The 72,089-nt window shown below is 39.5% G+C and overlaps 1 protein-coding gene across 4 annotated transcripts; it reads left to right on the plus strand.

Moving 5' to 3' along the window:
* Window positions 1–16,781: 16,781 nt before the first annotated feature.
* LOC122232668 (cell wall protein DAN4-like) lies at window positions 16,782–45,439 on the plus strand. 4 transcript variants are annotated; one of them, XM_042962620.1, is made up of 8 exons: window positions 16,782–16,974; window positions 23,050–23,133; window positions 29,418–29,496; window positions 30,302–30,499; window positions 34,483–34,783; window positions 34,943–35,070; window positions 38,504–38,677; window positions 41,434–45,439. In XM_042962620.1, exons 6-8 carry the CDS (start codon window positions 34,978–34,980, stop codon window positions 42,310–42,312), a joined length of 1,146 nt encoding a protein of 381 aa, XP_042818554.1. In that variant the 5' UTR covers window positions 16,782–16,974; window positions 23,050–23,133; window positions 29,418–29,496; window positions 30,302–30,499; window positions 34,483–34,783; window positions 34,943–34,977; the 3' UTR covers window positions 42,313–45,439. The 4 variants fall into 4 exon arrangements, with proteins under 4 accessions (XP_042818554.1, XP_042818553.1, XP_042818555.1 ...); XM_042962619.1 differs by lacking the exon at window positions 16,782–16,974 and having other exon boundaries at window positions 23,046–23,133; window positions 30,323–30,499; XM_042962621.1 differs by lacking the exons at window positions 16,782–16,974; window positions 23,050–23,133 and adding an exon at window positions 25,808–25,981.
* Window positions 45,440–72,089: the final 26,650 nt, after the last annotated feature.

Consider the following 72,089-nt stretch of genomic DNA (forward strand, 5'->3'; position numbering starts at 1 on the left):
ACCTCCACACTGCTTTCCAGAGCGGCTGCACCAATTTGCATTCCCACCAACAGTGCAAGAGGGTTCCCGTTTCTCCACATCCTCTCCAGCATCTATAGTCTCCTGATTTGTTCGTTTTGGCCACTCTGACTGGCGTGAGGTGATATGTGAGTGTGGTTTTGATTTGTATTTCAACAGGCACTTAAAGACATATGCTGTTGCCCTGGCAAAACTCAGACAATAGCATTGTTGTTTTGGGCAGAGGGTATCTTTATGTGGGGCCCAGGGAACTAGCAGCAGGTGCCCCTCTCCACAGAAACAACGTTCATATTTTTATGTGCAGACCTATTTGGTATAAAGATGACTGTATGAGAGGTTTTGTTCTCTCTTTTTCTATTCCTACCCTACCAAATGTTAAGGCGATATTTTATGGTGGTTCAAACATTTTTTTTCCTTCAGATTTTAAAGTTTGAATGTGTACAGTCTCTTGTCAAGAGAAGCCAGGCAAGTCAGGCTGCTACTCCTGGCAGTGTCACGTAGATGGGTGTAGGTTAGAGAACAGGGACTTGGGAGCATTTTGAATGTTAGTCATCCACAAGATGATGGAACCAAAAGGCAAGGACAAAACCATACCTGAAGAAGTCATCAGGATCAAAACTAGTTATGGTAAATTGGTCATCAGTAAGGGTAGGGACGGTGGTAGGGGCAAGTATGGGGGATTTCCCAGAATTCTGTAGCTACAAGAAAAATCATAAAACAGAAATGAAATGAGAGCAGTCAAGACATTGGTCATAAATAGGGATGGGTTGCCGGGAACTTTCTTTCACTAGGTGTTGATCGCATGATGTATATGTGCGTCACTTGGGTCAGAGGCACAGGGTTTAAGGACCTCAACAGTAGATTTAAAGCATGTATTCAATTTTATACCCTTTGAGTAATTAAAGTTATTCAACCTAATCTAGAGATGAAGTCACTGCCTTCTCTCTTTCCTGCTTTTGAAAGTTTGCCAGACAGGATGTGATTTCTTCTTTTCTTTAAAAAGGAAATCCTCTCTTAAATATTCAATTCCATTTATCAGAATAGAAGGAACAGACTGGAAATAGGAAAGAACAAGAAGAAAAGGAGGCATATAAATTAATATTATTTTAAATATGTGCATTATGAAATATGTCATAGAAATGTAAAATCTGTATTGCAAGAATATCACCCAGCTAGCTAAGTCATTAGAATATCTTACATTTATCTGGGGCTAACAGGATAAGACTTATACACCTACTTCTTTAGTCAGGAGAAAGAGCTTAAAAGAATTCAGGACCTTTCAGCATCTGTAGAATTTTGAAATTTAAAAGTGATAAAGATTAAAAAGAGTTTCTTCCCCAATTAGTTTTGACTTTAGTTCAGTAGTCATGAATGGAACACTTATAGTTTCACATGCTGTAGCATCCTGGGCTTTGTTTTCTGCTCTGGTGCAAAAGAACAAAGATGATGTCATACAAAAATCTCAGCTCTTGTACCATATGCAGTCAAACTGTTGCTAAAGAAACTTGTCAACATGAAGCATGTCTATGTTATGGCTAAGGGTTATTCTTGAGCAGTGTGTTAATACATATTAATTACTGGGTCAAAGATTATGCACATTTAAAAAAGACTTCCAGAAAATTTGTACCAGTTTATATTCACACCAATACCTTCTATGTGTCAGTCCTTACACTCAAGGAAACCCCATTTTAACTCTTTATGCCTTAGGATATAAATCCTTTGTCTGCCTTATGCCTTTGGAACTATTTTTCTAGTGTTTTAACTTCTGTAGCTCTATGACTGGACTGGGTAAATCCTTGCTGTTTACTTAAATTTTATAGTGTACCTCATGGTTTTAAAAGAGATTAAAATTGTCTTCTCACTTTGATCAAAAATAAGGGGGCTATGCTGTTGTTAGTACTTACAAATAGGGCTACTTATTTCTAGATATTCAAGTTCCATCTGGTTGGTTGGGGTGGACATTCATTCATTCATTCATTCATTTTATCCAGCATTTATTGAGTATCCTAGAGGCTTTCTACTTGTTAGATATGTACCCTTAGGTCAAACATGATTCTAATTCAGGAAGCTGATAGTCTAGTAGAGAAGATAGACAAATGTATAATTATAGTTGAGTATACAGTGTGGTAAGTGTTATGATATCAGAATGCACAGAATAGTTTGATAACATAGGGTAGGTAGTCTCTACTGAGATACAATACTCAGGGAAAGCACTTGAGTGATTTTGAAAATTGGGTAGGAATTTGGTGGAATGGGCATGGAAGGGCATTCTCTGTAGAAGGAACAGTATGAGTAAAGGTACAGAGACATTGAAATATTTGGGAACTATGCAGTGTTTTTGTTTGTCTGGATCAAAGTTGGAGAGTGGTAGAAGGGAAGCTAGAGATGAAGTTGGGGCCAGGATAAAGTCGGCCTTTTGTGGACTAAATTAAGAATGTTGAATTTTGCCTTGTAAATTTTGGAGGGAAAGAGGGAGAGGAATAGAATTTTAGATTTATTTAGATTTATCTAAAATAGATAAAATTAGATTTATCTAATTTTAGATTTAGAGTAGAATTGCAAAAAGAAGAGTTCTCACAGGCCTTTTAACTAGCTTTTCTTGTGTTAACACCTAACCATAGAACATTTATCTAAACTAAGAAATTAAGCTTGGTACAATCCTGTTGGTTAAAGAACAGAACCTTGTATGATTTCACCAGTGTTTCTACTAATGTTCCTTGTGTGTTCCAGAATCCAATCTGGGATTTTCCACTGTCTTCGGTTATTATGTTGCCTTAGTCTGTGATAGTTCCTTAGCCTTTCCTTGTCTCTCATGACCTTGATATTGTGGAGGAATACTGGCCAATTATTTTGTAGAATGTTCCTCAGTTTGAATTTGTCTGTTGTTTTCTCATGATCAGATTGAGTTTACGCATTATGAGGAAGGTCAACTCAGAAAAGATGTTTTCAGTGTATCATATCCGGTTGTACATTTTTTAACTGGTATCTGGTGATGTTAACCTTGATCAGTTGGCTAAAGCAGTGCCTGCCAGGATTCTCTACCATAAACTTAATATTTTTGCCTTTGTAATTACGATGTATTTTGGCAGCATCAACTAAAAATCTGGAAGAAAAGCTTCTTGGAGATGTGGACACATCTCAGAAATGATATTATTATTATTAATATTATTATTATGAGACTGTGCTTTCTGGGCTGGTAGTCTCTATCTCATTAAAACTCTAAGCTTTCTTGACAAACAGATCAGTAGCAATTCAGACATTATTGCTCGTTGAAGACTAACCCAGCCTCATCTTGTGACAGATATTATGAATAGCCCATGCACTTACTGTACCCAAAGTTGCCTAGATCTTTAATCCCCAGCCCAGTGTCCCCCTCTTTTTTCTCTCTTTCTTCCATGTCTCTTCCCTTCTCTTTGACCCTCACTCAAAACATTTTTTCAAATCGTTTCCACATTAGAGTTATAAACAAAAACCTCTCAAAAACCTCCTTTGACCCTCTGTCTTCCTGGCAAGCGCCTTTTTACACCTACTTCCTTCACAGTAAAGCTTTCAAAATCTGTCATATATATTCTGTGTCCACTTTCTGTAATTAGCCCAGCCAATGCAATTCTGGCTTTGCTCCACCAAATAATTAACATTCCTTTTTTTAGAGTCATCACAACCTTTCATTTGATACTTTTCAGTAATCATCTTACTTTACTTCCTGTGACATTTGACATCGTTGACTATGTCCTCATTCCTGAAATGCTTTTGTCTTTCTTGGCTACATGGACAATACTCTTCTTTGGGTTTTCTCGTGGACATCTGTCTGTGGACAACTGTCTTTGGACAATTACTGTTTAGAATGTAGCTACTATTGCAATTATCTTGGAATTCAGAGTTTTTTGTGAGGGTAATAGCATCTTGGTGTTTGATTTGATTTGATTTTGAAGAATTCAAAGGTTTTTGTTTTTCACAGATTTATTTTTTTATTCATATACCTTAGAATATTCATATTTTATTTGATAATGTACATTAGAATTTCATAAAATATGCAGTTAAAATTCTTTAAGCTACTTAAGTAATGGTACTGAAAAGTAAACTTGACTTTGTATTATTGAGGTCAGCAGATATGCTTTTCTACCTTTACTTCAGATTAATTGAATCAGCCTAGACTTTATGTTACGCCATTTAGGTATGAGAATTACAAGGATATTAGCAACAAAAAGATAACAAAAGCATACATATCATTAATAATTAAGAAATTTTTTGAAGTAATTTTTCAGGTACCTTGTTTAACTTGTTATGAAGGTAAATTAAGTCGGATGCAATGAGTTATGGGGGCTTCATATCTCAGAACACTTCATATTATTATTTTACCAAATATTCTAGTTAATTATCTGAGTTTATCTTAGGTAAAGAAAATCCATGTAAATTGAAGTGCATTAAGTAAAAGAGCCACAGAAAAACACAGCACTCAAGTGAGTGTAAAATTAACATGTGAATCAATATAATTTTCCAAGATTTAAAAATGACTTTAGTGAAATATTAATTAGTGCCCAAGTGGACAGGGGCAAACACTTCCATGTTTTGAACTACCTGAAATTCAGAAGGAATGAAAATTATTTCAGGTTTAATACAGTTAAATCTTGGCACAGTTCTTTGCCTGGATAAAATGAGAGCTATTAATAAACATACAATCAGAGAACAATTATTTCAACCACCGTTGAGTGAGCCGTAGTTATTTTATTTAATAGGAAACTTTTTGTCTCCTTCTTTTTATCTCTTGCTGAAGGAGTGCCAGAAACCATTCAGGAGTGGTCAGTGAAGTAAAATGAAAAATAAACAAAAAGGCATAAACAGAGAAATAAGGAAACATGTCTGCTCTTCAAAGCACAAATCTATTGGGAAAAACCGTATTTTTCCTTTTGCAAAGCATTTTTTCAGGTTCAAATAAGTAGCAGAGTAAAAGTCATGCCTTGGGAAGAAGTGGCACTTGCCTTGGGAAAATTAAAAAATGTTGAGGTCCCATTATGCACTTTCACCCACAGTGCATTGTTTTAATTTTAAAACTTCAAAATTTTATAAAATAGAAATTATACATATTTAAGTATACAGTCTAATTTTTTCATATACATACACCGATTACTGTAGTCAAACTAATTAACATATCCATTTCCTCAACTTAGTTACCATTTTTTTTTCTGTGTGATGAGAGTGCCTAAGATACATTCTCTTAGCAAGTTTCCAGTGTACAATATATTATTATTAATTATAGTCACCATGCTGTACGTTAGATCTCTAGAACTTATTCATCCTACATTACTGCACCTTTGTACCCTTTGACAAACATATCTCCATTTCCCCTATCTCCCTCCTCCTGGTAACCACCATTCTACTCTCTGCTTCGGTGAATTTGACTTTTTTAGTTTCTATGTATAAGTGAGATCGTACAGTATTTTTTTTTTTTCTGTGTCTGGCTTATTTCACTTAGCATAATATCCTCAAAGTTCATCCATGTTGTCACGAATGTCATGATTTTCTTTTTTATTATGGCTGAATAGTATTCCATTACATTTTCTTTATTCATTCATCCATTGATGGACACCTAGGTTGTTTCTATATCTTGGCTGTGGTGAATTATGCTGCAATGAACATGAGAGTACAGATATCTCTTTGAGGTGGTGACTTCCTTTCTAGTGTTTACTACAACTGTTATTAAACATTTGTGTGTGTGTTTTTTTGCTAAGCTCTATGCTCCTTGAGAAAAAAGACCAAATCTCTCTGGTCCTTTACCTAGTGTCTAAGGCTCAGCATTGTGGCTGACACCTACTAGGGAACAGCAGATAGTCATTGCATGAATGAATGATGCAAATGCAATGAAAAACTGAACCCACAGGGAAAATTAGAAGAGGGTGTTTGATTATTTTAGTCATTAAGGAAAGACTAACCAAAGATTTTGTGGAGATAAATGAAGACCACCCACATGAAAACAAAGAGGGGCTCTTCATTCACAACTCACTATGGCAAGGATGTCAGTCACCATTACTAGCTTGGCAGAGACTCAGAGGATGCAGATTAGTGGGAAAGCTTCAGAGTAGAAAACAGGAAATGCTTCAGAGGCTGTTGTCGTGGGGCAGCAGGAGGCGGGCCAGCAAGACACAGGTCATCTTATGTAGTTGGTTTGGGGAGCATATCTGGCTTTCTTTTATTGTTCCTAAGTTGGAAGAGGGGCCAAAAAATTAGGAAAGCTTTAGTCACTGACCAACACCTGACCGTTCTAGGCCAATTGTGGTTTGGCTCCCCTGGCTGGTTGCTGTTGGAGTTAGTGGGTCAGAGTTCTGTTGTCACGTATGGTCTGGCCATGGTCCATTTGCATATTCAGTCTTTCAATGTAGTGTACCTCAGGTATGTAACAGCTTGAGAGCCTCATTTTATTCTTTCCCTAAATTTTATCTCCAGTACCAGATATATGGTGGATGCTTAAATAGTTGTGGCCTGGTGAGGAATAGGAGTAGAGGACTGAAGTCCTACCTTTGCTACACCCCAAGACTGCTATCCAGTGCAATAGCCACCAGCCACACAGAGCTGTTGAGCACCTGAAATGTAGCGAGACTGACGCATGGTAAAATATATACCAAACATCCAGGACTTCCTATGAATGAAAAAATATAAACTATCTCATCAACAATTTTAAAAATACTTACTAAATGTTCAAATGATAATATTTTGAATACATTAGGTTAAACGAATAAATAAATTTCACTGTGTCTTTTTACCTTTTTTAATGGGGCGCCTGGGTGACTCAGTTGGTTAAGCGTCCGACTTCGGCTCAGGTCATGATCTCACGGTCTGTGAGATCGGGCTCACGGGCTCTGTGCTGACGGCTCAGAGCCTGGAGCCTGTTTCAGATTCTGTGTCTCCCTCTTTCTCTGACCCTCCCCTGTTCATGCTCTCTCTGTCTCAAAAATAAATGTTTAAAAAAAATATGTGGTTACTAGAAAACCTAAGATTACTGTGGCTTGGATTATATTTCTACTGGCCACTGCTGACCTAAAGTAACCTTTTTTATGTATAAGTTTCCTCTTCAGTAAAATAAGGAAACTAATTTCTATAGCATGTTCCTTTTCCATTGCCTCAGTGTAAAGGTATTTGAAAAGGCTGGAGAAAAATTGTGTATTAATGTATTCATTCATCAAAATGTTTACATAGTTGTGTTTACTATGTCCCAGACAATGAGCTAGGGGTCGTTCACTCTTGATCTTTGACAGTTTGGGGAGAGAGAAGCTTAAATGGCGATTTGTTTGGTAAGTATATAAAACTACTTAAACTCAAGAAAATTTCATGGGAAAATGCTCCTGCAGCCTAATTCTCACAATTATGTATTGATAATGTTATAAACCACTTCTCTAAAAAATGTAAAACCAACACCAAGAATATCTTAAAGTTCACTTCAGGAAGATCTTTGTTTACACATTTCCATGAACCAATTCTCTGTTTTTTTCCCCCCACTTGCAAGCTATATGACCTTGATAAACCCCTGAATCCTGTGGGAATCATAATCTCCTCCCCCATAAATTGGGTTTGCTTCATGAGATAGCTCTGAGGCTCAAACTAGATAATATGTGTGAAAAAACAATATAAATATGAAGGCTAATTATGTTTATTATTAGAAACAATTATGGCCATTAGGTTAAAATGAGGGTATTGGGAAAAGAGTACTTTGGGGACCCATGAAATAATTTTTAGCTTGTATAGATTCTAATGCAACTGGAAGAAGCCAAATAAAGAAGTATAATATGCAAAGCATAATATAGGATATTAAGATCTAACCTTTCACATGCTTCTAAATCACTTTTTAAAAATGCCCTTAGGATTGAAGTATATCAGTGGATGATAGACAGCTCTTGGGAAGAAGCTCATTTTTTATTAAAGGTATGGTCCAAGGTCTTATTCTTTGTAGGAGTCAAAATGAAAAAAAGGAAAATCAATGCTGCTTGTTAATTCTGATGGCGTTTTGATACATTTTGGTTTTCTCTCTTCACCTAGCCATATAAATACAATAAAATCCTTGGCTATAACACCGGATTACAAAAGGGTAGATATAAATGACTAGTCCAGAGCTATGTAAAGGGAGTACCCTCTGTCTAGATCTCTATGGTCCAATATGGTAGTCCCAAACTATGTAAGGCTACTGAATACTTGATATGTGCCTTGTCTGAATTGTGATGTGTAGTAAGTGTGAAATACCATATTTTGAAGATATAGTATGAAAAAGAACGCAAAATATTTCAATAGTAACTTTTTTATACTGACTACATGTTGAATGAAATAGTATTGTTGGATATGTTGAATTAAGTAAAATCTATTAAAATGAATTTTTCTTTTCTTTCTTTTTTTTGAATGTGGCTTCTGGAAAATGTAAAGTTAGATATATGCCTCACTTTTATGGTTCACGTTATATATCTATTGGAGAGCACACCCCAAGACCCTCCCTGGTGTGATTTAAAAGCTCAAGTCCTCATCTAGATGGATTTTGGAATCTGTTTCCTCTCTGCATAATCATTCCTCCTATCCCTTTCTTCCAGAAGGCATTAACTAAGCTGCCATAGCAGAGATCTAGGTAAATTACCTGGAAAACAAGGCCCCAGACATTCTTTCTTCCTGTTTCTGTAGGTGTTCTAACTCTTTCTTTTTTTCTTCCCTGGTTGGAGAAGAGATCAACTTTGGTCACAAATGACTTGGATAGAGTTTCTGTAAAAATTCCTTCAGTTAAAAAATAGTTGAAAACCATAAGATGATTACTCTTTGCCAGTCAATAGCTTTCAGTTTAGCTGAGGTGATCGTCAGCTCATAAGTGCAATAAACACAATTTATAAGGGACTAATTTTCTCTTCCACCAGATATTCCGCTTAAATACCTTTGTGGTCACAAATCTACCACTAAGAAGGAAGTTTCATGACATAAAGAGATTAAAGGCCTTTTTATTTCCCTGTGTGCTCTCTCCACCCCTTTGCTGGGAAAAAGCAATAAAAGTCAGAGAAAAACAGTGATTTAGGAGATCATGTTCAAGAAGTAAGAAAGATATTCAAGATTCTTTAGAATTCCTGAAAGTAAAATTTTCAGTTTACAGGATTTTGTGCACATAATGTGCCAGGAATGGTTGTAGGCACTGATAACACAGACAAAAATTCTTTTCTTCATTCAACTTATATTCTAATGTGAAGAGAGATAGGCAATAAATAAAGTGTTAAAGTATAATTTTCAAGAGGGCCATATATAAAATGGACATCTGTCAAAGATTGTATTCAACTCATTAATAAGGGAACAACTAAGATATTAAAAAAAACTTTAAAAATCATTTGAGAAGTTAGGTATTTATAGCCAATGTTAGGACAGTGTTGTATCTGGGTTAGATACAAACCTGGTTAATGACCAATGGGATGTAAACTGTAAACTTTGGTTTTATGTGTTCCACTAGACATCTACTGGATGTTATTTGCATCTTTACCAGGCAAAAAAAATCTTCAACTTGACCTCTGCTTCTACAAAATTTTAAAATAACCTATACAGTAGACAAGTATGTATCAGTGCCACATTAAAAGACTATCCCAAAATCTTTTGGCTATTTCCAAGTTTTGGATAATTTTCTGAGACAAGTAGCTAAGGAAAATATATAGTGTTTTGGATAGTGGTAATTGCTTCAGGGAAAAATAAAGCAGATAAGCAGATCAGGGGGCAAGTATATGTATGTATTTGTGTGTTGTGCTTTAAATCAGGAGGTCAGAGAAGAAAGACCTCTTTGAGAAATTGACCTATGAATAAAGATCTGAAGGAAGAGAGAAAGTAATAAGTATATATGCTGGAAAAAGATGCCAAGTAGATGGAATTCAGTGAAGGCAACATCCCTGAGACGGGAATGTGATTGGCATGATCTCGGAGCATCAAGGAGGCCAATGTGGATGGAGTTGAGTGAGTGTGTGTGAAAAGGTGGGGGAGCTGATATCAGAGAATTTATAGTAGGGGGTGGACCAGATCCCACAGAGCCTTGTTAAGTACATTGTTTAAAATGGTCCCTGAGTGCGTGCTGAAGTGCTACCTAATGTTCCTAAGCTCAAGAGAGCTGTGATGTGCCTTATAGGGAAAACATGTGTGTTAGATAAGCTTTGTTTAGGCATGAATTACAGTGCGGTTGGCCATCGGTTCAATGATAATAAATCAACAATATATATGACATAAGATGTCTTTAAACAGAAACACACATAAAACAAGGTTATGTATTGGTCATTTGATGAAAATGTTGCGACCAGAGACTGATAGAAACCTAATCCTTGATTTCTTCGAGGAGCAATGTTTCAGTATCGGCTAATTGAATGTTTGCAGTTACTTTATAGAACATAACTACTGCAAATGACAACAATTGACTGTGCGCTTTTTTTATACCTCCAGGGCCTAAAGCCTGTAAATCTCAGTGTATGTTTATTTAGTGGAATAGTCAGTAGCTACTAGATATTTGCCAAGTCCTAGGGACGTGGGAGGAGGGAATAACAGGGAAGAACGCTGTTAGGCGGCAGCCTGGGGGGTCTGTCTGTTGGCGAGGGCAGTCACGGCGTGTGGGGAAGGCCCTGTGCAACCAGCCAGGTGAGTCCTTCCCACTGTGACAAAGAGACAATGCTGAACGCAACCATGAACCTGTGGTGGTAAGGCGGAAACGATGCTAGCTGGGCTCTGCCATTTTTAAACGGGTTACTTAGAGAAAATCATTTTCCCTGTTTTCTGTCTCAACTGTCTTAGGTGCAAAATGAGGAAACGTGGCTGGGCCATTGTTCAAGACCCAGTGAACTTGAAATGAGAAGAGAGGGAGCTGCCACTTCCTGAAATGCAACAGACACCGAAACCGCACATCATATTCTTTCCGTGGTGCCCAGCTGCAGAAGTCCAAGTACCCACAGGTGATTCAGCGTACGAATTCTGCCTCCCACCGAATGCCACCTTGTTCGGACGGCCTCACTGACAGTCCTGCAGAACGTGTGTTCTGATCGTAGCCTTTGGCACAGGAAGGCCTGCTTCTGCAGCCCTCTCGGCAGGATCTGCATGGTGCTTTCAGTCACACGCAGCTTGAAGTTTGTAGTTTAGGTCAAATGAAATATTTTCAAAGCTCGGTATGTATTCCCCAAACAGCAATAAATCACTCAGAAAGTTATGTGCTCATTTGCACATGGCTTCAAATTACTGATTTAGCCAGCTGAGGGCACGCATTATGGTTTTTCAGCATATGATTTTTTTATTTCTGGTGTTCTGATCATCCAGTAATTAGTGGATACAGATGAAATTACAAGCTGCTGCCATTGCCTCAAATGGTCAGGTTTTCAGGATGCCAAGTCCCAGCTCCTCTGGAGTTGACATAAATATTATGGAAGCAAAAAATTATAGTCATTTGCAGGGAAATCATGTGTTTAATTGCCAAGCGAAGCAGAGGAAAAATAGCAGAAGCACGCATCATGTATCAGTTAATGTGAACGCATTATTGCATGTTGCAAAGGGGTCTAAAAGGACTTTTCAATAGCAAAATGAAAACAAAACTATTCTAAAAAATGCCATCTGTGAAGCCTCCAGATATATCTGACTGGCTCATTTCCTTTCAAAAATAGTCCCTGCATTCCAAAAGCTGTTAATAATGAATGGAAATAACCACGGAATAAAAATGGACCATGGCTGATGGAGCGGGACTTCACGTAAGGAGTTGCTGTGGAAATAAACATGGGGAGGAATATTCTGCAGACACCTTTTGTGCAGATATTTCAATGTTTGCTGTAGGTGGCACTTTAACACAGCATAAGACTCCTCAGATCTTACACACAGGTAGATTATTTAACAATTAATATCAAACTCAGAATTTTATTTTCAAAAATTTACTTCTAAATAAATATTATTTACTAAAACATTTATTGATTCCCCCCCTCCTATTTCCCCCTTTTATATTTGGTGGACTTATCATTATGGGAAAGATAATTGATAATCATGTAAAGTTTTATAGGAGGCCAAAAATTAACTTGGAAATACTGTTATTATATTTCTGTATTGGATAGACAACCAATGAGCACAGAAAACTTAATCTAATAATATGTAATGTGTTGTATTCCCCTTTTTAAAAAATTACTAAATCCAGGAGCACCTGGGTGGCTCAGTCGGTTAAGCATCCGTCTCACAGTTGTGAGAGATTGAGCCCCACGTTAGGCTCTGAGCTAGGCATGGAGCCTGCTTAGGATTCTCTCTCTCTCTCTCTCTCTCTCTCTCTCTCTCTCTCTCTCTCCCTCCCTCCCTCCCTCCCCCTCTCCCCCTCCCCCCCCCACCTCCTTCTCTGTCTTCCCTCCCTCTACCCCTTCTCTGCTTGCTTGTGTGTTCGCTCTCTCTAAAAAAAAATTACTAAATTGAATACTTCATCTATTATGCTAAAAGGAAAGATAAAGCTCTTACAGGTTCTATCTCTGCTGAGTGATCAGCATAGTATAGAGGGCAAGGTCACAGACTCTGGAGTCAGATTTTCTGGTTTCAATTTCTGTTCTGCCATTTACACTTGTCCAAGTTCACATGTTGATAATACTTATATATACACCCTAGTGTCTTCGTCTATAAAATAGAGGTAACACCAGTACCCACCTTGTAGGTGTTGGGAATTACATGCATGGAGCCCTTAGTCTGTTCCCTGACATATATGAAGTGCTCAAGAAATATAAGTTCTCACTATTATTTAAATAGCAGCTGCAAATACTAGCACATAGCCAGAGGCTAAGAGATGCTATTTTTTGTTGTATAATGATTTTTAGGTAAGGTGATAAAAAGAGCTGCTGTATTCTGAGATTCTACTACTGTTTCTGAGTCCCTTATTTTATCTTATATAAGCACCACAAGAAATGTAGGATAGGATGTAGGTATTTTCATCCCATTTTATAGATGAGGAAATTAATGTTATTAAGGCTATCAATCATTCATGCCTTTTGAAGTTAGAGAGGGAGGGAGCCAAACTATAAGAGACTCTTAATAACTGAGAATAAACTGAAGGGTTGATGGGGGGTGGCAGGGAGGGGAAAGTGGGTGATGGGCATTGAGGATGGCACCTGTTGGGATGAGCACTGGGCGTTGTATGAAAACCAATTTGACAATAAATTTCATATAAAAAATCATGCCTTTTGAAACAAAGTAAGAACTAGTGTTTATTGAGTGATGGCTATGTGCCAGGCACTGTTCAAGCAGTTTAAATTATACTCTTTCTCTGTCAGTCCTCACAGTAATTTAGGAGGTAAGTATCAATATCTTAATATCAGTATTTGCATGTGAAGGAACATAGGCTCAGGGAGAATGAGGGACTTGTACAAAAACACATAACTAAAAGGTGGCAGAAGTAGGATTTTATTCCATCAGTTTGACTTCAGAATCCTTGTTCTCAATTAATATGTTGAGAGAAAAAACAAAGGATTCACAGCCATGTAAAAAAGAGTTGGTTACAATAAAAAAATAAGATGAATAAATGACAGAAAAGTGGGCAAAGTATGTAAACAGACGGTTTACACTGGAAGAAATAACAAATGGCCAATATCCATATGATACTGCTATTACCAGTTTCTCTAAAAAAGACACACACATTTAAATTACAGTGAGATATGTTTTTTCACCTACCAGATTTGCAAAATGTGAAAAGATTAATATCATTGTTGACACAAACTCAATAGAGGTCAGTTTGGTAGAACCCATTAAAAATGGGACTGCACATACCCTTCAATCTAGCAATTCAACTTAATAGAAATCTACTCTAAAGAAATAGTCACACAAATATATATGGATATTTGTACAAAGATGTTCATTGTATCATTATTCGTAACAGTGAAGAATCCAAAACAACCGAAGTGAATGCCTTCATAAATTATCATTTTTCCATACTGTTGAATACTATATATCCACTCAAATACAGGAGTGAAATAGATCTAGATGAAATGTTATACTATAAAGAAGTCTGCAACATTCCATGCATAGTAAAAACCACGTTGCATTGTGTTATATATTTAGTATAATTAAAATTTGGGAGGGAAAATCAATTCATTTACTTTCTATATATTTATGTTCCTAGAAAAAAATCCTGGAATAAAATACATAAAATATTAACATAGTTATGTATGAGGAGTATTCATGAAAATTTGTGATGAGAGAAAGATTTTAATTTTACTTTAATGCTTTGGTATTATTTAAATACATGATAATGTGCATGCCCCATTATAACATAGATAGTGAAGTAAAAGTATGATGTAAAAATAAAGTAAAAACTAAAAAGGGAAGTAAGAACTATACCAAATGTAGATAGCTTGAAATGGCAGAACTGTAATTCAAACCAAGTCCTGTGTGACTCAGGAGTTGGTGTTCTCCACTTATGTCATTATTCAGGAAAACGCGGAGCATTACTGAACACCACTACTGCTTTTCTGTATATTATATGTCGTTATACATAATTTGTTTTCCTAGAGACTCACATATTACAGCTTGTCAAGAAGGAGATAAAACTTTGTTTTCCACCATATTTTCAATTCTAGGTTCATATGAGATTTTGACCATGCAATGGAGTCGGACAGGGTAACTCTTTTAAGTGAGGGCTGAAACAATTCTCCTTTCTGATGTGCACTCAGGTAATGACAAGTTTATTGATCTTTACTGAGTACTTACCTATACTTTGCCTCAATTTATGAATTAGATAATTGAGGTAATAATTCTCACTGTGACTTCCTCACAAAGATAGAACTAAAAATGGAAGCGGCAGCCAAGACTTAAAGGTGAAGCGAAATGGATGTTATGGGGTGAATTCTGTCCTCCCTCAATATGTATGTTGAAGTCAGTACCTCAGAATATGATCTTATTTGGAACTAGGGTTGTTGCAGGTGCAATTCGTTAAGATAAAGTCATACTGGTATAGGGTGAGCCTCTCTAATCCATTATGACTGATGCCCTTATACAAAGGGGATATTTGCATGCGCGCGTGCACGCCCACACGCACACACACCAGCATGTGAAGATGGAAGCCGAGACTAGGTGATGCCAACCTAAGGAAAACCAAGGATTGCCAGCACACAACTGGAAGCTAGGAGAGGGGCATGGAACAGTTTTTTCCTCACATCACTAAGAAGGAACAAGCCCTGCCAACACGTTGATCTCAAAGAAACTCCCAGCCTCAAGAACTGTAAGACAATACATTTCTCTTGTTTCAGCCACTCAGTTTGTAGTACTTTGTCATGGCAGTCCTGCAAAAAGGTACATTGGATTTCAAAGTAAGTTGTGGGAAAGGCGCCCGGGTGGCTCAGTGGGTTGAGCGTCAACTCTTGATTTCAGCTCCGGACATGATCCCAGGATTGTGGGATGGAGCCCTGTGTCTGGCTCCGCACTAAGCGTGGAGCCTGCTTAAGAGTATCTCCCTCTCTCTCTCTGCCCCTCTCTTCTGTCACACGCTCTCTCCCTCTCTCTCTCTCTCTCTCTCTCTCTAAATATGAAACACAAACAAACAAAAAAACAAAGTAAGTTGTGAGAGAAATCAAGCAGAGTGGAGATTCGTTTACTGGATCCAGTGGGTGGTATAGGTTGAGATGTCCCAGGAATGTGGGTGGCGGAATGTGGGCAGAGCCCATGCTGATTGTCACAGAGGGAAGGTGTCAGGTTCCATTACGTGCCAGCTTAAGAAGCGTGAAGCCATTCTGTAGCAGTGTCGGTCAAGAATTCTTTGCCCTCCTTGCGTTGCCTTCTCCCAGACGGGTGGAAAAAGAGAGAAACAGCTGACCCCATTCTACCTCCACGCTGCCGCCCTCCTCTTCAGCCAACCTTGTCTGGGGGTGAGAAAAGGATTTAACTTTGCATCACATTTAGAGTTTGTATCACAAGTATCCTGATTTCTGAATTGCAACAGTATTTGGCAAGTGAACTTAATTCTGGGACAACTTATTAATTACTTAAAAGTAATAAAAAGTCTTTAAGACTGCTTGAACTGTCACATAGGGGCAGAGAAAGGACTATGTTCCTCCCAAGAAATGTCAAAAGGCAGAGGGAAACAAAATGAGGTTATGATACGATTATATCCCACAAGTTGTGCTTATTCAAATACTAATTATCTCAATATACAGATACTTTGAAATGAATATCCTTTGGGGGCGCCTGGGTGGCTCAGTGGGTTGAGCGGCCGACTTTGGCTCAGGTCATGATCTCACGGATCACGGGTTCGAGCCCCGCATTGGCTCTGTGCTGGCAGCTCGGAGCCTGGAGCCTGCTTCCGATTCTGTGTCTCCCTCTCTCTCTGCCCCTCCCCTGCTTGCTCTCTGTCTCTCTCCCTTAAAAATAATAAACATTAAAAAAATGAATATCCTTTAGTAATTTTAGATATTAGGATGAATTATTATCAATGTGATTACAGTTCTAATTCAAGTCCAAAAATTGTTAATTGCTTACTCTTCAGCTTTTTTTAGAATTTTCCATGAATAATATAAATATTTTGGGGGTGGCTTATACTTGGGCATCTATTATATGTTTAAGCTTTTCAAACTTAAACTTTACCTTCCGTGCTTTGTGTACATTTGAAGTAGTATTTAATCTTGAGACAGAGAGAAAATGACATTTTAAATCTTTTCTTTGGAGGTAGTGGGGAAGGAGGTTGAGTCCCCAAATAGCATGGAGTCTAAGGAGGTAAAAACCAGCAGATCTGTTTTGTAGGGGTGTATGCAGTGTATGGGATGATGTCTGGTCCACTTAATCTGCTCACTTAATCCATACCTGTTTAGATCCTTTGTGACAATTGATATCCAATTAAATGCAGCTCTTTGCACATACAAACCTATAAATTCCAGTGTAAAATGACAAATGCTAGAGTTTCTTTCCACATATTCAGGACCTGAGCATGGACAAGAAATACAGAGAAAGTTCCTTGGGTATGAAACAAGCAAAAGACTGCCAGTAAGTTTTTGAAGAAATATTTAAATCTTTTATGTACATATGATAGTCTGCTATTTTTGTTTTTAATTGCATTCTCTTCTCTTGCTGTTTCTGTTTTTCTTTCCACTTAAGCAACAATTCATTACTAGTACAAATGTGGTAGAATAAAATTTATTATACAGTTTTTCCCCCCACACAAATGGGTAGCAGAGAGAGAGTCACAAAAACCCTTTCGAAGTGGTCATAAGTGCTAATTGCAGATTGTTTTAATGTTGCCATAGCTCACCTAAGGATATAGTACATTAAATCTTAAAATAATAAAGAGCGTATGGCTGTATTTTACAAAACACCTTTAGAAATATTTTAAAGATCTTAAACATTAAATATTAATGGGTGAAGTAAAATTATTGATTATCTGATGGAATAAAATTGTGTAGTGTTAACAGGTACAGGGTTTGCAATCTTACATGTCTGGTGTAAATCCAGGATTATCACTCATTCATCATGTAGAGAAGTACCTCAAATTTCTGGAAGGAAACCCTAGTTTCCTTATCTGTCACCATTTGGTAATAAAACCTCTTCAATGCATTGTTATGAAAACAAATTAAACAATGTACACAAGATGTTTATGAGGCATGTAATAGGTACTCAATAAGTGATAACTATATTAGTAATGTGTCCTAGCTAAACAGAAAAAGATGGAGGTCTCCACAGACTGAGTACTCTAAACACGGTTATATGTAAATTGAAAAAAAAAACTTAAGCCAGTTGTACTGTAATCCAACCTTCTCATGTAAATACATCCATGTATAAAACCTTTAAAATTCCTGCCTTTTTTTTTTTTTTTTTAATCTCTTTTCCTTGTTAGGTATATAGACTCATGTTAGAACTTGGCGTGTGAAGTTGGCCCCTAATTAGCCCTGTGGAATCGTACAGGCACAGCTCATCTTACTGTGCTCATCTTATACTTTGCAGATCTTTCATTTTTTACAAAGTGAAGGTTTGTGGCAACCTTAGGTTACACAAGTCTTTAGGCACCATTTGTCCATCAGCATTTGCTTATTTGCAGCTCTGTGTCACATTTTGGGAATTCTCATGACTGTTCAAACTTTTCATTATTATTATATTTGTTACGGTGATCTGTGATCAGTGATCTTTGATGTTACCATTCTAATTATTTTGAGGGGCACGTGGGTGGCTCCGTTGGCTAAGCCTCCAACTCTTGATCTTGGCTCAGGTCACGATCTCACAGTTCATGAGATCAAGCCTGGCATTGAGCCCTGCATTAGGCTCCGTGCTGACAGCGTGGAGCCTGCTTTGGGTTCTCTCCTCTCTCTGCCCCTCTCCCACACCCCCTCTCTTTCTCGCTCGCGCTCTCAAAAGAAATAAACACTTTAAAAAATCGTTTTGGGGTACCACAGATGGCACCATATGACAGGAAACTTAATCTATAAATGTCGTGTGTGTTCTGACTGCTCTACCACGAGACCCTTCCCCCTTGTCTGTCTGTCCCCTCGGGCCTCCCTATTCCCTGGGACACAACAATATTGAAATTAGGCCAGTGAATAACCCTACACTGGCCTCCAAGTGTTCAAGTGAAAGACGGGTCACATAGCTCTCCCTTTAAATCAAAAGCTGGCAGTGATTCACCTTAGTGAGGAAGGCAGGTTGCAAGCCAAGATAGACCAAAAGCTAGGCTTCTTGCACCAAACAGCCAAGTTGTCAATGCAGAGAAAAAGTTCTCGAAGGAAATTAAAGTGCTACTCCAAAGAACAGATGGATGATAAGAAAGTGAAACAGCCTTAAAGCCGATATGGAGAAAGTTCTCTTGATCTGGATAGAAGATCAAATCAACCACAACGTTCCCTAAATCAAAGCCTAATCCAGAGGAAGGCCCTAACTGCCTTCCATCCTGTGAAGGCTGAGAGGGGTGAGGAAGCTGCAGGAGAGTTGCTCCAGAGGTTGGTACATGAGGCTTATGGAGAGAAGCCATGTCCATAATAGCAAAGTGCAAGATGAAGCAGGTGTTGACCTAGAAGCCATAGCAAATTATCCAGAAGATCCGGCTAAGATCATTAGTGAAGGTGGCTACACCAAATAATAATCCTCAAAACAAGGATTGTTATCCACATTTTACTGATAAAGCCCCAGCCTAAGATACACAGAAATTCCCAAGTAAGGTGTTGCAGAGCAGGGAGTCGGGAGTTCTTTCTTGTCCAGCAAGAGAGCAGACACAGAATTGAATATGACAGAGACTGATGTCCAGGAGGAGACAAGAGCCATGGGCAGCGGCTTTAGCTCCGTATTTATTGAGCTCACAAAATGTTACCCACCTGGTGAACGTGGGGAAAACAAGATCTTACACACGTGAACGCGGAGAAAACAGTTACACGGTAATCATTAACTGGTGTAAGAAGCAAAGGGTCTGGGGGCAAGTGGAGTGTGTGATCAAGGTACGGTGTCGCCAGATGGAAAGTAATTTCCTGCAGGTGATGTAACAAGTTACTCGTGATCCCGTTACAATATCGCGCTAGCTAACCTCCGGCGCTTTCGCCCCCTGGTTTCTGCCCTAAGCTTTTTTTCTAACCCATTTATGTAAGAAGAACCTATTTTCCCACAGCAAGATAAGGAGAAATCCACACCTACACACATTATAGTGAAACTATCAAAATTCAAGAGGGAATTAAGAAAGAATCTTAAAAGCAGCCAGAGAAAAAAGATAGCAAAATAATGACATTAAAGACAAACTAAAAGTGAGAGCATTGGTCACCCACATTTGCTTGTGAAAGCAAATACTAAAGGATTTTCCTTCAGGCAGAAGGAAAGTGATCTCAGAGGAAAAGTTTGAGTCCAGGAAAGGATGAAAAACGAAGAGCCTGGTAAATATACAGCAAATGTAAATAAACATTGATTGTACAAAGCAATAATATATAAAATAAAGCATATTTTAAAAATATAGAAAATAATATATAAACAATGATATACAATGGGATTAAGAAATACCTCCAACAAGACAGAATTGAAATACCAGGAAACAATAGTGTATATGTCAGAAGAGGGAGAAAGAAAACAAATGGATTCTAATATTCTTGCCTTTTTTTATATAGAAGGGTAAGGGTTTCAATATGCTTAGATTGTGACAAGTTGTGAATTCTAGGATAAATATAAACGTTTCACACTTGTGGAGACTAAAAAGTGGAGTAATAGAACTTGTTTAGACTTGCGTATGCCTAAGTAACACTACAAAAAAGACCCAAGGAAATAATTACTATAAACACCAGAATAGCTGTTGCCTCCAGGCAGGAGGCAGTCCTCGAGGTCTGGAAGGGGTGCAGAGGGTTTCTGGAATACTGGTAAATTTTCACATCTCAACTTGGAATGCTGCTGAGGTGGCTATTAATTCTATCATCAGTTAATACATACATGTATATTTAATGCAGTTTTATGCATGCATGCTATATATTTTTAAACAACTTATTAGTTAATTTTTAAAAGTTTTAATGAAAAACCGAACAAGTAAACCCGAGGTGGACATATGCAGATACCAGGAACATTCCTGAGGTAACAATAGGCAAGAAAATATATTAAGGTAGTTGAAAACAAAGTTATCTACATTTAGCAACAAGTCTTTGCTGAATGCCTATAGTTTGCTGGGTGTTTTCCTAGGACCTGAGAGGCATTAGTAAACAAAACCAACAAATACCCTTGACCTGTGGATTCTGAATGGGGGTGTGTGGGGGGGGAGGGGGAGGACAGACTGTAAACAGCAGGCATAAAAAATGCTAAATCACATTTTTCCTGTTTTCTGTGACAATCACTGAATATAAGAGGGAAATGAGGTTTTGGGGGTGATAGTGGGGTTTGTGGGGTCCAGAGCCGATGGCCAAGAAAGAATTCTTAAAGACATCTTTGGTGTGGAAAGGTGATTTTATTAAAGCAGGGGGACAGGACCTGCAGGAAGAGCTGCCCAGGGACCATGAGAGGAGACTGGTTATATACTATGGGTTGGAGGGGGTAAAGTCCAGGGGAAGTTTTCAGTGAGATTTCCATATGCTAAAGAAGATTCCCTGGATCCTGGAGGCCTAGCTGTTGTCAAGCTAAGGTTGTTTTCCCTCTAGCAAATCATCAGCATTGAGACATAGGGAGTTCCTGGAATAACAAGTTTTGCTCTGCTAGCCTCAAGGATGTGTCAATGGGCTGCAGGTTCTAAGGAAATTGAGTTCTGTCTGCCATTTCATTCTGCCTTTGTTCCCCACATCACTATGGAGGGGTGATGTTGGGACTCCAGGAAAGAGTCTATAGGTTTCTATAGATTAGGCTATTGATAAGATCACCTTTTTCTTGTGATTTACTAAGATATTTGTACATAGATGGAGACTCAGGTCCTGCAGGACTATGAGCTCTATCAGTTAACCATTTGTTTTCCCCCTTTCCTTTCTTCTTGGGCAGCCAGGAGTGCCCAAGGAATATCACACATATCCCACCCAGTGGTGGGGTAGGGGTGGGAGGATGTTTGCGGCCCCTCCGCTTGCTTTATGCTCCCTCGTCAGGAAAGCATACAGTTTTTTAATAGTTCAGTCACTACTAGGCCGATTGTGAACTGAGGCAGACTTGTTTTCAGTGCATTTGTGCTGAGGGAGCGTAAGAAGAGGATACCCAGAAAGCACTCCCCCTACCCCTCCCACACTCCCACTCAGAAACTGCAGGTCAGGGATCTCTGTTGGTTTTGTTTATTACTACATCTGGGGCGGGGGGGGGGGGGCGGGGGGCGGGCGGGATATGTGTGATGGTCCTCAGGCTCTTGTGGCTGCCCAGGAACAAAGGAAAGGGAAAAACAAATGGTTAACTGATACGAGATCACAGTCTTGCAGGACCGGGAGTCTCCAGCACTTTACAAATATCTAACAGCTTGATCTCCAGAAACCTAGAGACTCAGTTTCCTGGAGCCCCAACCTCCCCCACCAAAGTGATGTGAGGAACAAAGGCAAGAAGGAGATGGCAGGCAAAATTGTATTTCTTTATAACCTGGCAGCCCACTGCCAAATACTTGGGGCAAATACAGAGTATAACACATCTCTGGGAACCCCCAGCTGTTCTAATATTAATCCCTTACTTGGGGGAAGACAACCTTAGCTTGACAATAGCAAGGCCTCAGGTCTGTACTGAGTCCTCTTTAGCATATGAAAGTCATTTTGGAGCCTCCCTTTTGTCTCTATTCCAACTCCATAGTTTATAACCTTTCTTTACAACCCCAGTGCAGCTGTTTCTGCCTGCTGGTCCTGCCCCTGTGCTTTAATAAAATTACCTTTTAAAAAAAATATTTTTTTTAATGTTTATTTTTGAGAGAGACAGAGCATGAGTAGCGGAGGGGCAGAGAGAGAGGCAGACACAGAATCCAAAGCAGGCTCCAGGCTCTGAGCTGTCAGCACAGAGCCCAATGCAGGGCTCGAACCCATGAACCATGAGATCATGACCTGAGCTGAAGTCAAACGCTTAACCGACTGAGCCACCCAGGCGCCCCTGAAATCATCTTTTTGCACCAAAGACCTCTCAAGAATTCTTTCTTGGCTGTCATCTCAGGCCCGCTCCACTCCAAAACCCCATCATTTTGAGAGAAATAATTCATACCTACCAGTTAGGTATATGGTCAGAATCATAGAGAATTATATCTGTGTAATAATCACTTATTTAAAATACATAATTCTACGATTGGTGTAAAGTTTATGACAAAAAAGCATTGTAATAAGAGCAAGTATCAACCATAACCTCTGATTTCTGAAAATGACTTCGGAATTTTATCTCAGAAAGAACTTGGCAATAAAACAAAGGATGTGTGATCAGAAACTGAAAAAATCGCCAGTAAAAAGTTTTGATTCTCTTTAGCAGGAAGCAATTCTGAGCTGTAGCAGAAAAGAAGTGTTGTTATTAACACAGAAAACAAAGGAGAAAATGTTCCAGTGGAACAGAAACTACATTTCATGTATGTTTAGGAGGATATCAGACTTACGGTGTGTGTCCCTACTTGGACTGCTAGGGTTTGGGTCCCCTGGGTCCCCTGGTGTCCCCTGGAGCAGAATGTGGACTTGTGTCTTCCAGGCTTCCTGAGCACATCAGCCTTCGAAAGCAGATCACAGCTGAAAGCCTGTCCTGGAGCTCTCATCCAGCAAATTGTTGAAAGAGGTAATTCAGACAAAGCAAGATTTCCTCCATGTAGCTTACTAGAATGAGAACAATTTAGGGGACAGGAAGCCAGAGCAGCGAGGCAGAAAATAGAGCATGTTCGTAATTCCAGATCCAAAGGAAGACCAAAAATTCAACTCCAGCTTTTAGAACCTACCTGCCCACTTGAGACAAAGCCTATTCATTCATTTTAAATCACATTCTCCCATTATTTGTGCTGTGTTCAAATACCTCTGTGTGCCGGAAATAGCTCTGGGTGATTTGTAGAAGTTGCATTTAGAACATGCTGGAAATAAATTACAGTCTATCAGACAACCAAATATGTACTTACTGAGGATGTGCTAGAGACTTAAGATTTTATGGCTTTAACACCAATTGTTTTTTATGAGTATGAAAGCTCTATAATTTTAACTTTTGCCTTAAACACAAAATAAGAAAATAGTCATTAATTAGAGCTTTTTGATATAAACCTTAAGAGAAAATCTGATTCAGAAAATAAGATGTTCTTAAAAGTCTGGACAAGTTTTATCTCTTTTCATTTTGATTAAATTTGTTTGGTGAATGGAAATGACTAATGAAGGAGAAATTCTTGCTACAGCTAAATGCTGAACAAAACAGGCTGATATTCATAACTGGCAAGAATTGCTTGGCAGATTCACAATCGATTCCAATTACATTGATTTTCCTTTTTCAAAAAAAAATATTGAACAAGGAAGAGACTTACAAACTCATTAATTTGAGGAATGAAAACAGTTACTGAATTTGGTTTTAGGGGTTTGAAATGCAAGATTCTGAAATTCACTCATGAATGTGGTACAAAATAGTTTGTTTAAATCAGTTATAATTGGGACAGAATCCTTTTTCTCAAACCTGTATTTATTTAGGTGAAAAACTGCAAACAGTATAACCATGATGCATGAATTTGGTTGTTCTTCTGTGGGTGATTTTAGATGTAAGCCTCAGTGGAGGAATGTTTGCTTCCTCCCCCGCTCCCCCAACCTTCCATTCCACACTCCTGTTAAAAAGACTCAATGGTGAGAAATTTCTATTTTACTTAATTCCAAAGTGCAGATTGAAGATGGGGACAGAGGGGCCAGACTTCTGAAGCTGAGAAAAGCATTTCTCAGTCCCTGTGAATCTGTGGAACTGGTGGCTTCAGGTCCATGCTTGCTTAAGTCTTGACATGTTCTTACAATTACCATGGTGAATTTGGAGTTGTAAATTTCCAAACTTAAAAAAAAATCCCGAGTTAAAACACTGTATCCAAAATTGGGGCGCTTGGGTGGCTCATTTGGGTAAGCATCCAACTTCAGCTCAGGTCATGATCTCATGGTTCATGAGTTTGAGCCCCCTTCAGGCTCTGTGCCCACAGCTCAGAGCCTGGAGCCTGCTTCAGATTCTGTGTCCCTCTGTCTCTGTCCCTCTCCTGCTCGCGCTCTCTCTCTCTCTCTCTCTCTCTCTCAAAAATAAATAAACATTAAAAGAATTAAAAAGTTGCCCTAACGCTTCTGGTATTCACAGCAACTAAGATTCTAGCTGTGTATCTAGATCCAGCAAACTGCTTTAGAGATTTCAGAAAAATAACTCCTCTCTCGAAACAAAGCTTAACTTTGTTAAAAAGGTCTGTTTGGCCTTTGTCTCCCTGAGAGCCTTCATCTCTTATTTGGTCAGATTAAGTGAAGAGAGACTGGTGAAGGCACTCTCCAGTCCAGTTCTCACTCTCCCATGCACCTTGAAATCACCTGGCAATTTAACATGCACGGACTCCCTGAGTACCACCTCCAGAGACACTCATGTAACTGGGGTGGGGTGCCACCCCAACAGCTGAAGTTTTCAAAGCTCTTCAGGTGGGTCTAATATGCAGCCAAGGATGAGATCTACTGCTGGCTTGCAAGCAGCAATGCATTCTATAGTATTTCTAAGGTGTATTATAAAGTTATTATATGTTATGAAGTTGTATTCTAAAGTTGTATAGTATTTCTAAGGTTGACAAGTTGAGTTCCAAAGATACAGAAAAAGTGGTGCTCAAGTGTCATTTTGATCCCTTCTTGGGCTCACAGGTTTTCTAGGACCATTTTAAGACCTTCTTACCCAAGGGCATTCGTGCTTTTGGAGTTCCCACCCCACCTCGTATCAAACATATTAAAATGCAGCCACGTCTCACATTAACTATAATTGATACGTGATTACATGAGTCATATTGTGCTAATTGTGAGTATATCAATTTTTAAGTGTTGGTTTAAACTGTTGAAGTCATTTAGGGCCTTTGGGACCAGGTCTCAAACATTATTATAGACTCTTGCAATTTCTTGGCATTGTTGGCTAACAGAGTCTAAGCCTTTAGCACAGCAGTCTCCAGGATGAGTGGAGAACAAAGAAATGACTCTTGTTTACTTGCACCGCCTGGAGGCAGCATAATGAATACGCACCCTGAATCTTTGAGCGAGTTCCTGACTCAATCTCAGATGTTGTGCACATTCAGAGCCCCAGCTAGGTAAGCTGTCAGGCTTAGCTGGAAGGAAATACGCGTGAAGATCTGAGCCTTGTTGCCAGCTCACTTGCAGAGTCAGGCTTAGCTGGTAGGAAATATGCATGAAGAGATGAGCCTTGCCGTCGCCAGCTCACTTGCAGACAAGAGTTCTTTGCTGCAAAGCCGGCCTGGCAGCTACTTACAGAGCTCTGTAACATGTCTGAGCCGGAATAGTAACTGTCTCCCATTGACTGCCAGCCAGTGATGACAGAAGAGCTTCCAATGGAATAGTTGCAAGACACATCTCCCAGCTGCTGGCCCTGGCCACTTGGCCAGGGCAGAGCACTGGCCAAAAGAGCAGAGTCTGAGGATATAGAGGTATGGACGGATTCCTCTGCCTGGGTCCTTGCTTGCTTTGACTCCCACCCTTAATTTTGTTGGGACCGAGTAGTAATTCAGAAAGCGGCACTTAGGTAAGGAGTTGGGGGTGTCCAGAGAGCATGTATGAAACCAAAGCCTCACAAACTAGGATAGATTTCCTAATTCCACTATCAGTGAGGCTGTTGGGAGTGAGATTGGTTTTTTTCATGCTGTTATATAGCTCAGTTCCCATGATTTTTTTCCCTTTCAATCCTGTACCTGATCATCACTTTAACGTACTTTCTCATCAGGTAAATATGCTGGAGAATAGACAGTTTACTAAAGAAGAAACCCCCAGTGTTAATAAGTATATAAAGAGATATTCAAGGTCATGATTAATCAGAGAAAAAAAAGCAAATGAAAACAATACAAACAGTTACAACAATATTAAGAGGTATAAACAATATAAAGAGATATAAAGAGTTATACCAGAGATCCCCAGCCCCGGCTGTGCATTAGAATCACCTGGAAAGATTTTTAAAAACCCAACACCGAGGCTCTACCCTAAGAGATTCAAATCTAAACTGTGTGGGTAGGGCTTGAGCTTTGGTTTTATTTAAAAGTCCCCGAGGTACTTCTCCCGGTATTGCTTAGCCCAAATGAAAGGCCTGGTGCAGTGGCAAAAAGTACAAAGCTGGGTAAATACTGGCAGGGTGGCATTGATTCTAGAGAGACTCTGGCACTAGTTGACCAAATTAAGGACATACTTATCTGTGCCTCAGCAATTCTGCTTCTAGGTGTGTGTGTGTGTGTGTGTGTGTGTATCTCAAATAAATTTTTCCTTGTGTCTATCAAGGGACTTAGAGGGGGTGTTGATTGCAACATTATTTGTAGCGAGCAGAAGCTGGAGACAACTTGGATAGTCACCTGGGAGGGGGGATGGCTCCATGGGGTGTCTGCACAAACAGCAGGTCGATTAATGTATGGAGCACACTATCATTGGGTCTTAGAAGCATAGCAAAAACAGCAAGAATTTAAACAATCTTTCTCATTTTGCAAAAACATTCATAAAAACACATTAAAATCTATAAGGTGGAAGCGAATGGGAGCAAGTTGTGGAGATAAAAGTGAATGGGGGTGCCTGGCTGGCATCTGACTCTTGATTTTGGCTCAGGTCATGATCTCACACTTCGTGAGTTCAAGCCCCACATGGGGCTCTGTGCTGACAGCACGGAGCCTGCTTGGGATTCTCTGTCTCTCTCCCTCTCTCTCTGCCCCTTCCTGCTCTCATTGTCTCTGTCTCTCTGAAAATAAATAAACTTAAAAAAAATTTTAAAAATGAAAAAAGGGAAGAGCCATGCAGGAACCAGTAACGATACTGTGCTATGAAATGAGGAGTAGGAGTCACGCAACCCTCCACATCTGTATTAAAAGGAAAGAAATAAAATAAATAAGTGGGGATGGCAGTGAGTAGCGAGAAGAGCAAATGGAGTGAGAAAGGAGCAGACGAGGAGATTGGACCTCAGGTTTGAGGCTAAATGCAGGAGGCACACTTAGAAGGGGACAAAAAGGAGGAGCCCACAGTTCAAGTCAGAGTTCCTTTGTGCAGAACTGAAAACTGACCGAGACTCTAAGGTGGAATTCAGGTGGAAGGAGACTCAAAGAAGCTCAGGCTTTGGGGGAAGTCTCCATAGGTGGCCCTTCACCGATGGGTCACTTTTATCTTTTTTTTTTTTATATATATATTTTTATTTATTTATTTATTTATTTATTTATTTATTTATTTATTTTTTAATATATGAAATTTACTGTCAAATTGGTTTCCATACAACACCCAATGCTCATCCCAAAAGGTGCCCTCCTCAATACCCATCACCCACCCTGCCCTCCCTCCCACCCCCCATCAACCCTCAGTTTGTTCTCAGTTTTTAACGGTCTCATATGCTTTGGCTCTCTCCCACTCTAACCTCTTTTTTTTTTTCCTTCGATGGGTCACTTTTAAATAGGTAGAAGAGGAAGGATATCCCAGGCAGTGCAGAGGAACAACACGAGGGAAGGAACTCAAGTAGGACTAAGAAGAGAGTGGTCCCCATGCACTGAGGAGATGGCTTGACTTGGATGAAAGACACTTGTTACAGGAGAGAGGTCATGAGAAACACACCTGAGCAGAAGAGAAGGGATCGCTGGGCTTTGGAGGCCAGACAGGAGGAGGGAGAACCCAGTCCATCAGGAAATAGGAAACTGTTGATGAAGGGCAGACCAAGAAGTCTGAGTAGGAAGCAATATATTCCCTGCATGGAACATGGAGAAACTGTCAGCAGGGAGGCTGTGGGGGCTGCTGCAGGGAACCCAGAGCGAGGGAAATCTTGAGCTAGGGTGCCGGCAGGGGTGGTGGCAGGGAAGGGCCATTTTATTTTATTTTATTTATTTAAAAAAATTATTTTTAACGTTTATTTTTGAGACAGAGAGAGACAGAGCATGAACGGGGGAGGGGCAGAGAGAGAGGGAGACACAGAATTGGAAGCAGGCTCCAGGCTCGGAGCCGTCGGCCCAGAGCCCAACGCAGGGCTCGAACTCACGGACTGCGAGATGGTGACCTGAGCCGAAGTCGGACGCTCAACCGACTGAGCCACCCAGGCACCCCAGGGAAGGGCCATTTTATAGGATTTGGTGAATTGGCTAGATTTAAAGGATTATTAAAATTGTTGCCAACGTTTCAGGAATTTGGGACATTGCTTTAATATGAAAATAATTACGGTTTTAAAACATGAGGCAGCATCGTATAGTGGCTAAAAGTTAGATTCCAAAGCGAAACTTCTTGTGTATATATTTTGGCTTTACTGCTTCCTAGCTTCCACCTCGACCAGTTGTTTATCCTACCTGTGCCTCAGAAATGCTGCCTTGGGGCCCCTGCGTGGTTCAGTCAGTTAAGCATCCAACTCTTGTCACGATCTCACAGTTTGTGAGATCGAGGCCCACATAGGGCTCCGTGCTGAGAGTGAGGAACCTGCTTGTGATTCTCTCCCTCCCTTTCTGTCTCTCAAAGTAAATAAATAAACTTAAAAAAAAAAGTGCTGCTTGGTCTGTAAAATTGGGAAACTATTAGTATTGCTTTGAGAATTAAATGAACTAATGTTTATAGAGTGCTTAGAACATTTGCTTGGGACTAAGTAAATACTATTTAAAAGCGTTTGTTAAATATAAGTAAAAGACTCTTTTCCTAGGTTTGGGATACCGAAGTCTTTTCTTCCTACTTAACAAATGGTGCTGGAGGGCTTCCATTGTGGGAAGATGTTGGTCTCTGAGCATCATGGGTTAGGGTAATGGCTTCCTGGTCTCCATTTTGGATTTAGGGCCTGGCAGCCACTAAGAGACCATCTTATTTCTAGGGCCTACAGCCCTAACACCTAAACCTGTGGGAGTTCTTACATCCTCGATTTTCTTCTCTCCACAGCTCCTCCTTTAATCCCTGGAGCAAGCTCTTTTTGTGTGGCTGACATGGATTTTATGGCAAACACACCCACCTGGAGAAAGTGAGCAGCCTTGCCCCTTGAGACACAGGCTCTAAGTCACGAGCAGGGACTAGAAGGCTCTAGATGCCCCAGCCTGTGTGGACTTTGGGTGAGGCAGCACCTGGTGCTCAGGAGAGAAGGGAAGAAGTGACTTGAGGTCATTTCGCACTATGCTTGGTGAGGGACTTTCAAACTAGACACGTCGTTTAAACCTGAATTGTTACAGTCAAAAATGGAAGCGAGGAAAAAAAAAATTTCTCTATTACATTTCCTGGCTTTGTGGATGCCAGGTGTTTACACTTTCTCCTTCAGTTTACTAATTTTTGTAGCTAAGAGATAAGGATGAAAAGCGAACTCTCTCCACTCTTCCTTTCCCAGAGGATCTCAAATCTTGAAAAGGAAGAGAGATGCGCAGATAATTAGTCACAAACACTGATACCAGAGCCATTTAGAGGCAGGACTGGAGGCGACAGAGAAGCAGAGGGCAGGGGACACTCCTCCTGAGACCCCGTGGAGGCACTGTGCCTCAGTCAAGCTGGGGGTGGAAAGAAGAGGAGGTTTGCCGAGAGGAAACGTGGGGCCCAGGCACTCACAGCACGAATGATTAGTATGTCCATTGTGAAGTGGGGGTCAGTGCCCATCCCAATTTTCAGTAGTGCCCCAGATCTGATAACCAAATTATGACACTAGAGTTTACAAGTTTAAGTCCTCTCTCTATGGCTCATTCTGTAGGCCTGAGATCTTCCTGGGTCTCCCCTTGTTTCCCCTGGTTCCCCAATATAGCTGGAAACCTTGTCTTTTTCTTTTTTAGTTCTCATCTCTAAAGACTGGAGTCTCATCTCTCCAGGTGCTAGAATCCTGCTTACCTGTAGGCAAATCATGACATAGATGGCAACGAATGCTCAAACTCCTGATCCTTCTCCAATTGAATTGCACCTGTTGAGAAGTCCTGATATTTTTGTTTGGATTCTCTCATGCTGATCATTTGCCTGAACCCCAGACAGAGAGGCAGTCTGCAGAGCTAGTAAGTCGTAACTTCTGCCCAGGAATTTCTAAATCTTTGATATTTTGGGTGTAAATCCCACCATCCTCTCACAAGTATTAGCACCACTCCTTTCTTGCTGCCAATGAACAACTGTGCTGCCTTCATATATTCTGAGGGATGTCACCAGAGTCTCTGGTCATATTTTTATATCTGTTGGAGATTAAGTTTCTAAGTATCTTTCCCTCTCCTCCGTCCCCCCAATTTTTTTCAGCATCTAATGTGACATAGTGAATATAGCAAGTATTTAATAACCATTTCTTGGGTGGATGAATGGGAGCCACAAACTTATCTCAGGGCTCATCAGGAAAATGGGGTAATGATACTTAATTCAGGAGGATATTAGGAGGATTAGATAAGATCAGTGTGATATGCACTAGGAGAGGTGCCCCTTCACAAGAAATGTTAATAATATTAATGACCAGATGTGGCTGAATTGGAAGCCACCTAGGTGTGGAGTAGTGGCCATTTAGTGTCCCCAGTGACATGGATGAAATGTTTATTTCTTTACCACTCATCAGTATCTGAGCTACCCTCCTCAGCCTTCTCTTGATGTGAAGGAAAAATAACCCCTGAATTTCTTTGAGTTGTTTCCTGCTGGGCGGGGCAGGAGAGGAAGCTTCTTGAACATATGCAGATAGTTTTTAGTTTGTTCATTTTCCCACTTTGATCATTTTTTTTTTTTTTTGCAGTCTTAGCATCGGTTTGATTTTGACTTGATGCTTGAAAATTTCTTTTATAATACTATTTTGAATAATTATCAAGTTAAAATTAATAGGAAATTAAAATCTAAATACTGTACTGAATGAAGTCTTTTATTTTTTCAACGTTTTTATTTTTTTATTTTTTGGGACAGAGAGAGACAGAGCATGAACGGGGGAGGGACAGAGAGAGAGGGAGACACAGAATCGGAAACAGGCTCCGAGCCATCAGCCCAGAGCCTGACGCGGGGCTCGAACTCACGGACCGTGAGATCGTGACCTGGCTGAAGTCGGACGCTTAACCGACTGCGCCACCCAGGTGCCCCTGAATGAAGTCTTTTAAATGTGGTATCTGTTTGGTTATCATTTTGGCCATTCAGCACCTAATGAACTATAATCATGACCTGGCCTAAAAAAAATTATTAAGATGAGAGAGCTGGAGCCATCATATTGGTCGTCATCACACTGAGAAACTGAAGCAGAAATACGAAAGTATTTTGATTAGTATCAAATTGTAGTGACATTTCAGTCATGGAAGTGTCTGAAGTGGGTAACTTGATCAATACATTAATTTTGCTGTGAGCCTAAAGACTTGAGCATGGTTCATTTTATAACAGATGGTGTTTAACAGGCTCTGCATTCTTTGGGCTAAAACAATTTACTGGTTGTTAAAGGACTGTAGACCACTCTCAATTGATATAGATAGACCTCCACATTCTTTTGGCTTAAAATTCTGCAAACATCAAAGAGCTTCAGTAGGAGATGCTCAGCATACCAGGGAGAGTTACCTGTGTTTCTCTGCACGTTGTAATCACCCAGGTGCACTCTACTCTGGCACTGGTCTAAGCTGTAGTAAAAGAACACAATGTGTTCTTTGGAAATAGAGAAAGTTTGAATTTTATACTGAAAACCTGTACCCAATAAGCTTGTTATTCATTCTTACTTTGGCTTTTGCAACTGTTAATTAACGATAGTGAAGGTAGAACCTTGATACTGTTTTGTCAGTGACTTCTTGATATGTAATGTGGAATTTTATCTGCTTAATGTTTATAGAACTCCACTGAACTATCTAAATATGTGTGTCTTAGTACCACAATGCCACACTAGCTTAAAATTTTTTTATGTTTGTTTACTTTTGAAACAGAGAGAGAGAGAGAGAACACGCATGAGTGGGGGAGGGGGCAGAGAGAGAGAAAGATAACAAAATCTGAAGCAGGCTCCAGGATCTGAGCTGTCAGCACAGACAGTGGGGCTCAAACTCATGGACCATGAGATCATGACCTGAGCCAAAGTTGGACGCTTAACTGAGCCATCCAGGCATCCCAAGCCACACTAGCTTTGTTAAAAACTCAAGTAACATATGTGTTTTATTCAACTGAAGTATGTGTTCACTAGAGATATTAAATTTATTTTTAAATTCATTGGCTTATTGAGTGGTTATGTTTAGTACTAGTGAATCTTCTCATTCACATGGATTCCTTATAGCTAAGTGACCACATGTCCTACTTTGCATGGAACAGTGTTGTCTCTGTTCAGTTAAATTATTGATATTGCTTCCTTTTGCTCTCAAAAGTATTTTGGTTTGGAGTGTTAAATTATACGAGCACTCTAAGTGTACAGTCTCAGAAGCCACTGTTTCACTGGCTTGGGTTCAGCATGGAGGTATAAAGCACTGTCTCCCACTCCTTCTTAGAACAAAACCATCCCCTAGATTTTCCACACCTTTTATATTCTGCAGATTCCAGGGCCATTTTACTTTGCTTCTGTGGATTCCATGGAAACTTATAGCTAAAGGAAGCATTTATAAGAGACCTTTAGAAATTATCAAAAAAGTGTTTTAATACATAATATATGTTTTACTATATTCCAGGAGGGCAAGAATTTTGAGTCTTTTATTCGCCATTGAACACTCAGCACATGACAGATGCTTGGGTATAGTAGGGACTCAGTAGTGATTGTTGAATGAATAAGCAATTGAAACTCACCCCTTTTTTAATTTAAGAAAACTGAGGTTTCTTCACACACATGCTTTTCTTCCTAAAGATATGAAGATACCCCATGATCACCTTGGGATCATTGTTTAGTAAATTACTTTTCAAACATTGTTTGATAAGGATTACTTGACATTTGGCCAGAAAGTCAGACTCCCAGATCCTGTCCCTGAAAATCTTGTTTAGTCAGTCTTAGATGGTTCTGGGTCTAGAACAGGCATCCCTTCTAGGATCCTTTCCAACTCCAGGTCTTTGAAATGTTCGTTTTACTTGTTTTCAAAAAGACATTTGCTTGACTTCCTGGGAGGCTGTCCATCTTTCTACGAAGTTCCTGTTAATAAGCTAGTTATGGAGGGGTTATCAGACCAAAAGGAAACCAGGTGGCACCACGCAGATGGTTGCATCATTTTCCCTCTCTGGACACAAATCTCCTCACCTTTAGAATGACATGGCTGGGGGTCCCTGGGTGGCTCAGTTGGTCGGGTGTCTGACTCTTGATCTTGGCTCAGGTCATGATCTCATGGTTCGTGGGTTTGAGCCCCACATTGGTCTCTGTGCTGATAGCACAGAGCCTGCTTGAGATTCTCTCTCTCTCCCCCTTTCTCTGCCCCTCCCCACTCTCTTTCTCTCTCTCAAAATAAATAAGTTTTTAAAAATATTTTAAAAAATGATAAGGCTGAACTTACAAGATCTCTCAGACCTCTTGCTGCTCTATTATTGAGTAATTGTTATCTTTAAACCTGACATAATCTGTCAGATAAAAAGTGCTATGTGAGACATTTCAACAACAAAAAAATGAGTACTTTGTTGCTTTGTTTACAAGAAATTTTCTATGGATTAGTTACTACTGGAGTTATTTGTAGATTTTTAGTTTTTTTAAGCACTATTCTTCACAAACAACTTTCTGTACCAATTTTATTTGGGATTCTGTGGATACGTGTGTTGGGAACTGATTGATAACTTTGCATTTGAGGTTAAAAATTACTGATCTCTTGCCAGTTGTGTTTTAGATCTTGCCAAAGATACTTCTACAATAAGAAAACAAGTCCTTTACGTTTGAGTATAATTTGTAAAAGTTAGAAGAGCCTGTTACTAAATTATAAGCAGAATCAGAAGTAATCTTCTAGGTAAACTATGCCAGATAGTTCCCACAGAAGGGAAGAGAAGGGACCCCGTTGAAAACATTTACAGAGATTTGTTCATCAGATTAACTATATTCAATTAGGGTTTAAGGAAGTATAAACCAAGTTGGATTGATTTTTTTTTTTCCCAGAAGCAGAGAGAATGGATTGGAAAAATTCAGAGCTCGGGAGAGACCTGTGAAGGTCAAGACTTGAAGAGCAGTGGGTCCTGAGTGCCTAAAAGTTGCTGCCAATAAGAGGAGAAAGACGTTCACTTCTTGTTAGTAAAGAAACAATGGCACCATTCACTTATTTCAGAGTTCTGTCTGGAGCTGTTCGTGAAGTCAGAAGGAAGAGTTCTGTGAAAGATACGATAGAAGAGAGAATTGTATGGTTGCTCTTTCTACTAGATGGGCTGCCTGGTGGAGTAGAACCGAGAGCGTAATTATACAGGTGGATTTTCTTGCATTCTTACGTAATTGCTTAACACCCCACTTCTTCCTTTAAGGTGGATCCCTTATAAAGAAGAAGGATTTGTTATTTAGTCTAATCCACACTGGCAGTGATGTCTCATAGTGGATTTAATATTAATCAACTTAATTATTTCTCAAGGTTGCAGGTATAAAGGGCAGTGAACAGGCAGAAAAATGTTTCTGGTAGCTTGTGACACTGGCAGTTCAAGAATGGACAGAAAACATGGGAAATACATTGTGAATGTCGAACATTCTGAAAACCAGCCGGTGAGTATTGTGGCATCACTGTGATGTGTTCTGATGGCCCAGAGTCTTGTTTCCAATCTGTGTACATCTCTAATATTTCTTTATTACAACATGGTTCTTCCCAAAGTGGAATTCTTACAAGTTTTACATGGGAGCCAATTTTTAGCCATATTGTTACTGCTTAGAAAATAAAACATTTCTGCGTATCAGTACATACATGCTTGAGAAATTTATTTTAATATTTATTAATCTAGGATATTGGCAATTTGGGGGTAACAATTTAATACCCTATTTACATAATCCCTGCAGTTATCATAATTCAAGCATAAGCCAACAAATCTGCATTTGATTGCATTAACGAGTTATATTTGTTAAATGTGGCATATAGATTTTTGTGTTAACTGCCTAAATTTTTAGTGTCATGTATAGATTTGCCATAGCTCAAAGATTTCTATGTGTCTGAATGTCAGTGGTAATCCTATGAGTGAAGTCTAAGCCTGAGCTGCAAACTATCTAGTAAATCTTTCAGATTGGCCTCTTCAATTACTTATGAATTTCTTTTTTTGGTAAAGAACTATATTCAGATGAAATATTTAGAATTCAATTGTATACAATATTATTTGACTATTATTTATGTTTTTAGAAGAAATGGTTCCATACTGTGTGTTTTATGACTGCCTTTTATGTGACTGTGCATGTCTGTAGAGACCTTGATAATGGGAACTGCCGTGGAAATGTGCTGAGTGAGATCAGTACAAGTTTGAACGGGCAGTTACATTTTGTGAGGAATAGCATTTTTGTCCCCATGCCCTAACAAGGAAATTACAAGGCAAAGAAATTGTTCTCTTGATTCTAGGTCAGCACTTCCACCCCCTGAAGATGTTCTTCATGGTCCTTCTAGCCTTGCAACTCTCTCCCTGTGTCTTCATAGTGTCAAGATACTCAGATAAGAAGGTCCTTGGGGTGCCTGGGGGGCTTAGTCGGTTAAGCCACCTTAACTTGATTTCAGCTCAGGTCATGATCTCATGGTTTGTGGGATCGAGCCTGACATGAGACTCTGTGCAGACAAAGGGGAGCTGGTTTGGGAGTCTCTCTCTGTCCCTTCACCCACTCTTGTGTGCTTGTGCACACTCTCTCAAAATAAATAAATAAACTAAAAAAAAAAGTCCAATGTTTTTATCTGGAAGCTTGATTGTTTCACTTGCACATTTAGGTTTATGATCCACTTAAAATTCATTTTATATATGGCAGGAAGTAGGATTAAACATTTTTTTCAATATGGAGATTTTTTTTTCTGTACAGATAATTGTAAAAATCATCCTGTCTCTACTGAATTGATGCTTTTTTGGTAAATCAAGTGATTTATATTTGTGGGTGTGTTTTAGGACTCTAGTCTGTTCCATTTCTCTATTTGTTCTTGTACTACTACTACACTCTCTTTATTATTCTAGCTTTATAGCCTTGAAATTTTGTGGTACTTAAACATTGCTCTTCGAGTTATCTTGGCTATTCAAGGTCCTTTGCATTTCTATATAAATTTTTAGAATCCACTTATTGATTTTTACTAAAATACTTTTGCAGTTTTGACTGGGAGATTATTGAATCTTCATTTTAATTTGTGAGACTTTATATCTTAATATCTAAATTCTTCGAATCCATGAACATGGTTTATTTTATCTTTTATATTGGTGTTCTTTAATTTTTGTTGGCAATCATTTGAGATTTTAATGTAGAGATTAAGTATTTTTCTTTTTAGATGTATTTCTAGATGTTTTTGTGTTGTTTTAATTTTTTTTAAATGTTTGTTTATTTTTGAGACAGAGGGAGACAGAGTGCGAGTGGGGGAGGGGCAGAGAGAGAGGGAGACACAGAATCTGAAACAGGCTCCAGGCTCGAGCCGTCAGCACAGAGACCGACGGGGGGCTCGAACCCACTAACCGTGAGATCATGACGCTTAACCAACTGAGCCACCCAGGTGCCCCGATTTTTGTGTTGTTTTAAATGGTACATTAAATTCCATTTCAAATGTTTTCTTGCTATTTTACAGAAATCCAAATGATTTTTGTATTCTTACCATGTATCCAGTGACCTCACTAATTCATTTATTCGTTAATATTTTCTTTGTAGATTCTTTTGGATTTTCTATAAACACAGTCATGTCATTATTATTTTTTTTTTTTTAATTTTAACACATTTTGTTTTCATAACTAAATGCACTGGCTAAGACCTCTGATGTAAGACTGGATGGGAGTGGTAAAAGTGGACATCTTGCATTTTTCCCAGATTCATGGGGGAAAGTATGAAATATTTCAGCATTAATTATGACATTAGCTTTAGGTTTCATGGAGCTACTGTTTGTCATATTATGAAAAGTCCCTTCTATTACTAGCTTGCCCAGAAATTTCACCATAAATGGTCATTAAATTTTTGGAATTTTATACATTTTTGGATTTTATTTACTCCTGTTTTCTTTAAAGAATATTTGTGCCTATATTTTTGAGAGACTGATCTTCAGAGGATTCAAGATAACTCCTTAGCTTCCTGTTTCCAGAAGCCTCAAAGTCTGACAAATGTCCTGAGGGGGGAAACCAGTCTTGTGTTTGTGGTTAAGTCTCTTTCTCCTACAGTGATTTTGTCTTCTATTTACTATGATACTGCTGTAGACTTGACTCTGCCTTTCTGTCCCAGGCCTCTAGCGTCTGGAGCTATCCTGGAACATTAAAGATACTTTACATTGGGGCTCCTTTATTTTCAAATAAGTCCGGTCAGCTTCACATGAATACCAAAAGTTTTGCTGACTTCTTTTGGCAGTCAGAACCATAGGCTCATGCTCAGGCTCCACAAATGTCCCCAGAAAAGATGGCCTATGATGTAAGATTCAACTTTGGAAAAGCTTCTTCTTTTAAGTTTTAAATAATCTAACTTCCGTTTTTTCAAAGCTCTTCATTTGTTTGTTTGTTTATTGTAGTGGGAGAAGTGGCTTTTTGCAATTTGCTAAATCCAGAACCTCACTTCACCTCTTTAGATCTTGGTTTTCTCATTTTGAACATAACCCAAAAGAGTTGTTCTTGATAAGCCTTAAGGTCTCTAGAATTTTCATAGTGGCACTTTTTTTTTTTTTAATATGATCTCCCTACACCAGCTTGCAATGTAATGATATTTAACAAATGTATTAAATGTGAAGAGGATGAAAGATAGTGCGTATTCCTGGATTTTAACCTCAATAATTGTATAAAATAATTAAATTTAACTTAGGATGATGTCACTAGATTTCCATGTTTTGAGAATAAATATAATGAATGTGTTCTTTTATTCCTTTAATCAGGGTTCACATGATCTTATTTGAATAGATATGTCATGATATTTAACAGTATGATTTATATTTGTCAGAATATATTACTTCAGGCATCAAATACAATAGCTTCTTTTTTTCCCCATTCTTTTCTTTGCACAGTCATTCCTGAACCTAAGAAACCATGAAGCTCACAGATCAGCATGTCAATTTCCAACATCAACTGATGTGACTGGTGATGTAACTGTGACTGGTACTGATTTAACTGGTGCCTGCACTGACACAGGGACCCTTGGACACTCAGCATTTCCAAACAGAGAATTCCAACATTGTCAGGTAATGTTTGGGGCAACACTGTTTCTCTGGGTTATGATGTAACCCACATGATATTGATCTAATAGTTTGAAGGAGAAACATCCAACCAATTAACATTACTGTTGTTCTTTTGAAAATGTACATCATCTTTTGAACATGTCAAGTCACTGAGAGAGAATGCGAAAGGCATAGATTTATGGGGGTCATCATTTAAGGAGCTAATGATCTTGATAGAACAAGAGAGAGACAATATATAAGGTCAAAGGAAATAAAGCAAAGTTTTGAGGTCCCTTTGTTTGGAGGGCTGAGTAGATGGTGACAGCAACTGCATTGGCAGTGAATAACATTGTAACCCTCGCTCAATGGAAGATAAAGTCATGTGCTAAGGCCCTGGGGCTCTAGTCTGCGGGTCTCACTCTCCTTCCCTTCCTTCCTCTCAGCCTGACTGTGGGGCTGCTGTTGACCTCCTGGTTGTGACCTCATGTGTTTTCAACCTCGACTCAGAAACCATTTAGAACCATCTTGGTTTGGTGTCCAGAAGCAGATTTCCTATATTCCTTACTGTTACTTGTTATTCTCTTTTCTTCACCTTAAGGTCTGAAATTTTCCATCAAGGGAAGAACTTGATTTTGCTGATGATCTTGGCAATTTGGTTCAGTGCTTCTAGCTCTGGACTACACCCTTCCTCTGATTAATCCTGCTGTAGAAATAGTTTGAAGAGACCGTGACAAATTGAGAGAAGACAAACTCTATGTTAAGAGACATTGTGGAAGACTAATTTTGATGAGAATTATTTAGGGAATATGACTCTGATGATTCAGAGAACTGAGTTACGTTAGCTGCCTTTACTTAGCCACACATGGGAAACAATGTGGAAGTTTAGAATGTTTTTGTAAGAATTCACAAAGCCGGTTGGTGGCAATTAATGACACTGGAGCACAGGTCTGAAGTCTGCTTTAGATGAGTTTCCATTAATCTTGTTCCTTTTTTTTGGAAGATTCAAACAGAAAATTATGGTAATTGCCTTTTTTATCTAAGAAACGAGCATAGGCCTTCCTCTCCTTCACCTCTAACTTCCTTTCTAAGGCCTAGATGACATGGGACAGGAGGTACCATTTATCTCTGGGCTCTCTTATTTGGTGCCCTGAATTCCTTTGGCCTTGGTACCCAGTGCCTTTGCACTGCTCCTGATTGCCTAGTAAGCACCACTCACAACACCCAAACTGAGGTTTATCATCTGAAACAGTGTCCCATATTTGGGACATTCAAGAGCTGCTTGGCATGCTCCAGAGGTGTCTATTCTGTTTGCTTCCTTTAGTGATCTATTTTCAGTCATGAGAAAAGGGATAAGAATGGGCTAGTTAGTGAAACCAAATGTTTCTTTGAATATTTAGTAAATGTTAGGAAAATGTTATGCACTCAGATTTACTATTTACTATTTATATCAACCCTATGAAATAGGTGATGTTATCCATGTGAGGGCATCGAGGCTTTGCATGATAATGCAAATTTCCACATATCTCCATCCATCCAGTGAAAGGTGGCATTAAAATTTAAACCTGAATTTGTTAGACTCCAATGCCTATGCTCTTAATTACTGCAGTGTACTACCTTCTGCAAAAATCTAATTATGGAGGATATTTCTTATTCTAATTTTCTTTTTTTTTAATTTAATTTTATTCAATTTTTAAAAAAGTTTATTTTCAGAGAGACAGAGACAGTATGAATGGGGGAGGGGGAGAGAGAGAGGGAGAGAGAGAGAATCCCAAGCAGGCTCTGTGCTGCTGGTGCAGAGCCTGACGTGGGGCTCAAACTCACGAAACCATGAGATCATGACCTGAGCTGAAACCAAGAGTCAGATGCTCAACTGACTGAGCCACCCAGGTGCCCCTCTTGTTCTAATTTTCTTAACACGTTGAGGTAGATATTATTATCCCCAATTTTGATATAAGTCCAGCTGATAGGCAAATTAAGAAACATGCTCAGAATATTAGAGGTATGGCGTTTAAATTAAAGACTCTCTGATCTCAAGACTTATGTGTTTTACACTACGCAGTGTTTCCTCTACAATAACAAAGTATGTATGCATAGTACTTTAGAATTTACAAAGTAAATTTACTGATGTTAATCCTGATGCTAATTTTATTATATAAATTTTTATAGAGGAATGAAAGAATAGGGTCACAGAAACATCTTACCAAATGAAAATAGCTGGTGGTAGCAGAAAGTGGATTTCACAAATGTTTTCAGACTCTGAATTTCATGCTGCCAAATACTAACCTGTGTGAAAAGTTAGCCAGGAAATTGGATAAGGCATTAATTAATGCTGTTAAAGTAGAAGGCTCCAAAGCTGACAAATTTAGGAAATGCCCAAAGGGGTAGAAAACTTAATTAGATCTTTGGGGTCCCTCAAGTCACAGTATACAGGAGCCACCAACATGTATAGAGACTTCTTTTGATAGTGGAAAGAAAAAGGAATTTCCAGGAAGACATTTATTTGTTTTCTTACTTTGAGATGCAGATATATGAAAAGAAAGCATGAAAGTCAGTGGAAGTTTCTTTGTTCCTATATTAAACACAGTATAAAGACAAAGTCTTTTCCTAAATACAAACTTAAAATTAAGTCAGTATATATCACTGACACCATTAAGAATAGTATCTTATGTTTGTACATCCTTTCAATGAAGTAATCTATATATACAAAGGATTATCGAAGGCATTAGTTTTTCTTGAAACATCTGGTTTCATCTGCAGTAATTTATTTAAATCCTTTCCAGGTGACACAAAATTTCTTCACCGACTGGTCTCTTTGGAAGATCTTCCTGGCTTGTCTCTTAGCCTGTGCTATAACAACAACAATTGGAGTACTCATAGAGTGCCTGGTGTATAATGGGAAGAATAATAATACCTCCGTTGTTATTCAGCTTCCTCAAAACCACGGGACAACCTCATCTACTAGTTCTGAAACTATAGTTCCTACTGCGATAACAGATTCTACCAGCACATCCGATTCAACTACCATCACTATGACCACTGCTAGCACTTCAAGAGAACCAACTAGTACAAAAACCATTGCTTCTACTGACACTCTCATAGCAACAGCCACCACTGCAACTTCTCCCACTTTTACTGAACTTAGAACGACGGCAGGAACAAGCAATTCAACTAAACCGAAAACCACAATGACTGCCAGCAATGCTACTGAGGCAAACACAACAAAGACCACTCCTCCTGCTTCTGCTGAACCTGCAGCCACAGCAACAGTCACCGATTCACTTCAACCCACTACCACAAAGATTACCGGCACAACCACTGAGCTTACAACCACCACAGCCACCACTACTGCCTCTACAGAGCCTACAACCACCACAGTCACCAGCACTCTCTCTGTCAAACCCACAATTACCACAGCGGCCACTGCCTCATCTGAACTGACCACTACAGAAACTTCCAGCACTAACACTGAGGCTAGAATCACCACAGCTGCCATTATAATGTCTGCGGTACCTACAACCCCCGAGGCCACTGCTATAACTTCTACTAAACCTACCACCTCCAAGGCTACCTCTACAACTTCTACTGAAACTGCTATCACCATGGCCACCACGACTTCTAACAACCCTATGATCACCGCAGCTACCATTACAACCTACTGAACCTACAACTACTAGAGCAGTTGCCACCTCATCAGTACCAACTATCACAACTTCCAGTGGTACCACTGAAGCCACAGCTGCCACAGCCACCACTGTAACTTCTGTGGAACCTGAAACCACCATGGTCACACCTGCAACTTCTATGGAACCTACAACTACAATGGCCGCCGTTACAACCACTTCTGAGCCTACAATCGCCCAGCCACCACTGTTGTCTCTACTGAACCTATAACCACCACAACAGCCACCGTGGCATCTGAACCCACTACCACAATAACTGTTAGCACTACCACTAATGCCACCACCACCATAGATAACCATTAAAACTTCTCTTGAACCTACAACCACCATGGCCGCCACTATATCTAATGAGCCTACAACCAACACAGCTATCACTATTGTCTCTACCAAACTTCACCACCACCACAGCAGGCACCACAGCATGTGAACCAACCACCATAGTAACTGCCAGCACTACACTGAAGCTACAACCACCACAGATACCACTACAACTTCTACTGAACCTGTAACCACCATGGCCACCAATACTGACTCTGCCAAACCTACAAAAACCACTATGGCCACCATTTCCTCTGAACTGACTACACAATAACTGCTAGCACTACCACCGAGGCCACAGCTAACACAGCCACTACAACTTCTACTGAACCTACAACCACCACGGCCATGATTACAACTTCTACCAAATTTACAACCCCTACAGCCACCACTGTTGTTTCTACTGAACTTAAAGCCACAACTGCAGCCACCACAGCATCTGAACTGACCACCGCAGTAACTGCCAGCAATACCACTGAGGCTACAACCGTCACGGCCACTGCTACCACTTCTACCTAACCCACAACCTCCATGGCCAACACTATAACATTTACCAAACCTACAACCGCTATGGCCACCACCACTGTTGTCTCTACTGAACCTAGAGCCACCACACCAGCCACCTCAGCATCTGAACTGACTACCACAATAATTGCCAGTACTACCTCTGAGGCCACAACCACCATAGATACCACTATAACTTCTACTGAACCTACAACCACTATGGCCACCACCACAATTTCCACCAAAACCCACAGCCACAACTACTTCTACCCACAGCCACTAGTACTTCTACCAAACCTATCACCACCATGGCCACCGATGTAACTTCTACTGAGCCTACAACCCCCATGGCCACCACTATAACTTCCCCCGAAAGTACAACCACCACAGCCCTCACCACAACCTCTACCGAACCCACAACTGCCATAGCCACCACTATGTCTCTACTGAACTTACTGCCACAACATTAGCCACCACTTCATCTGAACGGACCATCACAATAACTGCCAGCACTACCACTGAGGCTACAACCACCACAAATACCAGTATAACTTCTGCTGAACCTGAAACCACCACAGCCACCACTATAATTTCTACCAAACTTACAACCGGCAGGGCCACCACTACCATTTCTACTGAACCTACAACCACCAGCCACCACAGCCGTCATTTCATCTGAACTGGCTACCCCAACCATTGCCAGCACTACCACTGAGGGTACAACTGCCACAGCCACCAGTACCACTTCTACTGAACCTATAATGACTGTGGGCACCACTACAACTTCTACCGAACCTATAATCACCATCGCACCCACAGTTGTGTCTATTGAGCCTACAACCACCACGGCCACTACTATAATTTCTACCAAACATACAATCACCATAGCCACCACTACAACCTCTAATGAACCCACAACTGCCACAGCCACCACTATTGCCTCTACCAAACTTAGCACCGTAACAGCAGTCACTGTAGCATCTGAACTGACTACCACAGTAACTGCCAGCACTACCACTGAGGCTACAGCCACCACTGTAACTTCTACCAAAATTACAACCACCACGGCCACCACTACCACTTCTGCATTTACAACCACCACAGCCACCAATCCTGCCTCTACTCAACCTACAACCACCACTATGGCCACCACATCATCTGAACTGACTACCACGACGACTGCCAGCACTACCCCTGAGGCTACAACCACCATGGTTGCCACTACAACTTCTACTGAGCCTGTGACCACCATGGCCACTGTCAGTGCTTCTGCGAGACCTATGACCCCCACAGCAGCCACCACTTAATCTTAACCAGCTACTACAATGTCTGCCAGCATGACCACGGAAGCTATAATTAGAACAGCCACCACTGCTACTTCTAACGAACCTATGACCACCACAGCCACCGCTACACTTTATACCACTCTCCTGAACCTACAACCCCAGGAACTGCCGCCACTTCCACTGAACTGCTTCTGCAGTGACTGCGAGTGGTACTACCACAGAGGCTGCAACCACAACAGCCAGTACTGCTGCCTCGACTGAACCTACAACCACAGCAATAGCCACTGCTTTTACTGAACCCACTACCACAATGATTGCCGGTACCGCCACCGAGGCTAGAACCACAGTGGCCACCACTGTTGCTTGTATCGAATCTGTAACCACCACAGCAGTCGCCGCTTCATCTTCTCATAAGCACAACGGCAACACCTTTTATTCAGCTGAACCCACCACCGTAATTCCAAGCATTGTCTTTCAACGGAACGTATCACCACAACTGCTGTTATCGTTTTGGTTGTGCCCATGGCCATTTCTACCAGGACTGTATTAACTGAATCTATGACTGTTATAACTTTTACTGAAAATTCTGCTATCAGATTACAGTACCAGTTCAGCTCTTTCCAATCCACCTTGGCAGTCCCTCCCACCACCACTGAAGGTACAGCTACATAAATCATCCAACAACTTTCAGTAAGATCTGAATCATTCCTGTTTCAAATGGACCTATGATGACCATCAGTTTGACAGGATTTCTAGGTACTCCTCCTGGCTTCTCGACTGAATTTACCTCATTTTCCAGAGCCACCTCCACTTCAATGACTGAATCTAGTCTGTTTTCTGACTCCACTAAAACATCACCTTTGATCTCCACTGCCACCACCTCAAGTATAAATAAAATAACTACGCATGCTACCAACTCAACGAACTTTCCCATCACAACACCATAGTGACTTTAGCTGAATGTATGATCTATGACCAACATTACCTGCTAATGGAAGGTACAACCACAAATTTTAAATAATCTATCGCCATACAGCTAGCCATTGCCCCACCCCTTCAAATAAGTCCTTAGCCACAATAATAGCATTACATTAATGAAGCATGCTGGCACCATAACTTCTACTGAAATTTCATGATAGAAGGCACTGCATCAGTCAGTCTTACAGTCATACTACCATTTCTACGCAAACCGTTTCTACACTTCCATTTCTACCGTATGTACTCCTACAACAGACAAAACTTCACCAAACCCTTCAGTACCTTTCACCTGAATCTATAAGCACTATAATCTGTACGGGCATGTTACTCAAACTCTCCATTACTTACTCCTCTGAACTAATGCTGCCGGTATTTCTAGTAAATCCAGTAAGTCACACCATCACTCAGAAATGGCAGATTCATAATGACCTCTTCCATTGCAGCTGTAGTTAGGAGGCCTGCAAATTAAATCCTAACATCCACTATTATCACCCCCACTTCAGAACCTGTATCTATTATTCGTACCATAGGTGGTTCCATGGCCAATAACTGCCAACATATAACTATAACAGTTACCAACATAACTACTTCTAACACAAGATTTTCTCAATGACCAGTTCAACTATCATCATAATGACAATGAATTTCACTCCCAAAACATTAATATTATCATTTCTTAGACCTGATCATTTAATGTGGAGAGTGTCTATTTTTTTGAATTTTTAGTACAGTTTTCACACAAAGTAAATCCAATGTATGTATTTATGTTGAAAACCTATTATGATTAAATAAAAGGTTACTGTGAGTATAGTCTTTTATTCTGAAGTTTTAGTCTTTAATACACAAATTCCATATGTAATAGAGAAAGAACATTCTATATGGTAAGGGTATATTAAATACATTTGTGTATTACATTTTATTTTTATTTTTATTTTTATTTTTATTTTTTTTTTTTATTTTTTTTTTTTTTTTTAAATTTTTTTTAACGTTTATTTATTTTTGAGACAAAGAGAGACAGAGCATGAACAGGGGAGGGGCAGAGAGAGAGGGAGACACAGAATCTGAAACAGGCTCCAGGCTCCGAGCTGTCAGCACAGAGCCCGATGCGGGGCTCGAACTCACGGACCGTGAGATCATGACCTGAGCCGAAGTCGGACGCTCAACCGACCAAGCCACCCAGGCGCCCCTACATTTTATTTTTAAAATGTTTGTTTTGTGAGAGAGAGCACACATGTGCCCACCTAAGAGTGGGGAGGGACAGAAAGAGAGGGAGAGAGAGAATCCCAAGCAGGCTCCATGCTGTCAGCATAGAGCCTGTTGTGGGGCTCGATCCCATGAACCTCGAGATCCATGACCTGAGCTGAAATCAAGAGTTGGACACTTAACTAACTGAGCCACCCAAGTGCCAGTACCACATTTTCTTTTTAGATTGTGTGAAATTATTTTCCTTTGATTTTCTCTTTATTTTAAAAATTTATGTTAGAGAGAGCACAGCAGGAGAGGGGCAGAGAGAGACAGAGGGAATTGTAGCACGCTCCATGCTTAGTGCAGAGACTCACGTGGGGCTCAGTCTCATGAACCATGAGATCATGACCTGAGCCGAAATCAAGAATTGGACCCTTAACTCACTAAGCCACCCAGGTACCCCTCATTTTCTATTAAATCATTTTGTTTTTTAAGGAATATTAACAGATGTGTTATCACTGTTTTCAATTAAAAATTTGTTTTCTACTCTTTTTTACAGTGACATTATAAAGACACCCAACTAAATACTTTGAGTAAACATGTACTTAGGCCTATCTGCCGAAATGCTGGAGAAAATTCATAAAAAAGAAAATAGCAATGCAGATGGTAATAAACTTACAAATTTGGATTCTGTTATTTAAATTTTTGGTAATTGATAGGCTTAAGTAAGTGCTGATGGTATTACAGAGAGAAAGTCGCTAAAACTTAACATGCCCCATGAGACCTTAAGTTTAGCCCCTGCTTATCCCTCAAACATCATTGTGTGCTCGCTTATATAACACTTGCTATGTTGTAGCCATGCTGTTTTTCAAACTAGGAAATATTTCAAATACACAGAGACGTAAAGAATTTTACATTGAGCATCTGTGTGCCCATTTCACATTCTAAGAGACAAATCACTACATATGCCCTATTGAGTCCAGATGGCTGATGCAGCAAGTGTCAAGACTCATTTAGGACGTTGTAGTGACATGTTGCAGCAATAGATGGTGCTATGATGCTTTTTTTCAACCTCTCGCACATTAAAAAGAATAATCAGATGACTCCCTTCTGCCTCCTAAGAAGTAGGTTAAACACACACACATGAACGACGAGGAACGCGATGCGGTGCCAAAATAACTAAGCTTTATGTGGGAGAAGAATTTGATGTATTTCATCTCTCTCCTTAAAGAAAAGAACCAGGGTAAACAAGTTGAAGTTATTGAGAGGAAGACTTTGACTCAACATAGAGAAGAATGATGTCGCAGGAGAGTCAACCCAGAAAGGAATATTGAACCCTAGAAAATGGCTGGACTCCCTGATCACTGCAAGTGGCACACAGAGAGTGGGGTAAGAGTTCACTTTCATTCACTGGAGTTTGACCTAGATGTCTGGGGTCCTTTTAACTCAAACATAATGTATGCATTTATAAAAGCAGAGTGTTATTCGCAATGAAACACAACTATTATTACTAAAAAAATTTTTTTAATGTTTATTTATTTTTGAGAGAGAGAGACACACACACACACACACAAAGCATGAGCAGGGGAGGGGCAGAGAGAGAGAGGGAGACACAGAATCTGAAGCAGGCTCCAGGCTTCAAGCTGTCAGCACAGAGCCTGACGCAGGGCTCGAACTCACAAACCAGGGGATCATAACCTGAGCCGAAACTGGATGCTCAACCGACTGAGCCACCCAGGCTCCCCATAAGCACAACTGTTATTTAAATAAACTTAGAAATTTGTGGGGCACCTGGGTGGCTCAGTTGGTTAAGCGTCTGACTTCGGCTCAGGTCATGATCTCGCGGTCCGTGAGTTCAAGCCCCGCATCGGGACCTGTGCTGACAGCTTGGAGCCTGAAGCCTGTTTCAGATTCTGTGTCTCCCTCTCTCTCTTTCTGCCCCTCCCCCAGTCATGCTCTGTCTCTCTGTCTCTGAGAAATGAATAAACCTTAAAAAAAATAAATTTTGAAATTTGGAATCACAAGTCAAATGTTACAAGTAGTGCAGGCTGTAATAAGACTAGAATGGGAACTCTAATAGGACAAGCACTTGTCTGTTTTACTTACTGCTGTATAAATCCCCATCGCCCACAAAAATGTCTGGTAGTAGTACATTCTCTATAAACATTTATTGAATGAACCCTTCTAATATTCTACCAATAAAAATGCATTTGATGTTTTTAAGTAGACTTAGAATGGAATGTAGAGTAATGTAGATTAGAAAAAAAATCACCGATATGGGTCAGACAGTTGCTTGGTTCTATGTTGAGTAGTACTGATAATCTTGTTGGTCCAAGATGTTACTTAACTAACCCTTCATTTAATTCTAATTTGTTGAGATGACATCTGCCATAGATATTGAGAATCAAATTGAGTAAAAGAGAGCTACCCTTATCTTATATTATAATCACATGAAAGAATACATAAAATTGTTCTTTTTTAAACATCTGTATTTTCTTTTAAAGTAGGCTCCATACTCAGCATGGAGCCCAATGTGGGGCTTGAACTCACGACCCTGAGATCAAGACGTGAACTGAGATCAAGATTAGGATGCTTAACCAACTGAGCCACACAGGCGTCCCTAACTTCTACATTTAATGATTTTATGCAAAGGACTAATAGACTAAATACCAATTATGAAAGCATTGTTGAAAATGTCTTTGTACCCTTGGTATATGTTTGTAATGATTTTTTTCATACATTTAAATTAGTTGAATAATATGATTCAACTAACTGCACTATATTTTTAAATGTCTTGTCTGGTATGAACTAAAACGATCCTTTTACCTGAAAATTGCCAAAAATAAGAGAATGGACTGGACACAGCCAATTAGTGGACCAAAGATGTTTTAACTGACCTCAGACCAAAGTGGAATTTAAGTTGAGTTTTTCTTGTGGGTGAAAATAAAGCTATCAGACATAGCATTAATAGATGAATTTGAAAGAAACCACCCAGTTCTTTTGTCTAAAGAATGGCCAAATACAAAACACTTTCACTACTGGATTAATTTAGTAAGGTTGCCAAATTCTTGTGGCTGAAAATTCACCGGAGGTTGAAGAATCTTCATAGGGAATATCCTTTGCTATGAAATATACCCAGTTATAGAAAATATGACTATGAAGATAATTTGAAACCTAATTGCAAGAGCCACCATTTTCACAAGACAAGATGCAAAAGCACCCCTGATGTTGGGCAAAGTGACAATCCTGGATTAACCCATAGGCTCTCTTATGTTAAACCAGATGTGTTCTGCTTCTTGAGTAAGGTAGTAAGTAATACCTGCATAAGGAGTGTTCCTTGAGAAGACAGAGATCATATGAATTTCATAGTAACATATCTTTTCACTGTTTTGAAATTAATTAATTAGGCATTTTGAAACTGGAACATTCCAGTTACACACAAGTATCAGAACTTACTCCTCTGTAGGCTATCCAGATAAGTTATAGATGCACAATTTTGTCTACTCTCTGGTTATGGTGCTCCAGGGCCAAATCGAGATATGTCTCCATATCATCGTAAGATAGCGTATTATGAAGGATATAATTCAGCTGTTATAGAAGCTCTCCATACTTACCTATGTTATATAGCTCTCCATTATTAAGGAGTTAGGGGTCCAAGGTTTGTTTCAGCTCGCTGCTCTTCTGGTCATAGAATATTGCCCTAATCTCTATGTTATTGGATGGCTCACTCGCCGATCTATAGTCACACAAAAGGGAAGGGAAATGGGAAAAGAAGGGCATACCCCTTGCTCTTAAGGACACAACCCAGGAGTTGTATACCTATCTTCTGCTTTCGTGCCTTGGGCCAGAATTCAGTCATAAGGTCACACCTTGTTACGTGGGTAGTTGGGTAGTGTAGCCTCTAGTGTTGGCAGGCATGAACCCAGCTAAAAACTTTGGGGTTTGCCTATTAGGAAAGTGAAAGAGAGAACGGTAATTAGGGATAACTAGTAGTGTGTCTAACATGTATGCAGCCTGGAAAAAAAGCCTAATTTGTGGTCATTTCAAGTGCAGTATCATTTGTTTGCTGATACTATCAATGTTCAGTATGATTGAAATGTTTCAGTCACATGGATTTTTATAGCCTGCAGCCCCAAGATTCATTTTTTGGCAGGCATCGTGTTATACTGATTTTGGGACCAATCTTTCCCCCAGTTTCTCCCCTCTTCCATAATGTTTTCATCGCCAGTATATTTTACAAGTAACGACACTGTTTTGGTTGATTCAAATTAGAACTCGCCAGCTAACAATAGCAAATACATTTATGATAAGGCTTTGAAAAGGTTAAGCCACACACATACACACACATACACATGCACACACGCAAGCACGTGCACACACAGACATGCACATACACACACACTCATGCACACACACACCCCTCTCTGGTACTGCTTCAAAAGGGCTGAGCCGTTGTTTGTTCACTTAACATCTAGCATAATGCCTGGCATATGTTGAATGAATAAACAAACATTAGCCACATAATTTGAAAACTTAGGGTTATTTTTCACATACACAAACTACTTCTTCCTAAATGTCTCAGGGAATTCTCTTTAAAACATTTTCTAAACTAGATGTTCTCAGACTTGGGTGTATATGAGTTGTCTAAGCAGCATACAGCACCCCTTCAGATTTCCTTAGTCTGGTGTGAGACCCAGGGATGAGCATTCCAAAAATATCCTATCCCTTTCCAACTCTGGGCTTGGATTTACTTGCTTCTCTTTGTTTTCAAAAGGAGATCTAATGGACCCTTTAATGGACTTCTGCCCTCCATCCTGGGCTGGGACAAATAGGTGGCTCCTAGCTTGAAAGACAACAGAGAGCTTCTGACCATGATTATTGTACTGGTTGTGTCACTTCTCTTGGAGCCTAGATGTTTTCAGTTGTGAATGTCAGGGTTAGAATAGATGGTCGCCTACATGTCTGAGCTCTATCATTGGAAGATTGAGCTGTATTAAATTAGATAGATCTCTACCTCCTCAATTAGTGCTAATGATACATCTATCATAAAAGAAAATTACTTTTGAATTAGTTTTTGATTACTCACTAAGAGTCATTTTTAAAAACTTATGTTATTCATATGCCATTTATTTTTTATTAGTGCATTGTTAATCCCCTTCACCTACTTCACCCATCCCCCCCTTCAGAGACCGTTCTTCACCAAGAACTTTCTGTGCCACTTTTGTGAGATCTCCCTGGGTACTTGTGTTGGATGCTGACTGTTAGCTTTTAAATTGACAGTTCTTTCTTTTTTTTTTTTTTTTTTAATTTTTTTTTCAACGTTTTTTATTTATTTTTGGGACAGAGAGAGACAGAGCATGAACGGGGGAGGGGCAGAGAGAGAGGGAGACACAGAATCGGAAACAGGCTCCAGGCTCCGAGCCATCAGCCCAGAGCCTGACGCGGGGCTCGAACTCACGGACCGCGAGATCGTGACCTGGCTGAAGTCAGACGCTTAACCGACTGGGCCACCCAGGCACCCCATAATTGACAGTTATTTCTAAACTCCAGCCCTCGCCACTTAGGTTTTGCTGAATAACAAGAACACCCCTACTTGTGTAAAGCAGAGGTTGCCTTTGAAGTATGAAGATTAAGTATGAAGATGTTGGAAGATCCTTGCTTAATTAAGTTCCCCTGTACTACATTTCTTAGTGCCCTTCTGAAAGATGAGGGACCTTGGTGGGCATATTAACAGTTATTTGTATATCAAACTCACCAGCTCTCAGAGTTGGGGCCCTGAGGAAGTGAGCTCAGGATAGTGCCACATTTTTCTGGAAGCTGAGGGAGCAGAAAAGCCTTTCCTGCTTTGGAAACCTTTCTTTTCTGGAAAGGTTTAGAGCAAGGGAGGAAAGTCTGAAAATGTGAAAGCCCAATGAACAGAGAACTATGGATCCCTAGAGAAGATGCCAAAAATGGGAGGGAAGGTGGCCATGCTTTGTTGGAAAGAAGGCAGTGGTAAATGCCACCTGCTCCAGAATTTTTCATGGAGATGTCCCCAAAGTTAGAGGGAAAAGTAAATGAGGAATGTTGCTAAAAGGTAGAAGAATATGACCTATAATTTGAGAATTTTACTGTCTGGAGGCCCAGGAGGAAAGTTACAATAGCTCCAGAGACAAGACTGGTTATCTTGTTTTTTGTATTAATTATTGCCTTACTTTTTCCTCTTAGGTGAATATTGGGGAATAACAGCTTATTACTTAATTTAGTTCATCTTAGTTGTGCCATAGTTGATAACATAGTAATATCCACCAACTCAATTATTTCTTAACATTTTAGATATAAAGAGCAATGACCAAATTGAAAATTGTTCCTGGAGTTAAGTATGTGGTAGTCAGTGTTCAAGAATGGAGAAAGGACATAGAAAATATATGGTGAATATTGAATCCTCTTGGAAAACAGCCAGTGAATTTGTTTTTCCATTTTGATAGCTTATTTATTTGAGTCTTATATTCAGTCTTTATAGGAAATTCTATTAACTTTTTTAACTTCAAAAAATGAATGGGGACGCCAGGTGGCTCAGTCGGTTGACTGTCTAACTCTTGATTTCGGCTCAGGTCATGATCTCAGGGTTGTAGGATTGAGCCCATGTTGGGCTCCATGCTGAGCATTGAGTCTGCTTAAGATTTTCTCCCTCTCTCTTTCTCTCTCTCTCTCTCTCTCCCTGCCACCCCTCTCCCCTGCTCATGAATGTGCTCTCCTTCTCTCAAAAATAAAATAAAACAGGGGTGCCTGGGTGGCTCAGTTGGTTAAGTGTTCTATTTTGGCTCAGGTCATGATCTCATGGTTCATGAGTTCAAGCCCCATGTTGGATTCTGTGCTGACAGCTCAGAGCCTGGAGCCTGCTTTGGATTCTGTCTGTCTGTCTCTCTCTCTGCTCCTCCCCTGCTTGTGCTCTGCTTTCTGTGTCTCAAAAATAAATAAATGTTAAACAAAACACACACAAAGGAATGAATACCTCTAGTTATTAAGGAAAACTCATCAACTACTCATTGGCAATTACAAATCTTTTATTTCTATTCATATAGTATGTCGCTGAGTGCTATAGTGTATCATTTTTAACAGTTTAAAAACTATTTCAAATACTTCTTAATTTATAACAGATGCGAGAGACAATTGGACGGCCCGCACTTTTTACACTGTGTCATTAAGGGCAAGTCTCTGAACCACTTTTAGTTTCAGAATTGTTATTTCAAAAATAACTGGCAGAGGTTGCTTTAGGCAAGTTGTTAGTCCCTTTTAGCTCTGATGATCTATAAGCATTTATTTCTATACCTCATAAAAGCTCTGTGGTAGGACAACTGTATAGGATGCACCTATACGCTTGAAACATGGAGATATTGGGGCACGTGGGTGGCTCGGTCGGTTAAGCGCCCGACTTCAGCTCAGGTCATGATCTCACGGTCCGTGAGTTCGAGCCCCGCGTCGGGCTTTGTGTTGACAGCTCAGAGCCTGGAGCCTGTTTCCAGTTCTGTGTCTCCCTCTCTCTCTGCCCCTCCCCTGTTCATGCTCTGTCTCTCTCTGTCTCAAAAATAAATAAACGTTAAAAAAGAAAAAAGAAAAAAAGAAACATGGAGATATTTAATAAAGAAATGTCATATTATAATCATTTGATGGTGTGTAATCTTGACCCCAAAATATTAATAAAGTATTTAAAATAAGAAAAGGTAATGATGTGACCAGATTTAATTATTTTGAAATGAAATATTATTTGAAAATTTTATTTATTCATAAAATAAAATGTGGCATTGGCTGATTCCGTAAAGAAATCTTGTTTTAAATACTGATCTTCTAATAATCTCATGACGTGTCACAAGCTTGTTTAGAATTTTCAGAATAATTTCACTTCAAAATTCATCATGGTGGCTTCTTTTTCTTTCAGTTTGTCTCATTGTTTTCTTCCTGTAGATATTTCCAGAGTCCAAATGACCATGAAGCCCACAGTTCAGCATATCAGTTTCCACCATCAAGAGAGGTCACCGGTGTGGTTTGTACCATTGTCACTGTTTCTTGCACCAACCCAGAAACCTTTGAATACTTGAAATTCCCCAAAAGGCAGTTCCAACAAGGACAGGTAATGTTTGTGACAACACTGCTTGCTTTTCCAGTGTTGTGCCCATGGCAGTGCCCTTGGTTCAGTATATGTATACTATGTGTATGTATATACACATGGACATATGCAATGTTATAAAGACATAATGATATTTATATGGAATAGCGTATGGCACGTGAACTATGCCCATTTCACAGTGGAGGTGCACAGTCAGCATTCCAGGACTCAGGGCTCTGCTCTGTGGTGACCTGCCTCACGTTCGGACCCCAGTCCAGCCTCTAAGTCTGTCTGGATGCCTTTCCTTCAGGATTCTGGACTCTGACTTCTTTTTTAACAAATAGTTCAAGATTGGATCTAAATAAAATTTACATATTACTTGGATTGTTACGTATCTGTATCTCTTTTAGCCTAAAACATTTTCCTCCTTCTCTCTCTTTTATTTTATGTTATTGTTATTATTTTTTTGCTATGTCGATCTTTTTTTTTTTTTTCAATATATGAAGTTTATTGTCAACTTGGTTTCCATACAACACCCAGTGCTCATCCCAAAAGGTGCCCTCCTCAATACCCATCACACACCCTCCCCTCCCTCCCGCCCTCCATCAACCCTCAGTTTGTTCTCAGTGTTTAAGAGTCTCTTATGCTTTGGCTCTCTCCTACTCTAACCTCCTTTTTTTTTTTTTTTTTCCTTCCCCTCCCCCATGGGTTTCTGTTAAGTTTCTCAGGATCCACCTAAGAGTGAAAACATCTCTCTCTCTCTTTTAGATGTCATTAATTTGTTGAAGACACTAGGTCATTTGCTGTGTAGAATATGCCACATTCAGGATTGAGTTGCTTGCTCCTTCATGATATCTTTTGATCTGTTTCTTTATACTCTATTTCCTGCGAACCAGAGACAAGAATAATTTATGTGTGTTCACTGTGTTCATTTTACTGCATGAAATCATGTGTCACATATTAAGTCTGGTTTTGTACTTTTTGTGATGTTAGGTTTATTTATAGATTCAGATGGCATCAAGCTCATACCTCCATTCAAATTTTTCTTCAGCTATTTCACTTAATGGTATTAATATCTATTGGTAATTATTTGCCTAGATCACTTTGTTTTCATTAGAGATTGGAAAATGGTAATTTTCTGATGATATATTTTCATCTACATTCTTTGGAGTTCTTTGGCAAGGATAACCAGCGATTTCATTATCCCGGAATACAGTTCTTAGAGAAAAGATAACAAATATTTTATTTTTTTAATTACTTTTCACAGAAATGAGTTGGTCGTGTATCCTCCGGTTGTGATCAATGGATATTTTTTTCAGAATTGATTTCAGTCGTTAGTTTTTTGTTGCCTGAATTTTCCTTTGAGGCCAGTTGGGAGCCCTTTCAAGTTGGCTCTGTGTCTTGACAAAGCCTGATTAGTAGTTGGCAGACTTGCTTTCTGGCATAATAAGATGTCCTAGGAGTAGCATTTTGTACTTTCCTTGACCCACACTTAGAATTGCTTATTTCTCCAAGGACCCCTGGTTTCTTTTAGTTAAGAAAGAGACCACAATCTGTCTTTAGCGCTTTGCGTTCTGATCTTAGTTTTTTTTTAACCTTTGCTTAGAAACCTCACTTGGTTTCCCAGTGTTTTCCCTCTTGGTTTGTTGCCAAGGCTCAAATCTCCCATATTTCTGCGCTCTTGTCATGCTTACTGTGTTTACTTCCCCTCATAGCATGACCCTTCAGCCCTCAACCTCAGCATAAAATTGACGTTTCTCCATGGGTGGCATGCTTAATACTTGGACTGGGTTATCCTGGCTCTGAATCTACCTCCACTCTGCATTTTGCTGCTGTGGAGCATCTTTCGTGGGATGGGAGCTCGAGTTCTTGAAATAAAGTAATAAAGTGTCAATTTTGGTGGAACTGAGGCAATGTGGAAGGAGGGAGATTTTGAAAGGGGAGAGGTAAGAGGATGCTTCTTTTTGTTTGCAAAGGTGAGATAAAGTATTTCAGTTTTTGAGCTGAGAGTGATTTTGGAGACCATTTAACGTTTATTTATTTTTGAGAGACAGAGAGAGACAGGGCAGGAATGGGGCAGGGTCAGAGAGAGGAGACACAGAATCCGAAGCAGGCTCCAGGCTGTGAGCTGTCAGCACAGAGCCTGACGTGGGGCTCAAACTCATGACCTGTGAGATCATGACCTGAGCTAAAGTTGCACACTTACCCGACTGAGCCACCCAGGCGCCCCGATTTTGGATACCATTTAATCCAGTCTTCATTTATTGACTCAAAAAAGAACTCAGGAAAGCTGAAACTTTCGCTAGAATTTCTACAGCTAGTTATTGGCTGAGATGGAACGAGTATAGGCAAGTTAAGAAGCTTTTACTAGATCTCATAGTTTTGAGACTTAAACCTAGGAATGCTCAATACAAAAATGTATCATTTTCCCACTACCATGTTGCCTGTCCAGTAAGTAGTAACAAAAAATATTTGTTGCAGGATGATGATGATCATCATTGGCAACATAATCACAGGCACTGTTAGAGCATTTACTAAGTGCCAGGAAGTCATACAAGCATTTTACCCATACTATCTCCTTTAAGCTTCACAAAAGACCTCATCAGACAGGTTTTATAATTATCCTCATTTTATAGATGAAGACCGTGATCAGAGTTGAATTAACTTACCCAAGGCCACAACGTGAGTGGCAGAGCCCGGCTGTTTTAGCTCAGACTATGTGCCTTCCAGCCACCATGTGTTCATCCTCTCACTTGCACAGCACTTTATAGTTTACAAAGCAGTTTCACCTCCATTTGTCTTTATGCTAGAACTGTAAGTCACTTGTTCCTGCTACTAGCCTTTTACAGACGAGGACATAACATCAAAGAGGATGAGCCATGTTCCAAGCGACAATAGCTGGTAGCTTGCAGAAGCTGCTTCATCTGAAACATTTCATGCTGATAAGTCCTAATCTGAGTTGGAGATCAGCCAAAGTATGTGTTTGGTTTAATAATTAAAATGTATATCACTGGAAGGTTTCTGGGAAGTCTGATCATTGGGAGAATTTTGGGTATTGACAGGCTTAGATAGGAGGGTATGTTAACCAGGAGAATTTGCGGGGTCCATTTTTTATAATATGGGATCATTAAACTTTCTTTCTTTGGAGATTTGGGATAGGTGTTAATAGTATTTAGCTATTTTTTTTAACCTTTAAGGGATTCAGACATAAGAATTAAAAAAAGTAATAGCTGTGTACATTTCTTTACTCCAGTGATATGCAAAGCACAAGACCAATCCTTTTCCAGGGATGAAAGTGTAGATATTTAGTTTTTATTATGAAAATTTGACAAATAATAATGACATTTATACTTTTCTTTCACGAAGCAAATTGTAAATAAGTGAGAAACTATAAATTGCAAGTACAAATTAAAATGAAAATGACCATTATTTTTCTTGAAATATTTGGTTTCACTCTTACTATTGTTTTATTTAAATCCTTTTTAGGTAGCACAGAATCTATCTGGTGATTGGTCTCTGAGGAAAACCTTCCTTATTAGTTTCTTAGCCTGTGTAATAACAACAGCAATCAGTACTCATAGTTTGTCTGGTCAGCATAGGGGGAAATAATACTGTGGCCACTATTATCCGTATATCCTCAGAAGATAGGGAACCTATAATAATCATTCCGGAAACAACCTCACTGCCTACCTCTCAGCCTACAGTGGCCCCTACACCAGAAGGATCTACTGTGACCACAGCAAAGGCACCCACAACCACCCCAGCAGACAACTCCACTTCAACTGAACTTACTACCGTAATGCCCACGACCACCTTGTCACCTGAATATACAACCAACACAGTTTCAACTGAACCTACAAATATAACTACCATAGTGGCGACCATAGTGGCTACCATAGTGGAAGTTACTACCGTAGTGGCGACTCCCAGAATTTCAACTGATCCTGTTACTACCGTGGATGCTACCACCACCCAGACTGAATCTCCCGTTTGAGTTGAGCATAATACCAGCACAATGGTTATAGCCACATCAACAGAAATTATAAGTAGCATTCCTCCAACAGACTTTGCAACAATAATCACTTCAATAGAACGTATACCCCCTGAACCTATGACCTTTGCAACTTCTTCTGAGCCTGCCTCAACAGCCATCCTTGCTTCACATGAACCTGTAAATATCACCTCTTTGGTTAATCCTGTGACCCGTTTCATGGCAGGTGCTTCACCTCAACTAATGACCACAAGAGAAACGACCACTTCCAGTGAGTGAGGAAACACTGCAATTTCTGCTGAATCTACTGCTGTTATAAATACCATAGCCTTTTCATTTGAAATTATAATACATGCATCCCCTGAACCTAAAAACACTACAATTTCTACTGATCCCGCTACACCTAGAAATAGAACAACCACTTCAGCTGAAACTACAAATGTTAGAAGCCAGACTTCCACTTCTGCTAAACCCTTAGCCGCAGCACCAACTATCCTTGAAGTGAACCTAAACCATCTACCCGTTCCACTGAGATTGCAACCAGAAAAGTCCTTCCTACTTAAACTGAAGCTATAGATACCACTAAATGTGTAGAGATCCAAATACAAGGACCAGAATTTCAATTACATTTATAGCCACTCACACTTGAAAAAAAAAATAACCACTCACACCTTTGTCAGGAGCTCCTACTAAGATAAACGACCCTTCAACAGAATTTATAACCCTTCACGTGAATCTGGAACGCCCGTAAGTGTAATTGCTTCAGTTGAAGCTACATGCACAATGGCAACTAATACTTCAGCTGAATTTACAATCACTGCCGTGACAGCCAACACAACCATCACTTCTCAGCTCTCTGTAGCCAGTACTTGAGGCAAACCTATAATTTGCATACTTTGAATTTACAACCATACTGGACATTGCTGATTGCCTTCTCTTCAAGTCATGTCAATCACACACACACACACACACACACACACACACACACACACACTTTTAAAAATGAGGCTGGAGACATAGGTGCTTAATAAATATCTGTTCCATGTTGTTCACCTGCCTAACTACCTGCATAACTATGTGTGTAGATAAATGTTAATTGACTTGTGTATTGGTTTCCTATTGCTGCCTTAACAAATTACCAAAAATGTAGTGGCCTAAAACAACACGATTTTACTATCTTAAAATATAGTTAATAAAAATGATTATCTCTACAGGAAGGTGTATTTTCTTGTCTTACTTGGCTTCTACAGGCTGCTGAATTCCTTGGCTCATGGCCCCTTCTTTGAATCACTTCCATCTTTTGACAACATCTCCTTTTCTTATTCTGACCCTCCTGTCTCCCTTTTATGAGTCCCCTTATGGTTATGTTTGGTTTATCTTGTAAATCTAGATTAATACCCCCCCCCATCTCAAGATCCTTCACTCAATTGCATCTGCAAAATCTCTTCTTTTGCCATGTAAGGTAACATGGGGATTAGGATATGTAACTTTGGAGGACATTGTTCAGACTAACGTCCATCTGCTGATTCCAAATATTCATATCCATTCCACATCTAAAATACATTCATTCCATCCTAAGCCCCCCTCACCAAGTCAACCCATTACAGCATCAACTCAAAATATCATTAAGCTTCATGAACTATGAAAAATACAATCAAAACACTTATTTTATGATAATAATCTATATTAACATAACAGAATATGATATATATGATTTTAAGCAATTATATTTTATGCAGCACAGTAATTGTACTGATAATGATTCCAATATCATTCATGAAAGTTTCTTTTGTATCTCCTGTGAATGGTATTCTTATATATTAGAACTATTTAAATGGTATAGCAACTATAGTAAGCTTTTGAAATTTGATAGCTGGCTAGTTAATTACATCAACGACATAAGAAAATGTAATAGATACAATAATCCCTTTGCTTAACTGATTGCCAGATTTCAAAGAGCTTGAGCTCTTAGATTTATGAGAGCTTGATATTAGTTCTCAGCAATAGGGAAAAGGAGGGACACACAGATGTTTTAATTATCAACATGATGCTCATGGTCAAATTTCATCCACAAAAGCATATTATATGGATAAAATGATTTTTTAAAAAGTCAGTGATGACCCAGCATTTAAAACAATATTGATGTTCACTCTATTAATAGAAGAACTCTAAAATGGTCCACTGCTAACAAGCTTGGCTAACAAAAACTCAAATATGAAAGCTCTCAATTGGCCAAAATGCTCACTCAAGTTAATAAGCTTTCAGGGGCGCCTGGGTGGCCCAGTCAGTTAAAAGTCCGACTTTGGCTCAGGCCATGATCTCATGGTTCATGGGTTTGAGCCCTGTGTAGGGCTCTGTGCTGACAGCTCAGAACTTGGAGCCTGCTTCAGATTCTGTCCTCAATCAATCAATCAATCAATAGAATGTAAAAAAAGGAAACAAAAAACAAGTCTTCATAAGAAAGTATGAGAAATAGTGAGATATATCCAGATACTTTTTGTACATATTCTAATCTAATTACTTTGATCTATGGAATAAGAAATGCATAAGGAATGTGGATTAAAAAACTCTATCATAATGCATGATTGTACACAATAACATTGTCATTTAGGATTTTGACAATGGGCATTAAAAGTTTCTGCACAAGTGATAGAATGATGGATGGAGGTACCACTATCCAGGCTATTAGATAACATTGAGGTACAATCAAATGCTTATGGAATCCCATTTGCTCTATAGTTATGCTGTCTCGGTGCTAAATTAAAATGTGCATCTCAGCATTGTACTAAGGCAGTGTCTTAGGCTGTTCCTGAGTTTTTCTACACAGACTTGGTCCGGGATCCTTCTCACCTCTTCTCGTGTTGTTCCACTATCGTTACGGTGTTGGCCTTAAACGTACAGTCTGAGATTGGGCATCGTGTCATCTGCATTCCAGCTAGTAGGAAGTTAAAAAAGAAGGTAAGGTCCTCTCTTTTCAATGACTCACTTTGACTTGACAATGTAACGTTAGGCTAATAGCCCATTAGATAGGATTTAGTCATATGGTGGCACCTAGCATCAAAGGGGACTGGCAAATGAGGTCTTCATTCTATCCATATGCCTGGTTAACCATATGGGGGTTCTCTTACAATAAGAATGAAGGGAAGAATGGTTACTTAGGATAACTTGTGTTTTTAAATATGTAGCCAGATTTTTAAAGAAAGGCCAGTTTAATTTCTGCTCTTTTTAAGGTTCATAAATTTTGTTGGCTAACTGTTTTTCAATGGACTTAGTTAAATTCAGTGTTCATGTTCATTATCATGGAAACTCTCACATGATGTGAGCCCCCCCTCATCCCCTTATAATCTCACAGCAGTTAATTGGCCTAATTTTATTGCTGAGCAGTCATCATGTTTTCATTGCTCCTTGGAAGAATTTTTTTCTTACCTTTTCCTTTCCACAGATTTTTCATGCTCATCATGTTCTAGAGTAGTTTCTCAACCTTGGCATGTTTTGGATTAATAATTCTTTGTTATTAGGGGGTGTTTTGACAGCATGCCTGTCCTCTACCCACCAAATGCCCATACAACCCTTCCCAGCAGCTGCGACAATCAAAATTGTCTCCCAGCATTGCCAGATGTCCCTTGGGGGGAACTTCCCTCCTTGTGAGAGTTTATTCCATTTGTTCCAGTGGCATTCTATAAGCTAAAGGCAGATTTATGAGACCATTTTTGCAAAGATCATATATTTTGCTTTAAAATCATAATTGATATCTATAAAATTATGTTCCAGCAGGCAAGAACGCTGCCTGTTTACCACTGAACACTTAGCAATTAGTATAAAGCATAGACCCTAAATAATTTTTTAATGAATTACTTGTTTTTAAAAATTTCCTCATTTTTTGGGTAAATTCCTAGCAGTGTTAGTGCTGGGTCATAGGGTAGATCTATTTTTAATTTTTTAAAAATGTTTTTACATTTATTTATTTATTTCTGAGAGATAGAGAGAGACAGAGCACAAGCGGGGAATGGACAGAGAGAGGAGACACAGAATCTGAAGCAGGCTCCGGGCTCTGAGCTGTCAGCACAGAGCCTGATGCGGGGCTCGAACTCACAAACCGCGAGATCATGACCTGAGCCGAAGTCAGATGCTCAACCGACTGAGCCACCCAGGCACCCCTCTATTTTTAATTTTTTGAGGAACCTCCACACTTTTCCAGAGTGGCTGCACCAGTTTGCATTCCCACCAACAGTGCAAGAGGGTTCCCGTTTCTCCACATCCTCTCCAGCATCTATAGTCTCCTGATTTGTTCATTTTAGCCACTCTGACTGGTGTGAGGTGATATCTCAGTGTGGTTTTGATTTGTTTTCCCTGATGAGGAGTGATGTTGAGCATCTTTTCATGGGCCCATAAGAGACTCTTAAAAACTGAGAATAAACTGAGGGTTGTTGGGGGGTGGGAGGGAGGGGAAAGTGGGTGATGGGCATTAAGGAGGACACCTGTTGGGATGAGCATTGGGTGTTGTATGGAAACCAACTTGACAATAAATTTCATATTAAAAAAATTAAGCGTTTTTAAGTTTAAGAAAAATTGGATTTATTAAAATATTTCTCTTAAAAGAGTTTTAAAGGGTATATCTCATGTATTATAAATATCTCCACTTGAGAGTTTCTCAAACACTTAGGTATATAAGTATCATCTAAATTTCTGTCCTAAAACCTCAACTTCAGATCCATTTTATCATTAAGTCTGGGATGAGAGCAGAGCAGAAATCTTTACTTAAGAGCAGTTGCCACGTAGGGTCTTCTCCAATTTTGAGACTTCAGTCTTTGCTTTTCTTTGTGTTTTAAAGGACCTGTTATCTACTAGAATGTCTAGCTTTCTATACAGCCTCTTAGGAGATGGTCAGTGGGCAAGGGCATAAGACTAACAGATGGAGCCGTCAGCATGGGATCCACACTCCATAGGATGTGTGATCCTTCCTAGACTTTAGATTCCTCATCGGGAATTCGCTTTCAGCTATGTTAATGGTTAATTTTACTTCTTTTCCATTTTATTCAAGGATTGGGTTCACAAAGTGTATTGATCTAAAGTGTATAGCTAGAACATTTTTATGTTTTTATACGCATGTGTAACCACCACACCGATCAAGATCTAGAAAGTTTTCTAGTACCTCATAATGTTCCCTCATGCTCCTTTCCTGTCAACTCGTCTACCCCACCCTGGGATAAACAATAGTTCTGATCTCTATCATCATCTGATTACTTTAGTTCATTCTTGAACTTCGTATAATAGAATCATACACATGTCTGATTTCCTTTGCTAGATGGAGTAAGTGAATATGTCATATCTAATAATGGCTGATTTAAAAAATATATGTGTGTGTATGTATGAGTTTGATATAATGTATAGAATTCCATTGTGAGTATGCCACAATTTATTCATTGTGGGCATTTGGATCATTTCCAGCTTATGGCTATTATGAATAGCTATATGTATATGAATATTCTTCTATATGCCTCTTTTGGTCATATGCACTCAGTCTCTTGGGGGTCTATCTAGGAGGGGAGCTGCTAGTTCATAGGATAGGCATATATATCACTTGAGCAGAAACTGCAGCTTTCCAAAATGGTAATATCATTTTGTACTCCTACCAGTAATGTGTGAGAGTTCTAGTTGGTCCACTTCTCACCAACACTTGTTAATGTCATTTTTATTTATTTTATTTATTATTATTTTTTATTTATTTTTGAGACAGAGAGAGACAGAGCATGAGCAAGGGAGGGGCAGGGAGAGAGGGAGACACAGAATCTGAAGCAGGCTTCAGGCTCTGAGCTGTCAGCACAGAGCCCGATGTGGGGCTCGAACTCACAGACTGTGAGATCATGACCTGAGCCGAAGTCGGATGCCCAACTGACTGAGCCACGCAGGTGCCCTGGTAATGTCGTTTTTAATGTCTTGGTGATGTCTTTTCATTTTAGCCTGTCAGTGGGTGATTTTGGTCTGACAAATTTGATGGATGTCTAGACAAGGAGGCATTTTTTCCAAAAGAACCAAATTATTTTACCCTGATCGCTTTGTTTGCAAGGGGTTATTTATGATTACTCTAGTCCTTCAGATAAATTTAGTTGAAAACTTTAAAATATTCTAATATAACTCTCACCCCAATTTTTTTCATGCTAGTTTTATGTAGGTAACTTTGGACATATGTGCTTGATTTCTGTTGGGTAGCTTTTCAGTTCAGTAGCTAACTTATTTCTTAACTCCTAAAAATATCTTGATAATAAAGACATTTCTACAAAGAGGAAAAGGGAAGGTTCCCTTTGAGGTAAAATGGAAGGACTAGAATGGAATGCTTACTGTTATACCTCTTAACTATAACTCTTAAGGTGCCAAAAGTGTGCCAACAGCCTAAACAATTATGTTTATCTAGTACTCTGCAAGGAGAAAAGAAACTTGGCAGATGTATTAGTGGTTCCTGATTTATTAGATCATGTTGCTCTCACTTTAGGAAACATGGAGTTGGAACCTAAGCCAATGTGACCCAGAATTTCATTCTGTCAAATGCTGGGAGCACTATCACAGTGCTGGTTCATAGCACTGGGGACAGCTGGAGAAGGTCAAGGCCAGGTGATCAGGAGGCATGAATGCCATAAAGGTGGTACCAACATAGGGAGAAAGGCTGGTCATTCTAGGTTTGAAAGGAAGCAACTGGAAACTTCCTTTACTTCAGAATCCTATCATAGATTGGCCTTGAACTCTGGACGAAAGAGGTCTGAGGTATGCTCACAAATGGGGAGAGAAGGAAGTATTATGTAAGATTATCATAGTTTGCTTCTGCTAGGTGGGTTGCAGAGAGAAAAGCAACAATACCGCTCAGAGGTGGCATTGCTTTTCTTCTTTCCCATCGTTAATTAATATTTTACTTTAAAGGACTCTAAGGTGAGTCCTCTGTTAGGAATGATATTTAATATTTATTTTATCAACACCTGCCAGGTGCATCACAGTCAATCTGCCCTCTGTCAACTACAATATTACACAAGGTTGCAGATGTAAATGTCAGTGGTCGAAAGGAAAAATAGTCCTGGGTTTAAACTGGCAGCTCAAGAATGGAGAAGAAATGTGGAAAATACATAGTAAATGTGGAATCCTCTAGAAACCAGCCTGTGAGTATTTGTTGTTTCATTTGATAACTTGTCTATATGAATTTTATTTCTAGTCTGAATAGAAAACCCTAATGCTTTTCACATAATATCACAGAAACAATGCTTATGTATTCTTTACCAAAAAAACCCATAAACAATTATAATTGGTAAGGAAAGGGCAATTTATTAGCTTTTCAACCAATACCTATAAATCAGAAATCTTGTATTTTTTGTGCTACATGTAAACATAACTTAAAATTTTATTTTCTGTGTTATTAACCTAAAATATTAGTATTTTCCTGGGACTACAATTAAAATATAATATGCTGTTATAACCATGCATAAAGGAGGTTCAGCATTTGTAAAAGCATTTTTTTAAGTTTGATATCTAAATTTTGGTGTATAATTCATAGATTTTTAAGGCTAATTCTAAAAATTTATGACTCAAATAATTCTAATACTTGGAAAATCAAGAAATTAATCTTAAATGTACTCTAAAACTTCAGTGAAACAACCAAGAAACCCTGGTTCATGTAGACATCATTTTGGCAGTTATGTTTTTCATACCCAAGAGTTAACCCATTGTTTTGTCTTTATATTTGTCTTGGTAATAGAAACAAATGTGGAAATGTAGTTAGAAATAGTTTAAAGAATAATTTGTAAGTGTGTAGAGAAATGTTTTTTTCCACCCATGAGATAGACAAGGAGGTCATGTTGCTCAATAAATATTTTTTGAATGATTAAACATCAAGGAAGATACTCCTGTCTCAAAAGCAAGAGATTTTTAAATAATCTATTGTTCTAGTTCATGTGACTCCCCCCCCCCCCCCCGCCAAAAAAAAGGTCTTCAGGTATATCTGAATCCTCAGAACTGGATGTTCGTTATGTTGAAATACTCAGATTAAAACAGAAAGTAGTTGCCTTTAGTGAGGCATTAGTTCATCATTTTGGTGGTTTTTATAGATAACAAAGCAGATGATAACACAGTTAGAAATATTTCAAATTCTATAAAAACAAGGTATAGGATGTATACATATTGCCCTCTGACAATTTCTTTCATGTGGATATTTTGTCACAGTGGTAGAAAAACCTTGTCCATCTGAGGACAATTTCAACCGATGCAATAAAACATCACTTAAAAGTTACATTTTAAAAAGCAATCTAGGTTTTTTTTTTTCTCTTGGCAAAATATTACACCTTAAACTTTAACACCATAACTTTTCAATAAATATACCAAGTGCATTTCAGTTGTAGTAAATAACATTAGTGACTAATTCTGATTAGAGTCAAACCAGAGCCAGGATAAAACAATGATGGAAGTTATAATCAGGATTCAGTATTTGTGACAAAATCCAAAATTCTCCCTTGGCGTGGTGTAGCATAGTGGCCCAGCATCATTGGATTTTCACTCCTGACAAGTTACTACCTGTGGGTCTTCCTTTTTAGAAGGGGCTGGGTTTCTAACAGGAGAATGAGATTCAGGAAGCTGACCTGATGAGTGAGTTTTGATTGGATTACAGAGTGTGTTAAATGTTTAAGTTCATCAACCTCAGGCAAATTGAGTCATGACTGACGACTAAAGCATGGTATCAACACATTTAAAAAAAGCACAACTGTTTATAGAGCTGAATCCAGATTTCCTAAGTGCTCCTGAGTGATCAGCAGAATGTTGCTAAAATTTATTTATTCCACTGAAATCGTTAACTTCGAAAGTGCACCTCCATGATCTCCATGATCTAACTGGCAAGGTATGCTTGTCCGTGTTTAATCACAGTCATAGTTTTATTTTAGTGGTTGAGTTGCAACGGACTACTGTCCTACCCACACAAATAATTTACCCATTTAACATTGTTGGTCAGCAAATTTAATAACCATAGAGGAATAACAAGATTTATTTTTTTTTTAAATTTTTTTAATGTTTATTTTTGAGACAGAGAGAGACAGAGCATGAACGGGGGAGGGGCAGAGAGAGAGGGAGACACAGAATTGGAAGCAGGCTCCAGGCTCTGAGCCATCAGCCCAGAGCCCGACGTGGGGCTCGAACTCACGGACCGCGAGATCGTGACCTGAGCTGAAGTCGGACGCTTAACCGACTGAGCCACCCAGGCGCCCCAGGAATAACAAGATTTAGAGAGAGAGCGTGCAAATAGCACATTTCTATCCTGTTATGAAGAAAGTCCTAGATAATTCATAGTTTCTAGAGGTCACAAAATGTCCCCCCAGATTCTGATTTCAGTAAGTCTACTTCTCCTTAGAATAGATTTTCCCCTTCTTCTAAGGGGAAGAAACTTCAAAAAAACACTTTCTTCAAGAAGTTTTCTTATGTTTTTCTTTTACAAATCAACTACAAAATATTTCTGATATTCAAAAGATTTAAAGAGGAATTCGGCACCCTGTATCTACCACTCAGCTTAAGAAATGAAACATTACACAGTTCTTTAAAAATCAGTCAAGATTGGGGTATGCTGATGGGTGCCTTGAGCCCGACTTCTTAAAAGGGTGCTCAGGCACCCAGGAGTTTCCCCACGTCCTTCAAGAGCAGGCTTCTTCTGGGAAGAGTGGGCAGGTCTGCAGTGCTGCAGGCCTGACTGTGTTCTTCTGAGCCTCCCTGGTGCTTAGTGCATCCCAGTCCTTCTACACGCTTCTCCTCCATCAGGAGCCTCACACACATTCGCACACAGCTCGAAGCATGTAGGGCAACTGGCGGGCTCCCCCTACATCCTGTTTGCTTTCCTGGGAAGTTTTCTGTCCACCTACCCAGACCAGGTTCCTCAGCCGGGCCCATGGGCTAGCCCCCATGATACTCAGAAGAGAACATTTTCTCATGGATGGGTTTGGGTGAATGGGCCAGAAAAAAACAAAAGCAGACAAAAAAGCAAGTGGGGGGGGGAGTCGGGAAGGAGTTGGGGAGGGAGGGTACCTGGGTGGCTCAGTTGGTTAAGCCTCGGACTCTTGATTTCAGCTCAGGTCATGATCTCATGGTTTGTGAGTTTGAGCCCTGCGTTGGGCTCTGCACTGACAGTCCTTGGGATTCTCCCTCTTCCTCTCTCTCTGCCCCTCCCCTGCTCATACTCTCTCTCTGTCTCTCAAAATAAATAAATAAAAACTAAAAAAAAAAAAGCAAGTGGGGACAGTGGGCTGACAGACTCTGAAGATGAACGGGACTTGTTTTATGATGAGCTGGAAGATTGTTTTGATGTGGGTGTATGCTTCGGTGTGTGACCTGGCATGCCGGTCCCTTCTTTACTGCACACTGCGTGGCACAGGTCTCTCAGCTGCATTTGCTCTTATGAATTAGGTTGATATCGAACCTTTTCTAGTCCTTTTTTTATATGAAATTTATTGTCACATTGGTTTCCATACAACTCCCAGTGCTCATCCCAACAGGTGCCCTCCTCAATAACCATCACCCACCCTCCCCTCCCTCCCACCCCCCATCAACCCTCAGTTTGTTCTCAGTTTTGAAGAGTCTCTTATGGTTTGCCTCCTTCCCTCTCTATAAGTTTTTTTTCCCCTTCCCCTCCCCCATGGTCTCTTTTCTAGTCCTTAATTGCCCCTTGCTATTAAGTCTTTTAGTATTATTGTATTTTTATATATAATATGTATTTCTGACTCTTTTTTTTTTTTACTTTTTGAAAGAAAAGACTCACTGACTTTTGTTCTTACAGAAGTGTTTCAATGATTTTCTACTCTCTCATGATACTGAAGGAGGAAAACTTTTTTTTTTTCCATCAAGAGCCATTTGGATCAATGGAATAAAATATAACTTACATGAAAATATAGATGTTATTAGTTAGGATAATTTTACTTAGGAAGTTCAACTCAATGGATTTCCTGTTTTCCAGGTGATTAGTCCCTGTAGCCACACTCAAGTCCAAGTGATCAGAAACTCACAATTCAGTATGTCAGTTTCCATCATCAACTGATGTCACTGATGATGCTGGCACATATGTCGCTCCTACCTTTGTCAACCTGGGGACTCCTGGATGCTCACAATATCCAAAGAGAGACTTTCATCATGGACAGGTAATGTTTGGGTTACACATGGCCAACATTTCTATGCAAAAAAAAAAAATTGATTCGTTGTTAGTACAATACATGGACAGAGAAAACAAGAGAAGGAGATTTGTGAGGGCTTGCCTTCCAAGAACCTATGTTCTTCTTTGGGGAAAAAAATGTACACATGTAGAGAATAATATCAAATTAAAGACGATAAAGCAAATTTGGGAGCCCCTGTTTTATGTGGGTTAAGTAGGTGTGAAGAGAGTCAATATCTTGGCAGTGAAAGGGCTGTTTTGCAAAAGAGGCTCGGATGGAAAACGATGTCTTCTGTTTCATGCCCCAGGGCTGCTCTGTGGGTGGTCTTCCTCACCGTCCTTCCCTCTTGGCTCTGAGACTGACTGTGGCCCTTCTTTCAGCCCTCCTGTGTCTAGTCCTCCTATCCATGCTTTGCCCTCTCTGTTTGGTGACTTGGTTCACTTCTGTGTTCCTGACTGCGTATTCACCTGGCCTTGTGGCCATAGCTATGTGTCTTACCTCCAGAAATATGATCTTGACTGATCTTGACTACTGCCCTGCTTAGAGGCTCATTAAAGAGGGCCTGAGCTTAACTCTTTTTTTTTTAAATATTTATTTTTGAGAGAGAGAGAGAAATGACAGAGTATAAGCGGGGTAGGGGTAGAAAGAGAGGGAGACACAGAATCCGAAGCAGGCTCCAGGCTCTGAGCTGTCAGCACAAAGCCTGACGTGGGGCTCAAACCCATGAACTGCGAGATCATGACCTGAGCCAAAGTCAGATGCTTAGCTGACTGAGCCACGCAGGCATCCCTTAACTCTTTTTTAAATATTAATTTTTAAAATGTTAATTCCAGTATAGTTAACATGCAGTGTTATGTTGGTTTCAAGTATACAATGTAGTGATTCATCAGTTCTATACATAACCAGTGCTCACTCCTTAGTCCCCATCACCTATTTCACCCATCTCCCCCCATCTCCCCTCTGGTAACCATCAGTTTGTTCTCTATAGTTAGGATTCTGTTTCTTGGTTTGTCTCTCTCTGAGATTAACTCTTAACACAAAATAAGAGACTCTTACATTTTAGGTCTGAGAGCAAAGTGAAGAATGAATGACCTTGATCTGGGGGAGTTACTTAAAATGACTTCTCTTGCTTGCCAATTTATCTATCACTGAACAGAAGGAGATTTAGTTACCATCTGGTCTTACATTATTTAACAGACGGGGAAAATATCGTTCTGGAAGGGCCACATTTTTGCAAGAGTTCACGTGTCAAGTTAGCGGTGGGCTAGCCTGAATACTCACTTCTTCTGCAGGGTTCCAATCTGCCTGGCTTCATCCTGCCCCTGGTTTGATTCATCACAAGTAGTGCCTATTCTGAGTTCTGAGGTTAGTCATTTATTTCCTCCTTTTCCAGGCTTCCTTTAGCCAACGCCTGGACCCTGTGGTGCAAGGTGACATTTGGTGACTGCTGGTGCCCTTATTCCCTGGACATCCGAACTGGGGCTTCCTTCCTAAAACTGAAGCCCGCATTTCCTAGCAGTGAGACCTACTCCGTTCTTTTCAAAGATGTGAGTTGTGTTGTGCCTCTCTCCTGCTGCCCCGAGCTCAGTTACAGAAGGGAATGACAGCGAGCTAATCACAGATTTTAAAATTGAGCAAGTTTCAGGAATTGCACCAAGTATATTATATAATTATCTTCTTTAATGCTTACAATTATCCTTGGATATAGGTATACCTCTTCTTGTGAAGAAATAGAGGCTTAGGACATTAAGGAAATTGCCAGGTATTAGCCTCTTTATAAGAGTCACAGATGAAAGTCAACCAGGAATCTTTAGAATCCAAAGCTCTTAATCACTGTGCTACACTGCTTCTGATAAAAATAAAATAATTAAAAAAAATTGAAATCTCTTTTTAATTCTTTCCCTGAAGACTGAATATTATTCACCACCTTAGAGATAAACAAACAACCAAAAACAAAACAAGCAAACCTCAAGACTCAGAGGAGTTAAGAAACTTGCTTTTGATCTCAGGGGTTTGGGATTTATTTATTTATTTATTTTAAATATTTTTTTTTTAACGTTTATTTATTTTTGAGACAGAGAGAGAGGCAGAGCATGAACGGGGGAGGGGCAGAGAGAGAGGGAGACACAGAATCTGAAGCAGGCTCCAGGCTCTGAGCCATCAGCCCAGAGCCCGACGCGGGGCTCGAACTCATGGACCACGAGATCGTGACCTGAGCTGAAGTCGGACGCTTAACCGACTGAGCC

The sequence above is a fragment of the Panthera tigris genome, chromosome D3, assembly GCF_018350195.1.
Source record: "Panthera tigris isolate Pti1 chromosome D3, P.tigris_Pti1_mat1.1, whole genome shotgun sequence".
NCBI lineage: Eukaryota > Metazoa > Chordata > Mammalia > Carnivora > Felidae > Panthera > Panthera tigris.

Excerpts from the sequence above, each read along its gene's own strand:
- LOC122232668 (XM_042962620.1), top strand. The coding sequence starts at position 34,978 with ATGTTTCTGGTAGCTTGTGACACTGGCAGTTCAAGAATGGACAGAAAA. Across the intron at positions 35,071-38,503 it reads AACATTCTGAAAACCAGCCG|TCATTCCTGAACCTAAGAAA; the intron begins GTGAGTATTGTG and ends TTCTTTGCACAG. Across the intron at positions 38,678-41,433 it reads GAGAATTCCAACATTGTCAG|GTGACACAAAATTTCTTCAC; the intron begins GTAATGTTTGGG and ends AATCCTTTCCAG.